This window comes from Falco peregrinus, chromosome 9 (assembly GCF_023634155.1).
Source record: "Falco peregrinus isolate bFalPer1 chromosome 9, bFalPer1.pri, whole genome shotgun sequence".
Lineage (NCBI taxonomy): Eukaryota > Metazoa > Chordata > Aves > Falconiformes > Falconidae > Falco > Falco peregrinus.
The window spans coordinates 29,368,576-29,440,395 of record NC_073729.1 but is presented as its reverse complement, the minus strand read 5'-3'; the positions used below and the strand labels follow the sequence as shown (position 1 = coordinate 29,440,395).

General features: G+C 42.5%; 1 protein-coding gene across 2 annotated transcripts; it reads left to right on the top strand.

The window, feature by feature from the left end:
• Window positions 1-25,231: 25,231 nt before the first annotated feature.
• DOK5 (docking protein 5) lies at window positions 25,232-70,711 on the top strand. 2 transcript variants are annotated; one of them, XM_055814514.1, is made up of 8 exons: window positions 25,232-25,721; window positions 46,745-46,852; window positions 57,707-57,821; window positions 57,922-58,041; window positions 58,771-58,960; window positions 60,299-60,434; window positions 67,090-67,210; window positions 70,051-70,711. In XM_055814514.1, the coding sequence occupies exons 1-8, from the start codon at window positions 25,656-25,658 to the stop codon at window positions 70,116-70,118; spliced, it is 924 nt and encodes a 307-aa protein (XP_055670489.1). In that variant the 5' UTR covers window positions 25,232-25,655; the 3' UTR covers window positions 70,119-70,711. The 2 variants fall into 2 exon arrangements, with proteins under 2 accessions (XP_055670489.1, XP_055670488.1); XM_055814513.1 differs by having other exon boundaries at window positions 57,901-58,041.
• The last annotated feature ends 1,109 nt before the right edge of the window (window positions 70,712-71,820 follow it).

Sequence of the window (71,820 nt, the reverse complement as noted above, 5' to 3'; positions counted from 1 at the left end):
GCTTAACTAAAGGAGAGCAAACAGATTCATAAAGTACTGCTGTATTAGTTACAACTAACATATTACAGGTAACATGGTGAACACAAATCTCATGGAATAATTTCACCAAAATTCATGAGGTTCTGTATTCTTGCAAACTTCTGTTACTGTCTAAATCAGAAATACATATAATTCTCTGACCATAATATATTTTTTTAAATTGTTTGTAAAGAAATTAGTTGTACAGCATGTTCTGAATATTAGAAGTCACTTCCTCACTTGGCCAGAAGCCAGTAATAAAAAAATTATAAGTAATTTTAATTCAAAATGAACTCATTCCTATGCTGGCTGCTGAAAATGCATGAGACAGGCATTGTACTGGCAGAAGGAACTTGGATTCTACCTTCTTCTGCCTGTCTGCCCCCAGTAAAAATCCAAACTGAAATATTTCAAAACAAGTGGGTTTTAGAACAAAATTAACAGCTGTTACAGTATTGGCCCATGGCATTCTTTGACCTGTTTTCTGAACTCCTAATCCATTCAGAGTGCTTTGAAAAAGGTTAATAGGCGCAAATGCAGGAGTATGATTCCTTACATTGCATATAAAATACAAACAGGTTGTAAGGCCCTAGGAAAACAATAGTCCATACCAGAGATTGGGGGTGGGGGGTGGGGGTGGGAGTTCATGCTCTCTGGTGGAATAAACCAAGAGGCCACAGAAGAAACACCTGAAATAATCACTTTGAACAGGTGTGGATTAGCTGTTGTTTGTATTTGATTTATATCTGAAACAGCAGGAAGAAGGGCATAAACATACTTAAAGCCTCTGCGTTGAATTCCTCCTCCTACAATATCATTTTGGATACTGGTAGCTAATCCTTTCTAAATTGCAGTCTGTCTCTGAACAAGCTTTTGTGCCTGTGAACCCAACGAAGTGGATTACCTATTTTATATTTTTTCCCAAAGGACAAACTCTGCCTGGACCTCCCCAAAAAGTTCATTTGCTAACTCGCTTTCAAGCTTCCCCCTTCAAGCTGCCTGATGATGTGTCCTTAGGTGTGGGTAGAACTGTTTGTGATATCCCCCCTGTTTCTCAAGGGAAAAGCTTTTCTAGTGCAATACATCTGTGAATATCTTTCACAGTCACAACACCGCTATGACCTTGGTGTGAAGAATTGTCTGGATGAAATTCATTGCCAAACCTGCTGCCACACAAAAAGCAGCACATCTGAATGATGGGACTAAGGCCTTGCTAAATATTGCCCTCAAATGGGAGCCAGTCAAGAAAACATCTCCCTTCCTCTATTACAAAAATTAGAATTATTCATGAAAGCTGCAGAATACCTCTGTGCTTTGTTATAAAATTGCAAAGACTGGGTTAAAAAAAATAATTTCACTATTCCTTCTCTGCTCCCATACTCCCAAGCTGTTTTGAAGGAAGTTTATCAATCGGTATTTAGTGCTGCAACATTGACTTTAAATGCCTTGAGTTCTTACAAGATATATTTAATCTTATTTTTAGTTTTAGAAGTCTTATGGCAATGAAAAAATGAATATACCAACGTATATGGCAACGTAGTCTATTAAAATGTTAGCAGGATTGTACTATATGGGAGAAAAAGTAACTGGAGCTTGCTGAATTGGGTTGTAATCACAACTAATAAAAACTACTTTTTCTAAGCTAGAGCTCTGTACCAAGATGTCTCTTCCTATTTCCACTTACCCCAGACAGTATTCTCCACTGCTTCTGCCTACCTGCCTTTCCCATTTAATTCTGGATGCTTTTAAATAGATACTAAATAGTTAATTTTTCTAGAGCATTTGAAAATTCGATTCATTATTCCCAACTGCCTCAGGTTTCTCAAGCTAAAGATGGGATAAACCTGATTATTATTTGCGAAGCCAGTAATTGGAAAACTGATTTTCTGTTAGCAGCCCCAGTTTACTCTGCTCAAGAAGAAGAAAACATTGACCTTTCTACCTGTCACCATGAAGTGAGTCACGTCTGACAAATGTTTGAAGCTGATGTGCACTATTTGCAAGATAAATCAGTATTGCAAATCACTCTGTTTTATTTTTGTCTTAGTACTTCAGATGGGCCCAGAAAAGTGCCTCAGGCTTCTCCTGTCTCATCCAATTATTTGCTAGGCCCAGTCACGTTGACTCAAAATAACTTACTAGACTGTTCCTTGCTTTTGAGGTGAACTGAGATCCCATGGCCATGACCCATGTCTTCTCCCAAGCACGTGGCTGAAGGTGCTAGTTGGGCACTGGGCAAATCTGCTGAGACAGCAGGAAAATCCTCCCTGGTTGGTGGGTGGGATGGGCACCGGTCCCACCTGTGGTGTCCCCATAGCCCAGGAGCTTCCACTTGCCCTTTCCTGGGTGTCGAGGTGGCAGTGGGTGAGGAAGCTGAAGAATTGTGTGGCTGCCTCTGCTATTGCTGTCGTCTCTCACTGGAGATCAGAGACCCTTTTGAAGAAGGGACCATCAAATAGTCTGGCCATTTCTGCAAGAATACATCTGGGTAAAAAATTGGGCAAAAATAGCAGAGAGAGAAATTCATGGTGCCAGCACATGCCTAGAGCAAACCATAACACCCAGAAGATGCCAAAGTCACACCGTGCTGTATCTCTAACTGGCCCGAGCAGAGCATCCTGCTAGGTCTGGGGTAAGGACCTGGCTCTGAACGCATGAACCTACAACATGTGTTGTGGTGAAATCACTTTCCCTCTTCTTGCTCCCAAAATCTGTGGTGTGTGACTGGGCAATGTGCTGAGGCTTAAAAACTCCTGTTCTGGCCAAGGTGAAGGATTCTTTGCTTAATTTCTTCTAATTCAGCTTAATTGCAAAGTATTGGGTATGGTATTGTTTGGCTTGAAACTGGTGGTATGGTAATGGTTTTAATTTTATCTCTCAGCTTGAAGACTGACTTGTAAACATTAGCTGACAGGCATATCTTTCATCTCACTGACAGTAAACCTATCTGTCAAAAATCCCAATTAATATTCAGAGAGGGAGAAAAGTAATGCAATTCAAATTAGGTTAAATCACTTGAGTTAGGATTTGGAAGTTCTCCCTTTGAATATCTTAGATGTTTCTTCAAGGTATTATTCTGCATGTATGATGTCCAACTGCAGTGAAATGGTGGCTGTTTGATCACTGCCTTTGTGCCTCTAGAAAGAAGTGGCCAGTTCAGGGTTTTGTTTTGTTTTGTTTTCGGTGTCCTTGTTCATGCTTCTGCCTTGCCAGTCAACAGCTGTGCCTTAGGCTAGGAAGCGACTTGTTTCTTGGTCTGTGTCATTCACTACTGTATTCATTTGTGCGTTTCCTCAGTGAAAATAAATATTTTCTTTCCGCACATTCCATTAGCTGTAGATATTTGAGTTTCTTATTTACATTTTAAAAGACGTGAAGTCAAATACACAGCAGGTCAGCAAGCACTGTCTGCATCCTCTGAAGAGTGTTTTCAATGTTCACATGCCAGCTGACCTTCACAAATGAATCTGTACAGCCCCCCAAAGGCACATCTGAATAAACACATTACAATGCCATTTGAACGTGTAACTTTGACATGCACAATAAATCCAACACATTCTGCCTATACAGAAGTATTAAGTGTATTTGTATTGATATTTCAGTTATCATTGTATTCATCTGTTTACTTGATAGTCTTGAAGTCAATATTCAGGTCTTAATTTGACAGTTTTAGAAATCAGTAGGCAAAAGTCTTTGTCTTCAGCTCACCTTCCTTTTGAGGCAGGCATCGCTCACGTTTATGTAGGAGATACTACTGAGGAGTTTTGATGACGGTATGAGTCTGAACTGGCATGTTTGTAGCTGGAAGTAGCTAGACTAGGAATGCAGCAAACTTGTCCTCCCATTTCTCAGTGCACTGAGAAACACAACTGTCCATGGTTTTTCTCAGCCCTAATTGAAGTTTTTTGATAAGTGGTTGCTTTGTAACAGTGACTCATGACTACATCTGTATCAAATGTGAAAGGTGGTTACAAAAAGCCGGTATTACCCAGCTAATGACATGAGCCATGTGGCATTGAGTAGGAAATGACAAATGAATGCCCTTAAGTGTGGATGTCTGCTATCTGCACAAATGGGGCTTGCTTGAATGAAATCCCTGTAAAGAAAGAAAATTAAATGAAGTGTTTATTCTTAAGTGGATTTTCTTGCTGTAGGAAAAACTGCTGGAATGTTTTCAAGTAGCCTAGGAAACAGTATTAAAACTTTTTGCATGAGAGGTGGAGGTGTTGGGCTTAATAAAGAAAAGTAAAGATCTGAACTCCAGCTTCTATAAAGTACAAGCATAGTCATCCCCATTCATCTGTTAATGTAGTGTGATAGCAGAGGGCAATAGGCAAAACACCTTTACTTGTTTGACCTGCTTCAAAGTTCAGTGAGATCAAAGGCAGGCTTCTCGGTGACTTCGGGAGAGGCTGAGCACTTAAAAACAAAGCCAGCCCTTGTGCAAGGTTTTAAATATTTCTAGCAGAAATTTCTAGGTACGAATGCAAGAAGCTTAACTTCATCTTTGCTGCTGCCTCTTTTCTTATCCTTTTGGTTTTGGTGATCACCAAAGCTCTGCAACCTGTTGCACCCAGGTCTGATTCTGCATTGCATCTGCTACTAATAGGTGCTAGCATAGACATACTGTTGCAAAACCTTTCTGTGCTCTGGTATTGCGATGTTCTCATTTGAGTATGATGTTCTAGCTTCTTTGCTGTTTGTCAGGGATCTAGTTCAATTGCTTGCTTCTCATTTTGTATTGTATCTTTCTGGACAAGTTTTCCAGGCTGTAGGTCTCACATACTAAATGAGCAACTATTGCCACTTTACGGGGATGAATTTTGCTCATGTAACCTGTTAATGTTGTTGGGCAAAGTACCAGACAACTCAGCCCGGAGGCTTTTTTTTTAGTATGTGTCACTGACAACAGACACACAGTTGTTCTTCCCTGGGACTTTTTATCTTAATGCACTGTCAGCCCAAGCATGGGTCTTTTCTGATGCACAGATCATGTAAAAGCCTCTTGCTCTGTGGTTTTTCTATACTGATGACTCTGTGGATGAGCTTTTTCTTATCTCCTTATTTCCGTTTGATGCTGCAGCCCTCTTTTAATGCTTTTAAGGGAACCCAAATTTGTCACATAATTCTTTCTGCAAGTTCAGGGAAAAAACCCTTATACCTGGCAAAGTAATGACAGAAGAAACAGGTTGTCCTTTAGAATGAAACAAATATGATGGTTCTCTTCATAATTGTCTCTACAGTTGATATAACATATGGAGAAAATACAAACCCATTCTATACCGAGTTTTAAAACTTGTCTGTCATCTGTTGAATAGAAAAACTGGGATAAACACCTGTATTTCTACATTATAGAGCTTCAGTAAGTTCATATAATGTATTATGTAAAACTTTTCTATGATTTGATCTCTGAAATTGTACATTAGTGCGTAGGTAAGCTGGAAGATAAAGCGAAATCATGTTCCATTGAAAGAACTTTAATTTGCATGTAAATTTATTGAAAGATGGATTCAAGAGGGGAAAAAAGGTAGACCTAAGTATGAGACAAAAAGCATTTATATCTGGCATTAATAGCGTTTCCCTAACGTTAGAGCAGAGAACAGGTGCGCTTCCCCTCTGTAAGGATGAACTGTTTCAATAGTAATAACGATTTCATATAAGTGAAAACAGTAATTGATCTGATTTACATTAGAATGTAAATTATTCATTTGTGAACCACATGGAATAAAATTAGACTAGCCAGCAGAAAGACTTATGTCTGTGTGTGTTCCTGCCCTAGGTGTGTGATATTCACTGTACAGCTAGCAAATTCTTAAATAACACATAATTCCAGCAAAAAGCATCTATGTAGATGATACACATGAAAACAACTATAGGAAATGTCATTATACTTTGTCATATATTTCACAATTCAAATGGAGGTATAGCCAAAGTTCTGCAATTCTTATGCAGAAACTTGATCGTAACCCCTTTTTAATTCTATTATCCCTCATATGTCTTTTGCTTAGTAAACCTTAGTTTTGCTCTTTTTCCAATGGAACAGCAGTGAAACTGATTTCATGTTTAGGTATTAGTCATTTGCCCTCTCAGAAGCAGCAATATTTGCCACACCATTTTTCTAACTTGTTTTTGGGAAGGGTTGTTTGTAGAGGCACTCTGGGTACGTGTATGATATAACACTCCATTTCTTATACTCATTTATCTATTTCACCAATGGCTCAGTCCCATGGGAGGATCCACTGTTCAAATCGGTGAGAACTGAATGTCACTAGCAGCCCTTCAGTGCGAGTCTGCATCCATTTGGGTCAGCCCTTCTGCTCACCAGGGAAGGTGTGCAGGCTCCAGGGCTGTAGTTGTTCCCTACGATGCTTTGGCAGAGATCTGGGGCAGTGAAAACCAGCAGGGTACCTCTTCTGGGTCGTAGCTCCTAAAGGATGTTATCAGAAGAGATGTTTTTCAAAATGATGTTTTCTACAGGGACCTTCATCCTGCATCCAACTTGCTGACATGTTAGAAAATAAACAATAACACAGAGCTTTTCTATTGAGCTTTTCTTTAGAAATCTCAAAGGGCCTTGCATAACATTTGCATGTACTAAAAGCCGAGAGATAATTTAATCCATCACTAAGTACAGCTAACTGAGGAGTGGGCTGCAGCAACTCTTTGACAGTGACAAGATTACCGAATGGCTTTGGGAAGAGAACGCAGAAGAATATCCAACTGAAATTGTAAGGGTACTTACGCTGGATGTAATTACGTGTAATACAGTTTTCCCAGAACACAAAAAGCAAATACAGATGCCTCCTGAAACCCGTCATCGCTGCACGAAGTGATGCTGCGAGGCTGCAGCTGCAGCGGGGTGTGCTTCACGGAGGATTCAGTTCAATGGCCAAACAAAAGCTTAACACGCTGTCTGCGAGGAAAGCCAGCAAACCAGGGATTAGAGAGACTAAGTGGGCCTTGTGCACAAGTCCGTGAATGTCAAAGTGCTCTAAATTAATCGCATTAAATCTTTATAAATGGGCATTTTTTCCAGAAAAGTTAATGAAATTAAATAGATTTAGGTGATGTCTCATGGGATTCAAGAATGTCAGACTCTACTAATGAGAAAATATCTTGGTTTACATTTCTGATTTTTACAGAAGCATGTGAGTAAACATGATCGAGTTTTAACTGGAAAATCCCACTGGCTAAGCTTTCAACTTAAGTCACTCTTAATGCAGCCTGGGAAGGGAATCCATGAGCTAAAAGGAAGGATATGTGGGTGTTGCTTTTTAGGTGATATTAAGTAAAACTCTAAAACCAGAGGAAAAAGTAATCCAGCAGATAACATGTGGGGGTGTTGTGGTTATGCAGTCATGCTGAAAATAATCATCAAATTCAGTACAGTCATTTCAGCTAGAGTTATAAATACTAGGATCAAATTTCCTTCCTCTTTATTTGAGAAATTACTTGTAGAGAGCAGAAGTGAACTATTATTATTTTTCTAAATGCTGTTGTGCTTCCTTTCATTGAGGAGGTCTTGGACGGAAGAGTGGCTGCACACAGAGTACTGGTGGGCGCCAGGCAGCCTGGCGGGCTTATTGAGGCCACCAACATTTCCATTGGGTAGAAAAAGTTTCTTGACAGAAAAGAAAGATGTAGGGAAATGTCTACATTAAACATCCCCAAAGACTTTGTCCTTCAGCATTTTGAGCAAGTTCCCAGCCACCTCCTTCACCCATGATTTCTTCAGAAGCTCGGAGTGGAGCTTCAGCGTGCTCTGCCGAGTGCCTTTGAGTTTGCCTGCTCAGTGTCCCTTGCCAGAGTTTCATCCACTGAGTGTGATCAACAGTTTGGCCAAGAGGATTTTCTGATCAATACCTTGTTGCTTCTTCTGTGGGTTGGCTGGGTTTGGTTGTGGTGGTTTTTTTGTTTGCTTTTTTTTTTGTTTGCTTGTTTTGGTTTTGGTTTTTTGTTTTGTTTTTTTTTTTTTCCTCAGATCAATTTACTACAGGTAAACTGGGCTCTGTTTCCTCTTAACCCCACCTTCGGTTGTTCCAAGCAGCATAGAATGAGACTCAAATTCAGATATGAAACTATTTCCACTCCATTACTTCTTTGCTAAATTGCCTGTGGTTTAAATGCAGAAATTGCAATGGGCCAAATGCTGTTCCACAGTAACTTTTCTCATCTTGTAAAGCAACTGAGCAGAGTTTGATACAGTTTCCCTGTTGTTAATCACCATAATGGTAAACAAAACCTAATGTTATGAATGCATTAAAAATAAATGAAAAACAGCATTGCAAAGTGAAGTGGCGGGTAGTTGCATTTGCTCATTATATACTAAATAACCCAAGCAGTTAAGGCCTTTGCTGGTTAATTGCTTTGCTTTCTCTTTTAGAACAGAAGTCATATTTGAATATAAATTGGGGTGCCATGTTTATCATGTACCATTTTTTTATGACTAATTAACTTTCTTTTGCATTTAAACTACTCAAGCCAATTGAACTTCAGACTCACAAGAACCATACTCTCCATTTGGGAACACATTTAAAATTCCAGGAAGGGATTGCAGACAGTCTGAAATTCATTATTGGCTGTTACACCAATACTTCAGATCACTGGAAGAACAAAGTGGTACTGCAAAGATTATTTGTTGTGCAATCACTTTCAGAGCTCTTTGCTATTTGCAGAGCAACCTAATGAAATATGGACATGTTTATGCAAGATTGTTCATAGGAGATCATTTCAAGCACTCTAGTTAAATCTTTCTATTTGGTACATTAATTGGTCTTTTACAACAACAGTGGGAGTTGTAAACGAATTCAAGATTCATTTTCAGATCGGAGGGATTTATTTTTTTCTTCCCCCCTCCCCCTGTAAATATCCACGAAGGTAAGTTGAATTACTGCAGATGGTTTAGCCTGGGGGAAAGTATGTATTTTTAACAAATTGTAATTGCAAAACACATTTCCATGACAGAGAGCTCTTGCACCATTGAACTATTGAACATGCTTTCTTATTTTATTTAATATTTTGATAACTATCTTTTGCAGCTATAAATGCGTAATGTTGAAAATCCTTTCAAATATGATAATAGCAAATGCTCTTCCACACATGACGCCTGAGTTTTGTCACTCATGAGTTTTACTAACCGAATGGGAGGCTTATGCAGAAGGAGGGTGTCTATCTCCAGCAGTGCTGGTGTTTGCGGAGAGGCAGTGTCATCTGGGGGTCTGCGACTGATCTGGCACGGGTTCCTTTTATTCTTGAGCAAATCAATCTCTCTGTTCCAGGTGACTACCTGATAAATAATATGGAAAGCTAAGGTGCCTTGGCTGTGTTGTGTATTTGCACTTACTTAAACCCCAGAATACAGCCCAGCATAGCAAGTTCTGAATTGGCCTGCCAATTTTATTTTTTCCTGGCTTTCCTTGGGAAATGGGGGACATGAGGGGAAAAGCAAACTTCTTCTGTTCAATCTAGTTCAGTGCTAGCTAAATTCCAAGGTAATTCATGGCAGATATTTCCAGAGAATCTGCATCCTTACGCAGGACTCGCCAACCTGTCTCAGTGTGCAGATGTTACGGTGACTGCATGCCAACTTACTGAAATGTTTTCTCTCTCAGACTGGGTTACTAAGACAACAGCTCCACTCGATTCTTTAAAGCAAATCCATTATCTGAATGAACATAACAAGTCCTTCTGCCACTCCTTGCATTTCTCCAGTCATTTTCCGCTCTCACATTGCCTCAGGGTAGTTGCAGGGTGCTGACTGGTTAATTATACGGTCTCTATTCTCTGAAACTCCTAAGACTCTGATGGCAGATGCTGCTGTACTAGTTCTCCTTTAGAACTGGTGTAGGGCAACTGCATGGTGATCAGCTTTGGCCCAAAAGGCAAGTGCTAGGTTTCTGGTACATGTTCATCAAAAGGATGCGGCAGCATGTTGTGGTTTCAAACCACTGTGATTCAAATCACACCAGTCCTTGTAACGTGCACTGGCCTGGGAATCAAACAGTGGCATGAGAAGAAATGGATTTGGCTTGAAAAGAATTTCTTTGTGTCCTAAAGGAAAAGAAACCCAAACGTTAATGGTCCTTAAGTAATCTAGGAATGTAGTTCAGATGCAGCATTACAGAAACGGAGCATTACTGCAATGTCGTCAGTGGTCTGTGTGAGGTATTAGTGGCATGGCATAGATAGATGTTAAATTCACACTTCCAACATTTGTAAGACTGAGCAGTGAAATAATTTTGTTGTCTTTATTCCTTAATTTGAGGCACTTTTTTTTTTAAAGAGCTGAACATTAGCTTCCTAGAGATTTGGCTATTGCTATAAATTTTGCGTTGACAGTGCACCAGTATAATGAAGATGGTTGGCAGTAGAAAATCTGAAGACGGGGAGAGAGGTTAGATGAAGAAAACATCCTAATCACATAAATCATTACTCCAGGGCAAAATGTAATGAGCGTTTTTTAAAACATGAGCTGTCTGCACTGTGACATCCATTTAACACCGTACCATCATGCCACACCAATAATTTGTTAACTTTAATGAAATCCTCCTCCCCTTCCACGTCACCCATGCTTTTGATTAGTCTGAAGATATCACAACAATACTCAGTATTGATTTCCCTATAAAGACAGACTCTTGGTGCCCACGGATAAATGTGGGAGCAAGTGACACTTGTGACCGTGTGGATTTCAAATTAATGGGCTACTCTGGTATGACTAAAAGAAATGATAGGTACCTTGTGGTATTAATCATTTTGTGACAGTCCATCCTAATTGCACCTTTTTTAAACCACTATAGAAAATCCAGCTTTCAGGGTTAAAACATCCTGTTGCATATCATCCATCCTCAGTGACATCCATGTCTTCAGTACAAAATGTGGAATAAAAATGGTGCAGAAGAAGAGGTGCAAGACTGAGGAATTTTTAGGTTTCATATCACCTTTGACTTCTGAGCAGACATAAACAAGCTCCTATACAGAAAGTGGCGATAGAAATTTCTTTGCAGTCATAAGTGAAAATCTGGAGCAAAACTAAAGAGACATTTTTCAAAACTAAAGAAACATTTTTATTCAGTAATGACCTCGTTTGAAAGAATGATTGCAAGAGAAGGATCTGTCTGAGAGGCCATATTTATCCACTTGATGCATATGTGTGTTTACTTACATTTACATAGGGAAAATAGTCTGACACGTTCCTCTTTTACTTCCCCATAGGAGAAGTGCAAATATCCATTTAGCTAAATAAAATATGGCTGTCTTTGTGATTGCTAACATCTTTTCCTCCTGATCTTTCATTTATAGTGCACTTTTCAATACCAGGATGTTGATCACTAGAATCTTGTTAATTCCCCCGTGGGGAATGGGGCTTTTACTGACTTGCAGCCTTATCAGCAAGGAGACAAATGAAGCTCTTTGTCTTATTGTTTTCTCTTTTATTCAACGAATTACAGGTTTGATGCAAATCCCATTAAACTCCCAGTGTGTGCAGGATCATTTTTCTATTGCAAAGCTGCTCTACTTTTTCCTTCTGTTAGCTGTGAGGAAGAGGTGAGAGCCTCCACCAGCTGTTGTCTGGGCTTGGTGTCATGCTCCTAATGCTCCTTTATCCGCTAGCCAATGTCATTTGCAGAACTCATAATGCCAACATAGCGAAGTCATACTAAAAAGTGGCTTAACATTTTGCCTGCATTTCAGTCCCTGTAAACTGGAGAAAAAAACCCCAACAAACACCTAAACCCCACAGCCCAAAGTACCCAGCAATTTGCTTATGTGGCAGAGGTATTATGGGGCTTCACAGAATGGTGCAAAGGATAAGATAATTACTGTGCAGACATACAGACGCATGTATACAGGCATGCATTTCTCAGTACGAATGGCACTTTTAACTCTCTTGTACTCTTTATCTGGCAATGATCCTTGCAAGCTGTTTCTTGTAGTCAAACATGCTCTGAAGCATAAAAGAGGCATGTTTCCCTCATGAGATCTTGCCACCGGGACCTCACAGCGTGCTGGAGGAAGGAGGTGCATGTTCTTTTTTTCCCCTGTGCAAACTCTGAATCACCAAGAAGCTTGTTTGCACTGGGGCTTTGTGGTGGCAGGTCCCATATGTTGCCTCTCTTTCTGGCTCTTGCTTTCAAACGAGGTGCTGCGCTGAAACCAGAAGAGGCTTTTTCAGATGACAAAAGGGCAACACCATTTCTGCTGGGATTTGTCCCAGTTTTAGCATGGTGAGGTCGGGACAATAACTGATTCCGCAGCTTAATGATAAAAAGGATAATGCTGTTAGGGTGACTGTTTAAAGGAAAGGTAGTGGGCTTTATCTATCAAGAAGTTTAACCACAGACAGTTCAACTCCTGCAAATCCTCTTACCTCTGGAATACTAGAGATGGTGATGGGTCTTCTCACAGTCCTTCCTAATCCCATCTGTCCTGGTTTCAGCTGGGATAGAGTTAATTTTCTTCTTAGTAGCTGGTGCAGTGCTTCGTTTTGGATTTGGCATGAGAAAAATGTTGATAGATGGGACACTGATGTTGATAGATGGGACAGTTTCTAGTTGCTGCTGCGTGGTGTTTATACTAAATCAAAGACTTTTTGGTTGCAGACTTGTGCCCCCCTGGACTGGGTGGCTGTAGGGGGAACGCGGAGCTGGGGGGCGGCACTTCTGCCTGCTGCTACAGCCTGTCGGTGGGAAACCGATAAAGTCAGGTCTCCTTACGTGGTGGCTGCCGATCTGCTGCTGCCACAGGCTGAGTCAGTCTCATTAGCACACCACTTCATTAAGTTTTTCCTTTAATTGCTTCATTGGGTTAAGCATCAGTAAGCATCTAAGGATATTTTTCTATTCAGCAACAGAGAAAGGAGGAGATGTACAATACGTGATGTTTTTCATGGGTTGTCAGTGAGAGATGGGAACACTTCTGCTTTCACATACCAGATTCTGGTTTCTTTCCTCCTATTTATGATTAAAAGAGCAAACATCAATCAATGGCATAACAATGAATGACAGCTACAGGGAATGGACGTGAAGAACAAACGTAACTTTTTTGACTTTTTTTTGTTGTTGTTTTAATTCTTAATTTTACCGAAGACCATGAAGATTAATCAGATCCATTGAAACTGCAGTGGCTACATCTTCCAAAATACTGCTTTTTTTCTAATATTAAAAAAAAAAGAATTAGTCTTTGACTGATTCTAAAATTCTTGTCGTTGAAAGACTTAGGAGCTGTAAGCAGTAGTGTAATATTTGCTCTTATCTGTCTGTCACATACATACTCACTTACTCTCAGTTAATTTGTCGCATATTTTGTAATTACCATTAACCATATGAAATCTCTAAATGAAATGCATTGCCGACATGGTCATTTGCAGTTATTCAGTTTCAATTAACCAGATCTTTTTAATAAACCTGAAACTCTCTTTTAATCTTATCTGTAATTTCAGGAACTGCCTTCTAACTTCATCATACTGGATTCTGGGTTCTAGTTCATTAGTTTTGAGCAATTTTTTTTGCCAAATATCATTAGAAATATTGTAAAGTTCCCATAGGTTGTTTTAATTTATATTTTTTATGTGTTAAATTACATTTTTTAACTATTACTTTATCTTCACCCCTCTTTCCTATATTTATCAGTAAAAATATTTCCCAAGTCAATTCATTCTTTACACTAGGTTACAAGGCACTATTTAGTTTCCACATGTGCGCACACACACAAGTTATAGCGTGACATTCTTGCCTGGAAAATGGGTTTGTTGGTCAAAGAGCTTTTTACGCATAGTATGGCTGTTCACATGATCTGCCTTTGGGAAATGAAAGGCAGCAGGTTTCCTTGACTTTATCAATTTCTCTTATCTGTACATGAGACTGTTGCAGTGGCTTTTCACCATCCTGAGCAGGTAAAAATTGCTGTCCTTGTAGCTGAGGTTGCAGACAGTATTGCCCCTGTCCTGCCTCTCTGTTCATATGACAGAGGAGGCAGAGAAGGGGATGGATGCCTGGACCCTGCCAGCCCCAGTGAGAGACAGATACTCTCAAAGTAGCATTTCTTTTTTTCTGTCCTGGACCATGTCTCATTTCTGTTCGTTGCCCAGTTATTAAGCTGGTTGCACTCATGGTTTGTTCTGGTATGGGCTGTGAAGTGAGGCAAGTCTGGGTAGGGGCTACCTCCCAGCGCCTGCACTGGGGGAGAGGAGCTGGGTGTTTGACTCACAGCATCCTCAGGAATGGCTCTCTGTGCTCCTGGCTCTTTCAAAATAACTTATTCCTGATAAACTTTCTCAAAGACTAATTATATTTTGTTTAATGCAATTTTTTTAACATAGATGCACTTTGCATGCAACTGTATGGTTTGTGCCTCCTTGAAGATCAGGCTGCATTTTATGCTTGCTCAGTTATTAAAGGCTAAAAAAGCGCACACCGTTTAGTACTGTGCCTTTCAGTTCTGAAGTACAATTGTTTATATTTTGTAACATTTGGGAAGTCTTTCACGAGCAGATAAGGTAACATCAAAGTCTTAATAGTTTATTTTACAAGGATATTTTTGAGTCTTTCTAATCTTCTTGCATGATTGCTTATCTTCTCCACTCAACTTGTTGAATGAAAGGATAATCTTCCTTTTGGATTAGTTTTGGAATTTTAGACCAAAAAGTCCACAGTGGTTTATATATGAGAGTATTTTATTGTTGCTCATGGTGCCTCTGTTTGAAGTTCAGTGTTACAAAGTACACACTAGATCAGTTTTTCATTTTGCTTAGCTGATAGCATTAACTGAAAGTCCTTAAAAAGAGTCAGTAAGTTAAATCAACATAAATATATATAATAATTTTTCTGTCTTTCTTCTAGAAATCAAGGTACAAGCAAAAAATGTTCAGAACCTACAGTGAATCAGTTGCAAAATTTTCTGAGATGATTGAGGTTGTCTGGGCTGAGACATCCATTAAGAAATGTGCAGAACTGTGTGAAAACCTAAATCAAACCTCCAGTCATACATGCTCAGACTATGGTAAATAAAAGATGGTTCAAACCAGGCTGTTATTCAGGGTCATGGTTTTTATTACCCTGAAATTAAAATGCCTAGAAATGTATTTGACAAAAGAAACTAGTGATATTATACAAGGGGCTGCGGCTTTAAAAACCTTCACATTTTCACATGTGCAAGCCAGTCTTGAGAGGTGGCAACAATATCTGAACATATCTAAAATGCCTTTACAGATTCCACTAGATATATATTTTATTCTATCAGTGTTTTCAAGGAACTGTTAACAATGCAGTATAATCAAGTTCCTTAATTTAAGATGGATACATACAGAAAAAACCAGCTCATGGGGAAAAGACCTTTAAAACTAGTAATTGTAGGTATGTTTTGCTCATGAAAATAACCAATTGGCAAGCACATTTATAAAGACAATATGTGCAATTAGATTTGCAATTATGCATTTTGTTTATTGGCAAACATTCCTTCTCCAGTTTGAAACAAAGAAGAAAATGCAATGAGTAGCTTTCAGATGACACTAAATGTTACATGTAAATGTGTTTTAGCAAATCTACCCCAAGCAAGTCTAATAGAAACTGCTGATTTTCATAAAGGGAAATAACATTTGGTTAAAGTTTAATGTTAAGGAAATGAACTGTCACAAAGTATAAGGCTTGAACAGACTGAGAAGGGATGACAGCAATGCCAGTTTCAGACCCAAATGCTGCTCAAGTGCCATGGTAACACTCATGCATTATTTATTTCCATGACTAAATATAAGCATTACTTTTGCTATCCCAAACTGAACCACAGCTGGGAATTAAAGTTTTCTCTCGGTAAAACTCATCAGTCTTACTTGATCTATCAATCTTGCCAGGCAGGCTTTTCAATTAGCCAGGCAGCCATTTGATCCACTTGCACCAGCACAGCTGTGGTGGGGGGTGCAAAGAGCCCCCAGGGGCTTGCACCACCCACCACCCCATCCAGCTGCTACGGGAGAGAAAGGGCCCGTATTTTCATCATGACGAGTGCACTATTGGCCCTATGCGTGGGTGCAGCACGTTCAGAAGAGAAGAAACAAGCTGCCAGGAAAATGTTTTAGTTGGTGACACCTGTCCAGGTCTAAGGGATGGTGCTGCAGAGAAACTGGCAGAAAATGTGCTGATGGCCAAGCGCGTAGCCCTGACAGCCTGCAGGGCAGCAATGCTGCCCCCTCCTTCTGTATTAAAGTTTTGGATCTTAGGTCAACTTCTGCAGTAAAAGATTAATTGCAGGCTGTTACTTGACATCCCAAGTTGGCAGCATGTGTTCGGGCTGGAGACGGGAGGAAAGCTCCCAGGACAGAAGATAAAGACCGACATGTCCGCTAGTGTGAACTGGCATGGTTCAGCTGCAGGGAATGAAATTCTGCCAGTTTAGATTTACTAAGACTCCAACCAAAAGCTCATAATAAAGTTACAATGAGCAGACACCAGTTTCTCCAGAAAAAAAACCTCAAAACGAGTGTTGTTGAGAGAGAGTGAAACAAAGGCCTCAGACTTGCTCATCTGTCATTCAAGGAATGAGGACTTGTGACGGCCATCGCCTGGGCACATGGCAAACGTTACTACATGAGTAAGGCCATTAATTTATCGTGTCACTACGGAACAGCTTTAGATTGGGTTCACAGTTGAGGCTCTTGATGAGTCAGGGCTGTAGCAGTTTAGTGCTCGTGGTCCAAAATTACCAAGAAATTTGCAGGAGAGAAACAAATCCTTCCCTCTCTCTAACCCGAGGGACGGACGGGCTCCCTGGAGGAACACGGACAGGGTGCGGGAGTGTGGGACCCCTGTTAAGGACGATGCAGCTTCCCAGCCAGGCGTGAGATTTTGCTGCTGCCAGAAGCCCTGGAGATGTCTCTGGAGCAGGTTTGCTCCTTGCCCTGTTGATTGCACCTTATGGCCCTGCCTAAAACCTCCCAAGTCTATAGGGGAATGGGAAAATACTGAATCCTCCACCTGTACGTTGCAAAAGCTTCCTTCAAAATGTAATAAACAAGCTCTTGGAGGACCCTGTCAGAGGTAGGCATCCAAACCCCACTGAAAATTCATTAAGAGTTGGGCTTCCTTAAGCTCTTCTGAAAAGCCCAATGCACACAAGTGATTTCTGAAGCATGAAATCGATGCTCAGTTCTGCGATAGTGCCAAGAGCAGAGTACACTGCCAACTTCTCACTCCTGCTTCAAGCTCTGGCACTCAAAAGGGACAGGTAATAGTTACAGCAAGGCTAGTTACAATTTAAAAATTACTTTCCTTGCCATTCTTTTGGCCACAGTTTGTTATAGAAGAGAAGACTCTTTGAACTTGAGCATTCAAGGAGTCATCCTTAATGACCACAATTTGAATTTCAATACGCAAAGACAGATGGCAAGTTTAGTTTGTCCATAAATTGTACATGGAATCCTTCTATCTAATTTCCTGTTGTTTCCCAAAATGTATGGAAAAGGATCACAGGTAATTACCAGGATGACTGGTCATTAGCTGAGGCACAAAGTGGCCGAGAACTGCATGCACGCGAACTACCCGTGCTATGTGGCAATCCTTGGTTAGTCTTTCAAAGAAAAAACCAGTATTGCCTACTTTTGGGAAAATTAATTGTGGTTTGGATTTGTGCAAAGAGTACGAAAGGCTTCAGCCTTCTGATGTGTATTTTGCAAAGAACTGGGCTGGATGCAGCCTGGGCTACTGTGCGCCACCCTCTTGCCATGGAAGAGCTCTGTCCTGGCGGGTGGGAGCTGGAAGGGCTGGGAAGCGGCACGTCGGTGTGCTTCAGAGGGTGATCCCAGTTACCTTAAGAGTCACCCATAAGAGTCCTGTATACAAAGATATACACATTTTTAATACAATGATGGAAGTTTCAGCAAATGGTTTGTTATGGGTTACGGAGTACATGGGTTGTGCAGGAATTCCTCAGCACGCTACATTTTATAACTTACAACCTTTTAGCTTAGTGCTTTTTACCGCCCAGGTTCATGTATTGTTAGTACTGATGTAACATTTTTAACATGTTGTAAACTACTTATTGAAAGAATGTTAACATACAGTGAGATAGATGTGTCTGGCCACAAGTAACGACAAAGTTATATTTGAATTAATCTAACATTTGAATATCAGGAAGGAAACAAAAGCACTGCTGATAAGGCTTGTTAATGTTGGGCAATGCATGTTTTTCGAGTTGTCTTTGTTGGTTTTGTTTACGAATGAGTGCTCTCTGTACATTTATGCCTGTGCTTTCCTCCCCCTCTCTGCTCCTGCTAATCAATGTGTATATCCACCATTTAGGACAACTGAAGAATCCCCAGAGCCAGCTGAGCCTTGGCAAGCAAAGTCACCTGTGTTAATGAATACTCATTTGAAATAATTTACATGAGAGATGCAATTTACAATATTTTCTGTGTAAATTGCATGAAAATCAAGGATAATTGGGCGTTAAGTCATTCTTCTTAGTTCCTCAGGGAAGTCGCTGCATGGGAAAGGTCTGTAAATTCCACCCAATATAGCCAGATGTTCAATTTACAGCAGCTTTGTTAGAAAACTTGTTAAACTTTAGGTTACAGTAAACAAATATTTTTATTGACACATTCTACAGTTGAAACCCCTGACTTTTTGCATTGCTTTTGAGTGTCCTGACATAAAATGGAAATTAACCCTTTGGTAAACTTTTCCTGTTTTAGTCTGCACCTGTGCTGGAATTTGCTCCTCAATACTGAAAAATATTGAACAACAGCAATATTTACAGCCCTCGGGAGGTGTAAGCACGTGGAATGAATTTCTGACCATGAATGAGTTCTATTTCTGACCAAGACCCTGGGAAGTCTGAGAAATCATTTAGCCTTTGAGAATCCTTTCCCATTTGTATAGCAGGCTGGCTGGTGCAGTTTAGCAAGACTAGGAAACACTGTGGCTGAACCCAGAGAAGTCCTCTTAAAGCTTCAGTAAGGCTTTAACTGTATCGTCAGTGCAAATGCAATTAATAAATGGTGACACACAAAGTCAGGTCACAAGTGACTCAGTTTAAGGTCCCTGCAGTTTCTGGGCACTTAGCAGAAGTTTACAACATCTATATTCTACACAGCGCCTTTTGGTACATGGTGTTACAGAGACACGCGAACAGTTCTGATCACTTCTTGAGCAGGGGACCTGTCACTTGCATTTTACCACTCTGAAAGTGTTCATAATATTTTTAGTTCAATACTGAAATACAAATTCCAGATTTGTTTGCATGCCATAAAAAGAATGACTCGCTGTCCTGGTGTCTGCCTTACTTGAATCAGTCTTTGTTTTATAATGGCTGTTTTGAATTTCCACCTTCTTGGGCTGCCTTTTCAAAAAAGTGACATGCGGGTTTTCACACATGAACCGAATGTTTCCAATTGCATGTGCAGGAGGCTGATTGATGCAGTTTTTTGTCTCAGCTCTAGTTAAGGAGTGTCAGAAAGTACATCTTTTTACTTAGCTATCTCTTGTGATACTTTGGTGTGCAGGTACTGTGATTCAGTCGTCTTTCTTTCCTAGTAATTTGTCTTGCTTCTAAGGGCTGATAACTTGCTTTAGCCTTCTAGTGCCTTAAAAAGCACAACTCGTCTCCCACCGTCTCCATCCAAAGGGATTCCTGTGTTGAGAGAATGACATGGAGAAGAAAATCCACTCTTTACACCTTCCCTGTTCAATAGCTCCAGGGTGCAGGACGTTGTGAGAGGTTTGGCTTTTCCCTACCTGCAGTTCATGCTGTGATGGAGAATGGTATTTGTTTTCATATTAATTCATTTTATGCAGGTGCCCAGTTCTAGTAAATGTTCGTGCAAATTTGCCCTTGCAACTGCATGATGAAATGTAAATCCAGCCCCCAAATCTACTGATTATATAAGGCAGCACTTGCATTGCACTTACTGCATTGTAAACTGGCACTATTTGGTATCTTTTCCCAATGCCATCTGCAAATACTATAATTAGAATATATACTTTCTTCTACCTCATTTAACAGCAACAAAAAATTTTCAGGTGTAAATTTTCAGTAGACATGCAGCAATAAATACTTAAATATACATTGAGTCAAGATAAGAATTTGCCTTGCAGATACATTGTTAACACAGACATCAAATTAGCTTGACATTGGCTCAGTAATGGGTATTTAGGGCAAAACAATGGAAAATAAATTTCACTAGAATCAATCAGTATTGGAATATCTATAAATATATACATTGAAGTCTAATTTGGAAACAACTTGTTTAAAATTGTGATGTAATGTAAAGAAGTTTCTATTTGCATTTTCAAGTGAAACTTCTTTACATTTGGGTGTCAACTGAAACAGCTGATGTTTTTCTTGCAGTGTGATAATAATAAATTATTTATTTAAATACACTGTAATAGCAGCCAGCATCATGTTACAGCACTGATGAGGCATACTGCAGTCTGAGTGCTAACAGTAACCCCAAACCCTCTTCCTAGACAACATTTCCAGAGACAGGTTTAGGTTCCTACAGAACGTTCTTCTCAAAAATTTCAGATACTGTTAATTATTGACCCTGGCTTCAATATTTCCCTGGGCACCGTTAATACTTTCCTCGTCAAGTTCCTTTGTGAGCATACAACAGGCCAAACATCCATTCATGGTACTGTTTCTACATTTTTTTCTGCTAAATCTTACAGCTTGATGTGGGCAATTTAAGTCTTGAGATAACCTTTAGCAGGCTCGTCTTCACTGCTTGGACAATGCTGCCTTACCCCAGAAGATGGTGATTGTGCCAGCAGTGGTGGTAGTTCCTGTTTTGAAGCATCTTTTGGAGGAATTATTCAATGTGCTGTGGGGTTTAGCTGGGCCAGCCCCAGTGGCAACCACATATGCCGTGCAGCGAAATCCACCTGCGTGAACAACACAGTTCAGTCCAAACGCACAGATGAATGTGAACGGGTCTTTCATGTGCACATGGTGTAACCCCGATGCAGCCGTGGCCGAGGTCTGAGTCTTTGGCGCTGCTGTGCTGCCTACTCACGGCTCGATAAAAACTACGGTGGCATATTTTGGGACCTACTCTGGCATTAATGTTCGTGTGCTGGCTCAGATGGGAAATATCAAACGGACAGTCAGGGAGACTGCAATTGCACAGGCTATATTGCTCCGGCTCTGCCATAGCCAGATCAGAGCGAGCTGCCGGTCCCAGAGCTGTGCTTTGATACACTGCAGGCTCTGATAAATTACCTATAGGAAAAGGGAGGATGGATGGTGACCTTGTGACCCACCACTCAGTCCTGCTTAATCCCTCCAGCCGTGTTCTGCAGATGCAGGAAGGTCCCTTGATGTATGTCTTCAGGAGAGCGAGGATGAAAAAGTTGCTTAAATGCTTGTAACTGTCACAGAAATACAAAGCAAGCAGAATGGATGTTGGGTTTTTCAATAGTGAATGTTACCCTGGATTCCCTTTGCTTGCAGATTCAGTCAGCATATATTTATTTCTATCTTAACATTCACTGTGTTGACAGTAATTTTGTTAGGGACAAAATATTACAATCAGAACCAGAGTTTCCAGTAAAAGGATGCATTCCATTTGCAGCTTCCCCAGCCCCCATCTTCTCTGCCTTTCACCATCTTGGTCTACACGAAGCGAAATTATTTGAATGAATCATGCAGAAGCAAGGTAATTTCAGTGCCTGATACTGCAATATTACTGTGCAAAATGACATGTTAGCCTGGTTAATAGATTATTTATTTTCATTAAATATTGATTATCAGTGGCTTATGCTGGCAGGCAGTTTCCTGTTTACTGTGCAAGTAGCTATATGCCTCCATTCTGTTATGGTAGGGTTTTTTTTTCAAGTTAACTGTTCAGTCTCATGAATTTTCATGTTTTGGCACTAACTGACATCTGCATAGCAATCCTGCCAATAAGTTATATGTGCGTTTCAATAATGCATTTTTATACCTAATGTATTCAAAAACCCCTGGAGCGAATGAGGATGTTTTGTCCGAGAGCCCTGCCCTCACTTCACCAGGTAAGCTACCTCAGAAGGCTAGCCCTGATTTTACGAAGGTTTACCGAAATCCTGTGACCCAACACACCGCTCCTCTGCCTGAAGCCTGGCGGCGCTGGCCATTGCTGTCTTGCTGGCACATTAGGAACAAACACACAGAAGAAAATTAACAGCAGAGAAAAGTATCTGAGAAGTCTTCATTCCTGCAGAATTCATTCACTCCGGATTGATTGGCACAATGATAAGGGTGCGGAATGGTGAATGGTGAAAGAAGAGAATTTCTGAGCAGTTTTGTGCTGTGCATCCAGTGTATGGTTTTGCATCAGCACCAGCTGTAGTTGTTGCCACAGTTGTAAGGCAACTATATACCAAGACTTTTAAGACTATTCAAATCCCTGCACTGTGAAAGAAGTAAGTTCAGAATCAACCTCTTTTTTTCTTCTTCCAAAATTAAATATGGCTGGCCTAACATTCCAAGGCAGCACTACAAGTCTGGCTTTGCAAAAGGGAAAGTAAGGGATTTCAAGGCTTGCAGTAACATGGGTAAAACCCCACACCACTACTTAAAAGAATGACACTCTCTTATTTTTGCTCATTATCTGTTGCATTTCCTTGCAGCTAGAACTAGTCAAGATTCAGAATTTCCATTGCAAAAATCGGAATGAAATGTCAAAAATTTATCTCACACCAAAACAAAATTAGACGTAGGAATACCAAAAAGCTTTCCGTGGAGATACTGTGTTTGAAATACTGCATTCCAGTGACCTCAAAGTACTTGATAAGGTCAGAACACTTTATTGTGATGTTATCGTTTCTAAACTCCTCTGAAAAGTCAAAACAAGAGTGGAAAAATGTTGGCATCTTGACCTTAGGGAGACAAAATGTTATGGGAGCTTTTCATAAAAAAATATTGATGAATCGTTTACATTTTGAGAAAGTAATTGCAGGGTGATCAAATGAGAAACTTTTTTTGTCAGGAAATGCTTGACTAGTACCAGCTCCATCTGTTCAAGGAAATAACTTCCACAGAAAATCCTGCTTCCTTAAAATGGCCTCTGCAGTTCTCTTGTTCTTTAACTTGGTAAATCTCGGAGATGTTTGTCAAATTCCGCCTGTAGACTGCGATGAAATAATATCATGGACATGGGGGATGACATGCTGCAAATATAATAAGGTGAATGCAACTTCTTTTTAAAATGTCAGGATGGCATTTTGAAAAAAAACGTGATACCTTCCTTTTCAGTTAAAATGCGTAGCAATGACTCCTGTTTGCAGAGCCCTAAAAGCAAACGAGCTCATTGTAGGACAATACACTGATAGTTATTATGAGATTAGAATATAACAATAATCCACTTAAATTATTGACAGCAGGCTAGTACTTCAAAGTGACCCTTGACTCTTATCTTCGGAAGGAATAATAGCAATAGCATTGTCATTAAAAGGGAAATAATTTGAATTTCAATGAGAGCTTATTAAAAAGGTTTTATACAGTTTGGAATAGAAACAAACATGCGCAGCATTTCCTTCTAGGGAGTGCAAATGGTCAGCAGACCCCCAGGGAAATGAAAGGACTCCTGTCAAAACAATGAGAGCACACATTTGCATCGGTATTGAAAACCTGGTAAACAAGTTTTTTGCTAGGGATAGTGTTGGGTTGAAAACCTGAACAATGAGATTTTCTGGCACATTCTTGGAACGTATTGCACACATGGGAATTAAAATGTATTTTCTCTTTGAACCATAGCATGTGTAAGGGATTTATGTTGTTCAAAGTGAAAACGTAAGTGGACGTTAATATCCTAATTCATCAAAGAATAAGCACAGGCTTAAATCCACCTTTACTTAGCAAAGCTCTTAGGAATGTGTTTACCTGCAAGAATACGCTGGTGGCTAATGAAATCAGCAGTATGTGTTTACAGGGACTAGAAGGGATTAGAAGAAATGTCTAAACTTGTTGAAAAGACATCTAAAGTGGCTCTGTAATTTCTTTCCTGCTGCAAATGTCTTTGAAACCAAAATAAGCGCGCTCTGTTTTTTTTCCGGGTTTAGAACATACTTGATGCTTTCAGCATTAGTATTTTTATGGTGCTTGAGATTGTGAAATACGTTTCTGTGCTGAATGCACGCTTCTATACAAGATGAAGCAGGCTGGGTGTCTTAACTTCTCTAGCTTTCGACCGGCGATGAAATCTAACGAATGGTACTGTGGAAGTGGTATTAACCGGGTTCTTGGGTCTGGACAATATATTTCACAAAAATACATTACTTGGCAATTTTGCAGTGAGGAACCGATACTTTGTAATGTGCGACTTCTGTGTTGATTTAGGGTCATATTATCCTAGCGGGTGGGCTTGTCTGGGACTGTTCTTCTCATTTCTGGCGTATTTGGGTTGCATGGGTGTGGAAGTTTTTGTTGTTTCTAGCTGCGGCTGTTCTATTTTATGCATTCCGTGAAAAGGAGAGGGAAGTGTAAAATAATAAAGTAGTCTCTGAGGTAAGGACTGCAGACTTGTCTCCTTCATCCTTGAATTAGCCCTTCAGCTAGAGAGTCTTACACTCTATCTCTGTAATCCACTCCATCAATTAATATTTCGCAAAGCCTTGCAAAGCATAATCACCTCTTCAAGCAAGAATCGAAAGCACTACGCTGTTACCACAGCAAAGCAGCCACCATCATTACTGGCTGCTCCTAGAAGAAAGGAGCTGCATGTTTAAATGAGAAAGGGGTCAGCTTTATCGTAGGTGAGTTTTGTAGTCATTAAACAACTAAATAAAATGGGGCATCACTTCCATGTCGCCCTGCGCCGGGCACAGTGGCGAGCCGTGCTCCCTTTGCTCCTTGGTGAGCCTCTGCTCTGCCTTCCTCCTCGCTGCCCCCTGACCCGTCGTGATGTCGTGATTTCCATGGCACGGGAATTCTTGAAGTCATCTATGTGGCTGACCTCCTCAGGCTGCCTATATTTTTAATGCTATTAAAAGATGTTGTGAAGACACGACCGGTCCCTCTTTCAGGACGCAGTATTTATAGCGCACCACTAACAGGTAACCCATGGGGAGCCCCCGGAGCCCCCTCTCCCGGGCTCGCTGGTGCACTTGGCCCTATCTGCTGGCACTTGGAGGAGGGCTCGGGAGATGCAGAAGGCAACCCCGGGGCCGGGGCCGGCCCGACTCTGCCCTCCCCGCCCCCGCACATTGCCTAGCAAACGCAGCACAGCCGGGGTGCCCGCACCGCACCGCTCCGCACCGCTCCGCACCGGCTGGGGTTGCGGCCGCGGGGCTGGGGCCGTGCCACCCGCAGGCCGGCGGGCGCCTGAAGGGCGTTCGGGAAAAGCCCCCTCCCCCGGGGGAAAGCCGGGTGGGGAGCGCACGGCCCGGGCACGGCGGCGCGGCCCCCAGGCGCCCCTCCCGCGGGCACGGCACGGGGGGCGCCCGGCCGCTCCGCGCTGCCGCAGGGGAGCGGAGCCCCCCCGGGGCGGGGGCCGGGGGGCTCGGAGGGAGGCGCGGGGCGGGCGCTGCCGGCGGCCCTTCCCCCGGGCCGGCCCGCCGCGGGGCCGGGGCGCTCCGCGGGGCGGTGCGGTGCGGAGCGGGGCGCGGCTGCGGCGGCTGCTGCGCGCCATGCGGGCTGCCTGAGCGGCGCCGGCCGCCGCCAACTTCGGGGGAAGGATGGCCTCCAATTTCAACGACATCGTGAAGCAGGGCTACGTGCGCATCCGGAGCCGGCGGCTGGGGGTGAGTGCTGGCCCCCTCCCGGGCTCGCCCGAGGGGCACCTGCCTTTGGGCTTTTTATATATATATATATATGTGTGTGTTGTTGTTGTGTGTTTTATTGTTGTTGTTTGTTTGCTTGGGTTGGTTTTTTGTTATTTCAGTTTTTTTTTTTTTCTTCCACTCCTTTGTTTTCTTTTTGCCAACTGAGCTCAGTGGGTGTCTGCACAGGGGAGACACGAAACAAAAAAAATTGGGGGGAGGGGGAGAAGGATAAATGTAGCTAAATGCGCATATATATATATATATATGCATTATATGTGTGTGTGTGTAGAAAAATATTTTTTTCTTTCTCTCTCCCGCTGGGAGAGGGGGATGCTGCCTGCCCGGAGGGCTGGGCTGCCCCCCCCGCCCGGCACTGCCCTTCCCGAGCCGGGCAGCCGCCGCCAACTTCGGGCCGGCGCGGCGGGGCTGCGCGGCGAGAGCGGGGCAGCGGCCGGGGGCCGGGCTGGCCGGAGGGGGCCGGGGGTGCCCGCGGGGCCGGGGGAGCGGGCAGCGCTGGGGGCTGGGAGTGCGCTGTGGCTGCTGAAGTGCGGCGGTGCCCGGCAGCGGGCTGCTGCACGTCGGGGCTTGGAGGGTTACGTAGAACGGGTGAGGACCCTGCGGTGTCTGTAGGGCTTTTGAGTTCACCCGAGTGGCGCAAAAGGAAAAGCCCCAAAGCCCCCTTTAGCTCCTTATTTAATTTTAAACTTGTTTTATGGCTGTTCTGCTGCTGCCACGGCGCGTTCCCCGTTGCAGGGGCAGGTACCAGCCGGCTGGGCTGTGCGCTCCCCACGCGTGGGCTGGTCCCGCCGTGCGTGGGCGGTCGCTGTCCCCTGCCCGGAGCCGCGGTGGGACCTGCGCGCCCCACGCCTGCTGCGCACCCCTGGGAGCCAGCCAGGCCAGGGAGGGAGGCTTTGTGTGCATGAAATGTTTTAATAGATATATCTGCCTCTCAGGACGGGAAAGGGACCACTTTCTTGGGTTTACTGAGAACTGATGGGTTGGCAATTCTGAATTGTCCGTAGCGTGAGTTTTATTACGGGGGGGTGCACGCAGTCATCTGAAAGCTTTTGCTGGCTCAGTACAATTATAGTTTCCTTCTCTTGTATCCGTCTTCAGTGGCTTCTCTGCAGTTTTGGTAACTTGCATCTCTCTGACTTACTTGGAAACTGGAAAGCATTTTAAAGTATTCCAGCAGGCTATTTTTCTCGTACCTGGACTTGCAGGCATAGTTCATTCTTTAAGAACTGCATGATTCTGTGACAGATGGAAATAACATTATGACAGAACTTGTAGTAAATTCGGCAGAATTAGTGTTTTGCAACTATCCTTTCATTGCCGAATGTATATTAGTATTCAGTTTGTTCCAGCATAAATGAAGGGTAAGATTAAACTTCAACACATCTTTCCATACTGTAACAGTGAAACCCAATGGGCACGTAGATAAGGCGCAGTGAACTCTGAGAGAGGTGTGAATTCTGTTCGCGCCTGTGCCTTGCCTTAATTAAGGCTTTCCAAAACACTTTGAGGGGGTGGGGTGGAGCAAAAGAGTTCTATGCTTTCTCAGTAGACATGCATTTTACAGCTGGATGCAAAAATACGGGGAGAAATGGAGTATGACAGTGAGGCCGTCGAAATGGAATAAATGTTAAATGTTTTCTTTGAAAAGATGGTTTCTTTATTTGGTTGTGCTCCTTCTGATCCCAAAGATTTATATCGTTATCAATGGAAAGCGTGAAAGGGGTGATGGAAAGTGCTTTTGTGGAGAAGTCCAAGTAAAGTCCTAGAGAGTTCCCATGGTCTTAGATTTGTTAAAGTGTCTTCATTTGTTCGGATTTCATTGCCCTGAGGCGCCCTTGACTCTGGGCGTGCTGTCCCCACGGCTTTCCAGTGCTGTGGAGGACATCAGGAGGGATGGGAGTAACTGCTGTGGTCTGCCTGTTGCTGCTTTAGATCTGGTGACAGAGGCCTGTGCTGAGAGGGAGAGTTGACCTAATCAAATCTTGCTGCTCTGTTTGTTTGGAAAGAAGTAGTTTCATCAGGAGTAATGCTTTTCTCTCCTTGTAGTTTTCAGTTAGAGTATTGGCCCACTGCTTAAGAACAGATGGTTGAAACCTGGCTGCAGATTTCTTCCTGTAACTTGTGTTTTCTGTAAGCTGCTTAAAAGCCCAGTGCCCTGATTGACAACACCTGAGCAGAAATGGACAATGATGATTAACCAGAGTTCTTTAAATCCAGGACAAGCTTGTGTTGCTTGCAGCAGCAGTGTAGCTGTTAGCACCCATTCCTTGGTGTGCAGCCCTAGCTAACGTGTCCTTTGTGCATTCCCCTCCTTGCTGCAGGTGTGTGGGTGCAGGGCTGGTGCTGAAGCTGGCTGAGCACCTGGGGCTGCCGCCTGGCTTTAGCAAGAGCTTGAATTCAGTCTTACTCAGTGGCTAATGTGAGCTTGGCTTCTTCAGGGGGGAAGGAACTATGCAAAGGGCTTGTTTTTTAGTAGCTATGTTGGTGAGGGCCGTTGGACACCCAGGAGCTGGAGGTGGGAAGGTGAAAAAACCCCCAAACTTTAGACCTTAAAATACTAACTTTCAAAGAACTTCCCCATACCGTGAAAACATGAGGAAGGCCAAGCCTACTCCAGCCCCTTGCAGGACTCCTGTTTAGTTCAGAGGGATTTCAATAGTGTGTGTGGTGAGATGTAAGTGGGAGTTATCAAAATACATTCCAATATTATGGTGGCACAGCTGTAATCAGTGCATTGTCTTTTCAGGCTGAATTCAGCTCCTGGGTTTTTCTCTCTAATGCTATGGTAATTCCATCACCAAGGGAACTAGGAGCAGACCTTGTATCTACAGATTATCTCAAGACATGACTTTTCTGAATATCTGGGGTGCAGGTGCTACATTTGAAAAGCAAGGGGTGTGGAGAAGCAGCTTGCTGAGACCCAAACCTCTTTTAAAAGGAAAATGACAATTCTGATAGGCCCCACTTTGTAATTTCAAGACTGAATTTAGGCTAATTAGTTTTGTACCTGGACTGTTTTTGTGCACTTCAAATATGTAAATTTAATTTAATATTATTTAATAGAATAGTTTCCATAGCAACATTTGTATCACATGTATCTTCTGCAGCGCCAAATATATTCAGGAGAAAGCGTGCTCTTCCTTATTTGCCCATCCTTATAGGGAAAAAAATAATTCCCTCAGCCAACGGTCTCTCTCTGTTATGTCATTAGCAGTAACACAGAGGAGGTTGTGTGCTAGAAAACTGCTGACGGTGTAAAAGCACAACCTTCCAGAGTTCCCTAAAACAAAACCCCCCCGCTTTACTGGGTGAGCAGTGCTTCCATCAGTGACCACTGCTGACCACTGGACCTGTGTTTTGGGAAAGAAGATGTGCTGTTGCACCGAGTGCTTTTGCCTGCAGTCACCTTTCATCTGGTGAAGTGCTTTGTATCTACAAGTGAAACAAGGGAGTAATTTTACAGCCTCTGTACCTGAAAAGGCTTTTTTTGTGCTTATGATTTTCAACTAATGTCTTTTTCTGTGATACAGATGTGACCTTTCTGTGGGGGAAGATATTATGGAGATGTTTCCTTTCCTTAATGAAAAGGCTAGTTCTTGTGTTTTCATTTTAAGGATGGTCGGATGTGCACCGCTTGTGAACACGCTTGAGCTTTCATTTTAGGTTGGACTGGCTCAACGGAGTGTTCAAATAACAATTAGAAAACAGGAACAAATCTTTGAAATAGAGGGCCTTTGTTACACCGGTGAGCCTGAAGAGCTTTAAAAGGAAATGGGCAACTGATGCTCTTCTGCGAGGTGCAGCCAGCCCACCTCTCCTGGTGGGGTCGGAGGCCCCCAGAGGTGTGTGTTGGTTGCAGTCTAACCCTTTTATTGAACTCCCTGCTGTTAAGGCTTAGCTTACCCTTCCTGCGTCCACATCTAAACTCAGGTTTGCTGGACACTGTATTTCAATTTGGGCGAGGCTTATGCAGCACAGAAGCTGCTCTAAGGATGTCTTCTGCTGTCGTTGTCAAGGTGTCGGCTGGAGTAAGTGCTGGAGGCTCAGAGTGGAGGCAGGTGATGTTCCTGAACCCTGTTCCTCAGGGTAGAGGCAGCATTGGGAGCGCTGATGGTGTGGCACCAGGAGACAGCTGGCTGCCGTCCTGCATGCGGGGCTTGCAAGACTATGCTGTTCCCCTTGGAAGACCCCGTGGAGTTTGCAGGCATCTGGCCTGTCCCTGCCTCTTGATGTATGGGAGGCTGCTGGAGCAAGATGCCATGGGGTTAGCTGTCAGCCCCCAGTTTCTGGTACGCCAGTAACACACTTGGCGTGTCTTATTGCATTAAGTGATGAAGTACTGTTAGTGTCAGAGGGAAACAATCTCTTCGATGAACAGCAACTGCCTTGAGCTGTTTGCAGCTAAAAGTGAAATAGTGCTGATCACACAGAAGTGCCTCAAAGAACCAGCTGAGATGTGCTGGTGGTGAGCAGAGATGTCTCTATTAAGGAGCTGTACATATTCACAGCTATGCAGAGCCTTGTAGAGTCTGGTTTGGCTCTGCACGATACTTGATTGACTGGAAAACGTTGGCTTCCAAAAAACATTCTCTCTGGCTTCCTTGGAAACTAGGATCTTCTTCCCAGTAGAGGGTTTGGCTGTGGTGGCTTACGGGTTGCTGCTTTCCAGGAGGAGTAGAATACCTTTCTGAGCTTACCTTAAGATGATACAAATATGACTGTACTCTTCCACGCAACCTTTGTCTACTATGAACACATCTGGCTTATGTGCAAGTGTTTCCATTGTATCCCCATTTCTTAGAGAGCATCACTTCAAAACTCATCGTTTTGAGCTTCATTGTGTGTACTGTGATGCTTGACCTGCTGCGATAGAAGGTGGATCAAAGCTCTGCCTATGCAATGTGAGGAGACTGTGTTACTGAACAATCTTCCAAGAAAAATCTAACAGCAAGAATGGACAGCATTTTTAAAAATTTAAGGCTTAAAAATAGATGTAGAGCCATCTACCATAGTTTGCGTTCTCATGTGCTCTTCCCTTTTGTCACAAACTTCCCCACGCCGAAGCAATTTTTATCTGTCTTGCTAATAAAACCCCTAAAATGTCTTTTTTCTGGAATACTTTTGATACAGCGCATCTCTGCTATAATCCAGTATAAATCCAGGTTGAAACAAGGAATGAATTATGGTTAAAAAAATGGAATGTATAGTTGTTTGCATACTTATTTCTTTCATTATAAAGCAAAAATAATGTAACAGTTGTGATGCTTTCTGCTTCAGCAAACTTCTCTTCAATATTGAAACTATTCCTGTTTCCTGGCTATTCATAACATGTTATTTCAGGTTGGCTGTCTATTAATTTCATGGTGAAGATGCAAGAATTGGAGCTCTAAAACAATTTTGACGCTCGCAGGCGTAGAAGTAGCCTTCCCAAGCTTAAATGCATGTTTTCACAAAGATTCAAGAAAACACAGAAGGTCGTGTGTTATCTAAAAGCAGAATAGGAAATGCTGAAATGATTTGCATATGAAAATTAAGGTGACCTGTATTCTAGAAGAGGATGAAGTTTTTTCTTTTATAGAAGGCAGGTTTATTAAAATTAGAAAAGTGTAGGGCAGCATATGCTGCTGAATTAATATACATAGATTATTGCTTTGGCATGACAGAGGTACTTAAAATGAATAGTCCTGGCAAATTGCTGTTAGTTAGAAAAGACTTAGAAAGTATTTATCTTTCTAGAACATATACTATTGCTAACTAGATAACTGGGATGTTTACAACCCAGGAAAACAATCTGAACACTAAAAATAATGTTTGGAGCTCTCAAAATTGGGTATTATTAACAGGCAGTCTGGTTTGTTTTATTATTGCCGTGATTTTATGAAGGCATTGCCTGCATGTGGAGATTTGCATCTGCTCCACAAGTTTGTATTACTATTGAATTATTACAGGCTATTAAAAACACTTATTTGGGAGGATCCGTTGACTTTAATGGATCTGTGGTAACAGCTAAGTGTCCTGTTCCTAAAAATGCAGGTCTCTGCAGAGATTTATGTATCTGTTTGTCACAGAATAAAGCTCACGGACAGGAAGAGAGAGGTAAAGTAGATTTTATTTTTTTTTTTTTACCTAGCAGTCTGTTTCTTGTACCTCTGTCTGGCAAAGGAGACGGTGCTAACAGATTTTTGCAGAATCCTGTCTCATGAGGTATCTATCTTCCACTTTGCACTTACGAGGCGAGGCACAGAACTGTGCTTGCAGTTGGATCTGTTTAACAACACTTCTAATTAAATCCGCAGTCGGTGCAGCCAGCTCTTGGGGTTGTCTGTAACCCCATCTGTTGGAGCCACCTCCTTGTTATGCAAGGAATGATCAGCCTCATCTGTCTGTTAGAGTGGGTCCTCCACAGAAATTTGGGCTGGATCCAAGAAAAAGATCTAAGCACCCAACGTGAGGGTTTGTGGGGTTTTAGCAGCTGAAGCCCCAAAGTGCAGTTCTGATACCACTTGGGTTTGTCCATGGGAGTTTCCTAAGGACACGGAGATCGGCCGTTGTCCTCTAGGGTTTCAGTCACGGCAAGCACCGGGTTGTCCAGCATCTGGCATGTTCCAGCAGCCCTGCCTGGAGGGTTTCTGTCGTTATCCTCTGATGAGGCCAGACCTTCTGGGATCAGATGTGTAGAACGGAGTTTGAAATTAGGGCTTTCAACACCTGTGTTAAAGATGGAGAAAATTCTGCCCATACGTCTAGCAACAAGGTTGTCTGAAGAGCTGCAGATGAACTAAGCTCAGCCCAGACCTCTTCTTTCCGACTGCTCCTTCTGCAGGGCCCTTTCCTGGCGGTGCTGGGGTGGTGTGGGTCAGGGCATTCAGCCTTTCCTCCTCGGTGTCCTTGCCCGTGCTGATGGGGCAGCATGATTTGGTTTCTTTTGTACCTCTCCAAATCAACTTGGGCATGATTAGGTGATGGCTCGTGACAAGAGTGGCCCTATGCCAGTGCTGAATGTTACTGGGAATGTGGCTGCTCAGTAGGGAAAAATCAGAAAGTTGTACTTCTGAAAGCAGCTGTGTTGATGCCCTCGATCTCACTGGTGCAAGGATCACATTAACATATAGTAGCAAAAGTTTGTGTGGGTGCTGTAGTTCTGAACGCTGTTTAACGCTGGTCTGAACCAGTCTAACTAAATTCAGTAAGGTCCTGATCATGGTGAAATCGGGGAAGTAAAAATTAGTAGGTAAGAGTAACTGGGGCTATTCTAAAAGAAGCGACTGCTTGAACTGCAACAGTAGACTTGTTCCCTCTTTAGTTAAACTTGTTGAGGACAGAAACCAGATCTGTGCGTGTCAATTTTCTTTGCTCGATGGGTCTGACTAGCCCAAAACCTCCTAATCACATCAGTGTGAAGGAATGTGTTATAAGTGGTGTCCTCCCGTGCGGAACCAGGGCTCTTCGGGTCAACCCCAAGCAGGAATTTGCAGTAGTTTCATCCTCAGTTTGTGACAGGAGGGAGCTGACTGCTTCACAATTTTGTAACTAGTTGCTTGTTTCTACGAAATGCTTGCTTAAGTGGAATGGCGTGAGAAGTACTCGGATATTTCCGGCTTCATTTAAAAACTCAATGAAAAAATGTTCTTGGGTTTCTGGACTGCCTGCTTCTTACTTTGATTAATGCTTTCCTGGCAATATTGATCATTCACCTATAATTAGAATGATGTCAATCTCTTGTGTATTTGAGTATTGCATGAGAACTTATGTGTTGGACAGTGGCCATATGCTAGATTTAAGTGGGAAAATACAACAATTTTGTGCTATAGACTGCTCCTCAGGAAGTATAGAATTAACGCTTACTGCATATGCTTTGATTTAGGACTAGATGGGAAACCTTCTGATTCATGCTTAGAAGTTTGGAGGAACGTTTGTATAAAGTTTTGGACTTGTCCACTTAAGCCATTTTTTTTTTTCATTAAACTTCAGCAGAAATTTTTGATTGTCAAAAGCTAAAAAGACATAAAGCTTTCAGGGGTTTCTGTTCTTGATTTTAATTAAACTGACTTCTGTAACTTCATTGAGAAGATGAGAAGATTGGTGTTGAACATTTAAAATGACATGTACTTTTACAAGTTTTGCATAGCACTGTTTCTGTGAAACCCTGTGGGAGGAGAGGTAAAATGGGGGAGAGACAATCTGCAGGACTAGAACCATATGGTTAAAGAGATTGGTGCTGGAATAAGCATGCCAGAAAGTTAATACGGGGATTTAAGAGTATGAGCTGTGAAAACTGGAAACAAGAATGATGTAAGGCTGAGTGGGGAGAAGGAGAAGGAGAAGTTGTCTGCTTATATCTACATTTGAAGCAGCTTATTAATAAAACTGTTGTGTTCACCTATACAGCTCCTTTCAGTCTGGAAGCATCGAGACAGAGAAAAACTGAGCAAATTTCTTATGTACCAACTTAAACCTGCAAGATAATAAGCTCATTGGATATTCATATTTTTAGAAAACTGTTAAATAAGGTGTTGAAACATATTCACAGATATTAAGATTTCTTACCGTTGGAACTTGTCAGTGGTAGCAGGGATAGGATCCAGAGTATTGCTTAGGAAGTTTGAGCTTTTACCCTTCAGCTGATAAGGGGTGGGATACCAGGAAACGTTCAAGACCTAGTGCAGCTGGCATTGTATCTATCAGCCCATGGGCAAGTCCTCTTTGGATTTCCTCTGGCACAAAGTTAATGGGATTTGAGTCCAAATCAGTAGGTATCTTGCTGGGGTTACCTCTGGAATGGAAGGAAGGAAGATGAGCTGGAGAAAAGCGAGCAGTGCTTGTCATTCAGGGCTGCTCGCCCTGTGTGATCTGTGTGTTAGAGGACCAGGGTGCTTAGCACTGCATTCTAGATGGGTTAGAAGGAGGTTTTGCAACTCACATGGTGGAATTACATTTTGTTTCTTCTCTTGAGGTATCTTAATTTTTGCCTTGTGAAAACAGGACAGGCAAGCAAGGGTCTGCTATTTTCCCCATGCCCCCTGGCTTTCCATCACACTGTTCTTCCTATGCAAGTTTCATTTTGGGACAGCATCTGAGTTTGGTTTGGGTATCACTCACAGCCCAAGCTATGATTCTAAATGGAACTGGGAAGTCTGGAGATTCGTGTATCTTAAAAATAGGCAAATCTGATCTTTAGGATTGTGTGCACAGAAACAAAAGAGAGCCTAATTTGGTTCCAACCCCCTACCACCAAAATCCTAAAAACCAAGCCTGTGAACTGTTGCAGTTTTTCTCCAAGAGGTAGAACATGGGAGATGATGAAATTCCTGTTTTGATGGTGGCTCTTTTTAGGAGCAGCAACAGCTTTTCTTGTGCTTTCCAGCATATGTTTTCTGGCAAATTACCTTCCACCTTCTTCTTTGGAAGATAGGCTTAGTTTGTGAAGCAAAACAATGAGGTTCCAAATTTGCCTTTTTTCATGAACTGAGTTAACTAGTAAACAAGTGGTTCTTACCCATTTGCTATCTTGTTCTAAAGATGGAGATTTCGTTTTACCAAGTCCAACGCAAACCTGCCCAGAACACCCTTTTCTTTCTGGTTTTCTCTCAAACACTTCCCTCAGCTGCCAGTTGTGGGTCCCAGTCCTGCAGTTTACTCATCCTTTGCTGGGCAAAGGTCTGTTTGGTTTCTGGAGGAGACCGCACTGGCTGCTCTGCATACGGGTGGGTATGCCAAGAATGGTTGTAAAGGCAGCGAAAGAAAAAGAAAAGCCCATTATAAACAGGTGGAATTTAATCTTTCGTGATTTTGATGCCTTTTCATCATCAATTCGTTACAGAGTGTGAAGGTAATTCTCCTGCTGGTGTATATGGGCATTGCCTTGAAGTTAGACGGGTGATAAATTAACATTTTGCAGTGTTTGTGGAAACACTTGAAAGAAAGTAACAGATGCAAGGTCTGCACCTGAGACTGACATCTTAATTTGTGTGTGTGGTTTTAGCTATTCCTTGGAAGCTGATGGACTGTTTCTATTATCTTCTCGTCTGACTTCATCAAGTGCTGTCAGAAATACCAGTGAAAGTTCAAGCTATTGGAATGAATAGTGGGTTTTTTTGCCCTTTACTGAAAATAATGTAACTTGGTTCAATTCATAAAATACCAATACAATAAAATCAGTAGTATTTCTCCCCAGTAATGTTAACGTAGGAGATTAAATTGTCCCTTTACTTACCAAGTAATGTTTATCTGGGGAACTATCAATGTCCTATGGTCGGCAAAGGAAAAATTCCTCTTCATGCTCTCACGAATGTCTCCACACCAGTGAGGATGGGTGTTAGCTGATGGTACTCGATTAACTGCACACTATTGAGTGGCAGTGGCACAGTGCTTATGGTAAAATACAAGTGGCTATTCTCTGTTAAATGAGGTAGTGCAAATTAAGACACTATTCTGCTAAGCTTTTGTAGCATTTTTACGCAGCAGTCATACTTTCTTGGGGATGGAGTCTACCTAAATGTGAATGAACTCTTGAACTCTTTCTTTAATTAGTACTACACAGCTGGGACATGAGAAACTAGTAGAAGTTGGGTTTGTCCATTTAAACTAATGTGTAGATTAGCCTGAACAAATGCAAGAGGACTGCGAGAGCCAGCGGAAAGCTGAAGTCGACTAGGGAAATACTGGCTCTGGGAACCTCATTTTAATCTCTGGTTCTTTAAGTCAGTATTGGTCCACCTCCCCAACCTGAAACAAAAGAACTCCCCCCTCCTCCACAATGAACAAAGAAAATCCTCCGCCCAGTCTCAGTTGTGCCTTTACTAGAAAACTGAATTTTGTTTTTAAAATATGGGACAAACTGATGACATGTGTCATCTGGCCGGTAGCTTTGAAAGTTCTGGCAGAGCGATGGAGCTCTTACATGCAGGATCAGGTGTTTGTACCCAGGATGGGGTCCAGCCACTGACCCCAGCCCCCCTGGGCTCTGCTCTGGCTTGGATCTTTTTTGCACGTACCTTCAGTAACCCAGGGTACGCTGCAGGTTATCGCTCTGAGTGCACCAAGGTGCTTGAAAAAGGAAATGCATTTTGTCTGCTGTGGACTTTGCCCTGCAGCAGCTTCGAACAGTGTCAGCCCATCCAGCAGCCTAGGCAAACGGCTTCCATTACTGGCTGCACTCCTGTAAGGCAATGCCGAAGTGCTTGTTACTATGATTTAATGGGCTGTAATTCTGTCACTCTTAACAAAGCCCTATATTTTGGTGAAGTCCAGCTTGCAGTGACTCACTTGATAGCGTTATTTGCTCTTTCATGCGGATTGGCTTTGATTTTAAAACTGATCCAAGCGCCAGAGAGGCTGGGGGAATGACCTATGACTGCATAGCTTTGATGTCAGGATGGAAAGAAAAATGTGGAAGGAATAAGATAAGTTTATCTTGTGTTGGGACAGTATGATGAACTAACCTTGAGACTTCAAGTACGTGTCTGGAGGGTGTCTGTAGGGATGGAGGTAATCTCTCTGTTACAGGGAACCTGCGCTGCTTTCTGAAGCTTGCAGGAAAATTAATTGGTGAATGGGAAAGAATGACAGCAGGCCAGAAATGGGCAGTTATACCCATCTGTTCCTTGTGGGCTTGCAGGGCATTTGTCATCCTTGGCTCTCCAAGCAGCACATAACAAGCATCATTAACTGAATTTAACAGGTGGGCAAGTGGCAACAGGTACAGCAGAATTGTTCTAGTCGTACGCTGAAGGTTGAGAAACTAAAGCCCTTCTCCCGTGCCTGGCTTTGGATGCTGGCAGCTTACTGCTGGAGAATTTACTTCAGTGCGATCAAAGCCTAACTCACAGGCACTCTTTGCCCTTTTTGGTCTCGTTGCGTGTAGTCTTGAAATTACAAGTCCAGCTCTGGAATACAGCTCTTACAAATGGTCGTGTGCTCTGGGGGGGCTGGAGCAAAGCCTGCTGCTGGGAGCTGGTGGGCAAGTACAGCTCTTCTCCAGACATGGAGCAGGTCCCGTCTGCACCTTCTGACAGATGGGTTCAGGGGTGCATCTCCCCGCCGCGGCTCGAGCAGGTGAGCGGGGGTTCTTGCAGAGCTGTGAGCGGCTGTTACCAGGGGCTAGCGCATGTGTGCTCTGCCACCTCTTTGCATCTGATGTACTAATTAGTGAGCTCTGTGAACTGTTAATGAGCTGTATCAATGCCGTTTTCCCCCTGTAGCCCATGTAATTAGAGTAACCAAATCAGATACTTAATAACAAAAAAGAATAATTCCAAACCATAATTCATCACAGTCATTTTAAGTTATTCAGCAGTTACCTAATTCTAGCACAGGACTAAATTGTACTAATTTACTGGACCGCACTAATGACCTGACCCAGCAGGACAGCACGTCCAGCTGCTCTCTGCAGAGCTCAGCCAGCACAAGCGGGCTGCACACAGTCAGTTTTCAGTCTGCATTGAAGCCTTTAGTATTTTTTCTTTAGTAGTTAAGAGTCCTAGGCTGATTTTTCTCCTATCTAGTTTCATGCCTAGAATTAACTGTGCCCATATATAAAGCTTAGCAGATGTTCAAGGAACTAAATCGGATACTTAGCTCTGGTCTGACTTTTTTTAAACTGTCACTAGCGAGAGAGAGTTTCTGCTCTAAGTGCTTCTTGGCACATGGAGGCACTCTCCTCTAATGGCCTTATGCAGCCCAGAATTACAACCTTTTCTGTGTATGAGTTAAAAAAAAACAACCAACAAACCAGCAACCCTGTACTCTGAAGGCTGTAAGTCCATAAAGAAGGGCCTGAAAGTAGAAGGGTATTTCAGGTCATGCTCTCTTTCTAATGGTACTGCATCCAACTCATAATTTTTGCAGGGAGAGTAAAGTGGAAGTTGGAGTCTTGCCTTTAATGTCTTTGGTGCTGAAATTCTAGACAGTCATTAGAGAAACTAAAAAATGGAGTCAAGTTCCATCTTGCCCTCCATCACATCAAACAGCATGATTGCTTTTCCCTTACATTTCCTGTGTAGTTTATTACACAGTGTAATTTATTTACACATTAGTTTATCAACAAGCCTCCTGTGAGTTGCATGTAAGGAGCACCTGCCAATGCAAATTCAAGGCACCATGAACTAGGTAGAGAGGGAAAGAAATGACTCCTTTGCAAAACACGATACTCATGTGGGATAAGGAAGTCTTAAATCCCAGCCCTGTCTTCTTAATGACATTTTGCACTGTCAGCTATCACTGTTCTGTTCCAGGTGCCATCCTCCTGGGTGTCCTGCATTCCTGGAGCCCTTTCCCTGCCCCTTGGGGTCCAGAATGCTGCGTTAGGTGGCCACCCAAGTCTGGTGTCTTCTCTACCCTCTCCGGACTGAACCACCGTGTCTTTCCAAAGCTCACAAGAGGTTGTACATCAGAGAGATTTCACTTCTGATGTGCTTCATCATCTGGCCAGGATCTGTAATTAAGATGCCTCTGAACTCCAGACTTCCAGTTGCTGAGTGCATCAGCAATTTGAAGGGGTACATTGCTTCTAAACTACTGTATTGACAGTTGCAGTGATTCACTGTAAAGGGCTCTCATAAGCTCCCAGGTGTCCCTTTAAAAAAAAAATAAAAAAATAAAATAATCTCCTACCAGGCTGGAATGTATCAGCAAATCCCTTCTTGCCATTTCATCTGAAATCTGCCAGGGGTGACCTGTGCCGGCACCGGCAGCATTTTTGCTGAGCATTTTTTCCCCTTTGTCTGAACCAATGACTAATATATACCAGTTACAAGCAAAACCTGTGAAATGCTGCTTGTGCTTCCCCGTCAATGTCCATTGTCACGGAGCACAGTGCAGACACAAAATAAAACAAAGGCTGCATTACTGAACTGTTAGGTAATCTTGGCTGAGCCATTGTACTGTCTGTGCTTAGATTACGCTCCTCGCCACCCTGCCATGGCTGGGACAGTGTGCCCTAGGTCACAGCACACAGACTTGCAGTTGCTGACATGTTTTGGCACTAACTAAATCTTGTCTGTGGAATGAATCCCATGTAATCATGAAGGGGACCCCCCCCCCCCAAAAAAAAAAAATAAAATAGAGCAAGGTTGCCTTCTGACCAGTGTGCCAAATGGGAATGTATCTATAGGCTCAAATCCAGCTGTTCAGTGTTTTAAACTAAGGCTGGGGGAATGGCTTTGAGTTCTGAGCCTGAACCATTAACAGAAATCCCACATCTGGTTGATGCAATTCCAGTTGGGAGGGAAGGGCTAGAAAGAAAGGTTTTCTGGAGAGTTTCAAAGACTAGTTAAAATGCCTTATATTTTAGAACAGTAGGCACCTGTTGTGACTTGTATGAATAAGTGTAAGAGTAAAGGAAGGCGTATAGATTCATAAAGATCTGTGAAGTGTTCTTTTGTGCGCTGGCCTTATAGCAAGTTCTGGCCAGTGCCAAAAGCTGGATTTTGTAACTTGATGAAAAAACTTTGCAATACTGAGCAATATTGTGCATTCTGAACAGGCACAGGGACAAGGTTACAGCTTCATTCCCTATTAGCAGCCGTGGATGACTTCTTAGTCGTAAAATATTGTTTCTGAAGATGTATACTGAATGAGTGGAAGGAGTGAGGTTTATCTCTCCACAGAGGTGTTTCTTGGGGGAAGGAGAAATCTAGATTATGGTTTGTTATTTTTTAGTCCCCCAGAGAAGAAGATAGCTTGATATAAACCAACTTTGATTTATATAGTCATTATAACCTGATCACAATGAATAACGCATTATTGCTTACTCATAACACACTCACATTAAATGGGTATTCTGGGAAAGTGAATTCATCTTGTTGTCAAGTGCAGCAGTATCTTTACAGACATGTGGACAACTTTGCTTAATTTACAGTGCCAGTGAACCAGGCCATGTTTCTGTGCACTCTAAGTCATGCTCAACACATTTCAGTACAAGTTAGGTACGTTTACGGCTATGTGGTTCTAGAAATCCATCTACTTGTAATTTTTTATACTTACACTGTGTTTTTTCAGAATGAAATAGAGCTGAACACAGCTGCCAGTATGGGGATGAAGTGGGCCAGGGACAAGGCTGGGCTGGAAAAGCAAAGGCAAGTCATAACCTTATGGAACACTTCGATTTTGTCAAGTCACAGAGAGGTTGTGGGGTCTTCACTAGAGCCGCACAGTCCCATTCAACACGATCCATAAGGCATCATCATACTTGCTGATACCTAGACCTCTTCACTGGAAAGCAATCCTCCAGTTTTCCATGAAGAAACAGCTACCTAATGGAGATGTACTGCTTCAGATATGCCTGAGGAGTGATTGGAATTCAATGAATGAGCTGCAGTCTCCCTTTGTTGGCAGTATTTCATTTTTCTAGATGCGAAGCAAAATTCTAGATCCAGTCTCCTCACAAATTTCCTTCAGGCTACAAATTCTATTTCAGGGCTTTTTACCGCCTTTTGAATCAGAAGTGACATATTAAGGCATTTTTTTTTATATAGAAGAATTAAGATCCAAACACTTGGCACTAGCTGGCTAATTTCCTGTGGGAACAACTCCCTGTTGGAAGGGACCTTGTACCTGGAACTGCAGCCCACTGGAGATTCCCTGGCAAAGGTCAGCAAAAATACTTAAATAGTTTTCAATATGCAACTGGGGTACTTCAGTGGGTGAGCTAGCTACCAGCCTTGGATAAAGTGGCAGCATTTTTTTCCTACCAAAAAATAAAAGCTCAGAACACACTGTGAGAAATAGCTTGTGCTGTCGTGCCATGCCTTTACCAGATTATCTGTTTCTAGAGGTTATCAGGGTCACAAAAGGCAAGTTCCTGGCAGTAGCCCAGACTTTCTGGTCATCATCCCAAGCTGCATGATGGTACTTTCAGCTTTTAAAAAGAACAGAGTTTGTGTTTATTTGACAGCAAGTTCAGTGTCCCTGTAAATGCAGTTCATTGGAATTCTTTGTTTTAGGGCAGAGAGCAGAAAATCACAACACAGGAATAAAATAGGGCAGCTTTCCCTGAAGGTTCTCTTGTTCGCAAAGGAGAAATTTGCCAGATGAGTCTTTGTGCTACTGTCTCTGACCTCGATATCCCTCTTAAATAACAAACAAATAAGGGGTGAGATTGTTTGGTCCTGAAATAAAATAGCCTTGCTTTGCTATAGTGTAGTGGAAGCCACGTATCTTAGTTTTAAAAAATAGCCAGTTTTAACCCCCCCTTCCCCAAGATATAAAAAATAGCCTTCCCCCCTCCGATTTCTAAATACATGGCTATTTCCAGATGCTTTATTTAGATCAGTTGCTGAACAAAAGTATTGAGAGGTGGGGGAAACTCGCTTTGGATTGCAATGCAGATTTTACAAAGTTCAAATGTTTGTTTCTCACGTGGAACAGTGCTCCACGTATAAAGAATGACATTTTAGGCACTCAGAAATCTAGCTCTTAGTTATCTTGATTTTCTGACCAGTTGAGGGGTGGGGAGGACGGTCTCCCTCCCCACACTCATTTCCAGGATGGTGCAGGGGTTTGGGTCATCACGTAGGACAGCAAAGCCTCTGGTTTCAGTTTCCCTCTCTGCACGAGAGTATTCTCAAATCGCAACTGAACCATGAAACACTGGAAAGTCAAAAGAAATTTTTCCACTTCACTCAGCCAGATGGGGACCAGTTCCAGCTGAGGTTAATATCTCCTTTGCTTCAGTGTATTTCCAGCATCGGGAGCATGGGAACGGCTGAGCAATGCTGCCTGGTTTTGAAGGCATAGCACTGAGAGGCAGGAATCCAGATACTCAGATTGCATCATTCCTTTGAAGTCACTCCTCCTTTGACTTCAGCTGTGCTAATGATTTATATCAGCTGATCTTTAGAGCCAAAAATAGAAGTGTTTTGATGTGACCTTGGACATGCATATTGGATCACCTATCTGGGTTTTGGATGATCCACTTCATACAAGCACATTATTTCCCATGAGTTTTACATTGCAAATTTTCAGGAGAGACCATAGGAAGTAGATGCTAATTTTTGATACTTGAATTAAATTTTCAGTTAGGCTTTCTCAGAAGATCTCACAGGGAGAGCTTTGTAAGTTTTAGGTGTTATGCAAATGACAGCTATTACTGTTCTCTCTCAGCACATCAGATCCTGATTTGCCGTTTGGATTATCTAATCACTGTCAGCCCAAGTGTTTGGAGTGGAAGTAATTACAGCAGTACTTTCAACTAATTCCTATTCATGGAGTAGTAGTGAAAATGTTGATTTGAGGCATAAGTGAGCTAAGTATTCATAGAAACATAGAATCATTTAGGTTGGAAAAGACCTTTAAGATCATTGAGTCCAACTGTTAACCCAGCACTGCCAAGTCCACCACTAAACACGTCCCTAAGTGCCACAACTACACATCTTTTAAATACCTCCAGGGATGGTGACCCCACCACCTCCCTGGGCAGCCTGTTCCAGCGCTTGACAGCCCTTTCAGTGAAGACATTTTTCCCAATATCCAACCTAAACCTCCCTGGTGCAACTTGAGGCTGTTTCCTCTTGTCCTGTCAGTTGTTACCTGGGAGCAGAGACCGACCCCCACCTGCCTACAGCCCCCGCCGGGCAGCTGTAGGGAGCGATCAGGTCCCCCCGAGCCCCCTCCTCTCCAGGCTGAGCCCCCCAGCTCCCCCAGCCGCCCCCCAGCCCCTTCCCCAGCCCCGTTCCCAGCCCTGGACACGCTCCAGCCCCTCCGTGTCCCTCTGGCAGTGAGGGGCCCGGCACTGAACACAGGATTCATGGTGCGGCCGCACCAGTGCCAGGTGCTGGGGGACAGTCCCTGCCCTGGCCCTGCTGGCCACACCGTTTCTGATTCATGATGGAATAGGCACCTAAGAGCATTTGGGGCAGGTTCTTGTTGCTTTTGTCAAAACAGCTGTAACAACGTAGGCGGTTCACATGCCATCTTCAACTTGAAGAAATAATGACACATTTCAGACACACACTAGATCATAATGGCATCAAAGACGTAATTGCTTGCTCTGTATTGTAGCTCGTAACAGGGTCTGTGATTAGCCCTCTGTCTTGGGCACAACAACAGCTCTTCTGTGCATCGACTGCATTTGAAGGGCTTACAGTGCTCCTAGGCAGATGCTGCCAAATTGGTTATTCATACAATCATAGAATGGTTTGGGTTGGAAGGGACCTTTAAAGGTCACCTAGTCCAACACCCTTTTTTTTATTGCTTTATTGCTAGAGGTTTAGGGGATCATGTAGTTTATGCTCAGTTCAGGTGGTGCTGGATGTTCACCTGTGAGATATGTGTGTCATGGGAGTGTAAAAATGAGAGTGTGATAATAGTACCCCTTTTTGATGGCTCCATTATCTCATTTTTGAGAGTGCTAAGCAGGTTTCAAGTGAGGGAATAGATCTTTTTGAGTTTGTTTATATAAACTCATCAGAGAGGAGTTAACCATCAGATCACTAACATCAATGGGATTCTGAACTGTATGTTCAGGCAAAAAAACCATGTTCATTGTCTCTAATGAAAACAAAATACTTCATTCTACTTTAAACTACTATTGTGGTAGAATCTCTCTGCCTAGAGGTTCCTTAGGAGGAGAGACTGGCACATCCAGAGGAGGAGGAAATTCAGGGGAAGGACCTTCATGAACTGACTTGCCACCAGTTTGCTCGAGTTAGCTTCGTGAATGCCATTTGTTCTTTATAGGTGTAGTTGGGTTGTGATGGTGTTGTCCTGAGTTACTGGCATAATGTGTTCCAACCCTGGGACTCTTCTGTTAGGGAATTGTTGTAATATGGGATCAGAACCAAAACTCAAAGACCAGTATTTATGTTGTAGGCTGATTTGGCTTTCACATCCTTGGAGGTACTTATATGTGACAGGCTTTTTTCACTCTCCAGCTGTGCCCTGATTCTGATCTAAATCCAGGAATTACTCTCGGATTAGTCATTGGTGAACTGCAGTAATAAATTCCAGTAGCACCAACTCAGAGCCATCTACCATGCTTGAAGCGGATTGTTAATAGTACTTATGCTCCTAGTGCCATTTGGGAGGGCAATAACCATACTGGATCTGCACCCAGTTGGAGGCAGAGCAAAACTTTATTTGCTTATTTGTATTAGAATGCTGTTGTCCTGTTTGGCCCCTGATTCTGTGTGCTGCCGAGCTCACTGTTGCAGCTACAGCTTTGAGATGCTTGCTGACCCGGAGAGGTGCTTCTGAGTGCAGATGGTCTGAGTAGGACATCGTCACGTTGTAGTTGTCCTCGTGTGTGCCGTACAATGGCAAATGCCTTACTAAAGGATTCCGTTCTCTTCTACGGGCTTCTAATTGCTGAAGTTAAAACTATATGGGTTTGAAAAGCATAAAGGCTGAGTACTCAAACTTCTGACAGTCTCTTCTGGGTGGGGTTTTGGAGAGTGTTTCTTGTCAAGTGTGCTGAGGTTACCTGGGCCCAGCACACAAAATTCTCAGAAGGCAGATGTCGAAGCGGGTGCATATCTAAATTGCTTTTCTGGTGGTGAGCTGTTGTTTTGGTCAGTGTCTCATAATTTTCAAACGATTCAATTCAAACCCTTGCATTAAACAGAACAGGTTGAGTGGCCAATAAGCTGGAAAATTGGAAGAAAATCTTGATAGGTTCAGCTGGTGCCTGGCATCAGAGCAGCCTGTCCGTCTGCTAAATGTTTCTGCAGCCAAGTGGGCCAGGAGTGTGAGTGCCCACATGTGAGGCAGAATAATAAAGCTGGGGGGGGGGGGGGGGGGGGGGGAGGGGAGTAATGTGGTTCTCTGAACAGCTTTATAGAAACTGTTAAAAGCTGGTGGAAGAAGCACAGCTACTCAACCAACAGCCATTTTTGGGTACAGAAAGAAAGTTATAGCTACTTTTCATGGACATAATCATATTGTGATGAATGTGTTGGTTTGAAACCCATCCAGGGTTCAAAGGATGGGGTTGCATGGTCTGCTGGTACCTGTTGGGTGCTTGTTAGCTGCAGGCAGTGACAGGTCTTGATGGGTCTCGTCACTGATCACTCCTGTGAATTTGTGCTGCGCTGGAGCTCTGCCAGAGCTGTGAACTACTTGATAATGGCGGCTCAGATATTTTTCTTTGAAATCACACTAATTTTAGTGGCAGTTTTGTTTTATTTCTAACTTACCAGGTGTTACTTTGGAATTACTGATCAAATGTAGGCTGTGAGCAGTTGTCAAGGCTTATAATTCTTTCCTTCTATACAGGCAGTATGTTATCTAAGATGATAGCTGTGGTTTTGAATGTAAGAGGATGGTAGAAAGTGCACCATGGTTAAAGGATAGGTGGGAAGATTGCAAGAAATGGTGGCAGAAGTTTGAGAATCGAAGTGGCTTCATGCTGTAGATGGAGAGGTGGTTTATCAACCACTTTGTACAGTCAGAGTCTGCCTCAAGTAACTTGAATTTAAATTCAGCTGGACCTTGAAAGCAAAATGCTGGTTGTCAGAATGGTTCTGGCTTCTGCAGTTAAATGATCTGTCCTTTTCATTACCCAGTGATTCAGTTCCTTCTCCCTTATGTATCCTCATTTACCGTTATGTGTAGAATATACACTTACAGTTTTACCTCTCGTACTTTTGTGATGGAAGGTCCATTCCTACCTGTCTGCTCAAGCTTTCTTCATGTCTGCCTTAAGCATGCAAGACTGAAACCAGTAGCAAATCCATATAGAAAAGTGTGTAATCTTATTTTTTAAAAGCTGTTTCCTAGAAAGCCCTGCATTTGCAGCCATAATTACAGCTTACTTGCTAGCACCTTTCACACAAGCATGCACTGTCTTCATGGAAATTTCTGATTGTATCATAATTCAAAAGAAATAGGATGTGAGTATATGTTAGCTTGATTTTATGTTTTGTCTAATCTACTGAGAGTCATTAATTGTAGTTCCAGAGCAACAGCTGATTTATGAGTTTAACTTCTGTGTGAATATTAGTGATATTTGAGTCATTGGAGATACCAAGTTTACTCTCTTGTGTTTCTAGATTTACCAGAGATGCTGGTTAGTATTCAAAAAAGCTTCAAGCAAAGGGCCAAAGAGGCTGGAGAAATTCTCAGATGAACGAGCTGCTTACTTTAGATGCTATCACAAGGTAAGACACAAGGTTGTTTCTGAAAACTTTTTTTTACCTACAATTAAGAGTAGAATCTGAAGTTGACATGTATTAATTGGCCTGAAAATTTGAACTTTTTTTACTGTCAAGGTCCTAAACCCACATGTGTGTTCCTTCCTTTAGTGGAGTAGAGGCATGGTGTTATATTTTCTGCTTTGTAGTGAATGTCTTGCTAAGCTAATGGGAAGTTACTTTATTTTTAAAGAAGATGTCCTTTCCTCTCCTTAGCCCTTTAAAATCATACCTGAAATAATTTGTGGTGACTACTGCTCATCGTAATTACAGTGACAACCATCCAAGGTAACACGTGAATCCAAAAAGTTGGATACTTAGAGGTTCCCATTTTACTAGGATTTTGCATCTGTGGGAAGAAATAGACAGCGACAGGAATGAAGGACAACGTGCAAATTTTTCTTGCAATGATAGTGTGAAAACCTTCGCTAAATTCACCGCTATTAAAAGAATAAAGTTTTTCCCACTAATCACTTCCCTGGAGTTACGTGCATATTTCATATTCAGCTGAGAATTTACATGTGTAATTCTCCTGGGCATGGAGATGAAAATAAGAAATCTTTTAATTTATAATCATTGTTGGCAAAAGCTTAATGTATTAGAAGATTAGGAATTATGTGCATAAATTCCTAGGAGTTGGCGAGCACAGCTCGGCGTGAGGCTGATCTGCATTTACTCACTCTGACATACATTTAGGAGGAAATCTTGCAGGAATACTGAATCTGAATTCAGACTTGTCTGTCTACATGCCATGTAATTTGTAATTGATTGGTCATAGAACCTGTGGCTATTTGTAGTAAGTCATGCCCAGAAATAGTTCATTCAAGTTTATATTAAGCAACTTTCAAAAGTAATGAGAAGTGCATTTTTTTAATTTGCATTTGACATGTTTGAGGGCGGCACAGTGCGTATAAGACAATTTCTAGTGCTGTGTGGAATGCTGATTTTATATTAGTATGATTCTGTCAATTATTGTTGCAAATCTGTATTTCTTGCACTGTATTAATGCAATACATTAGCAGCACATGCTGACTTGAAGTTCACATTAGGTAATGGATATGAAATCCAAGAGGAATCTAAATGAGGCTTGACTTTTTTATCTTCTTCCAAGAAGTTCTGTAGGTTAGCGCTCATTTGTCACGTATATAACCTAACAGCAGTTTCCAATATTTGGATCTGCAGACTAAAGCACCATAGAAAGCCTCACTAGCTTGGAGGGATTTTCAGTTTTAAGTCAAGATTAGTCTATAGTTAACAGTTACTTAATTTTAAGCTATTACGTCTTCTATACATTAAAGTTTCTGTACTTCTCTGGTAGCTTATTTGACAGGAATAAACAATGGTCAAACTCCACTATCAGTCATGGGGAATCGGCTGTTTGCTTAAGTGGCCGCTTCTGAAAGCGGTAACTACATCATCGGCTCTGTGATATTAATAGTTACAGCCATTAAAGCAAACCCTAGTCTTGGCTGAAGTTTTGAGAAACATTGTCCTAGCAGTAAGACATCTTACACATGTATTTTGTGTGGGTTTTATCAGAACTTTGTCAAGTCTAGAGATCATTTGAGGCAGGATGGAGACCTAAACCCAAACATCGAGAGGGGAAGTGGGCAGAGAAATTTCTACCTTTTGGAGGAATAAACCCAGTTGGAATGTAGGTGTACTCCTGAAAGCACCGGTTCCACTGGGGGTGACCTCATAGGTTATTTCCTTTCATGGGGCGGGTGGGGTGTCTTGGGGTCTGAGTCTTAAGCTGAATATACCTGAGATGATCAGTCTGAGCTTCTCTGTGTTTTCTTTGAGTCTTGGACCTGCTGAGCTGGACTGCCAGCTCCCATCACTGAGCCCTTCCCTGTAACTTCTGGCTGCTTCAGGTCCCAGGTATGTAGACCCCAGTCACGGGATGCAGTGCTGAGGTTTCTGCCAGAAGGCCTGTAGTCATCCTGTATAAAGCAGAGAGATCTCGCTTCCCAGCACCACACCAGCCTGGATGCTGTGGATGCTCTTGCTGGGAGCCCACGGGGATGCAGGCAGGCTGGACCACTGAGCTGCGACCTCACTGCTGTTTGTGGGAGCTACCCCAGGAAGCATTTGCCCTCCACGTTTATCGCTCCTCTTTGCCACACTCTCTTCTATTATTATTTATTATGTTATTATTTTTTATTTTATGATTTATTATTTTTTTATTAGCAGTGCTAAACGAGTAGGGTGGTTTCAGTGTAGTGGCCCAGGACAGTGGGTTGTCACTTAGGCGGTGTTGCTATTTGGCAGTGGGGCTCGGCAGCATCCCCGATTTTGTGCTGTGATGGTAAATGAGGCTGTCATCAGCTATACAAGTTGATGGGCCCTGTTTATTTTTAATGAACCTTACTGAAAGGAAGCTAATGAATATTAAATAGCATTTTCTGGTTAAAATGTGTTACCTTACGAAGAGCGCAGGTGGATAAAAATGAGTTTCTTTTTAAAATAGAATTTCACACATTTATAAAGCTTAAGGTGGTGAATGATGCAGCTTCTAACAGTGTTAAATATGAGGTGTTGGAAAAGAACACGTCACTGCTGTGCTATACTGCTCTGTAGTTGAACTCGTTCTTATAAAAAACGTAGTTAATTATTAATAAAAAACCACAACAAACAACTTAATGTGGCAGAGTCTTCAACTAACACTACTTGTCACATGGTTTTGATATATAATATTAATGGGACTTCGGTACTCAAGACATCATCCAGAGGTCTAGGATGGTCATTGCTGTTGTCTTGACACACATTTGGTCAGCAAGAGCAGCTGTTGCAATAACAGCTTGATGGTGCGTAGAGGCTTTTCGGTGACTATTCTAATTCTGTCGCTCCTGGACAGAAGGCTACTTCTTCCTGACAATAAAGTTAATCCTACAAATGAGAGGTCCAGCTAGTCCTGTTAACATGTCAAGTGTCACTGTGTCATAAGCTTGTGCTAATGAATATGAGGATGAATGCAGTCCATTCTGATGGATGATACTGTAAGAGAAAAGCCTCACAGATTACCAGTGTTTCAGAAATATGGTCATTAACTTCCTACCTGGGTTCTGAAGTGATTCTCAAATGCTGTTGAAAGCAGGATCAAATCTAGAAACCCAAGGAGCCCCCGCTCACCCCATCAATCTCAGGAAAGGTTTAATCCATCATAAAACTGTAAAGGGTAGAAAAAGAAAAATGATGAATGGAGCTAATTTTTCAATAGCACCTGCCTCCTTCACTGAAGTGTTAAATTGCTTCATTTTGTTGCCTTTTTTTTTCTTTTTTTTTTTTCCCCCCCTGTGATGAATTAAAGTGCAAATGTTACTTCGATTTATTAGCAGGAAGAGGCTGTCCAGAGCACTTGTTCTGTTTGCACCCTGGTGGTATCAGTCGCTGGAGCTGAGCTGCTGTGGTCTGAGACCCTGCCACATCTCCTTGGCACCTTTGTCCAGTCAAGGTCTCTCCTTTCGCCATCCAAGGTCTGGGTCACAAGCAGCATTTCTGAGGTGTCTCGGTGGCATTTCTGTTATACTGGGGGCTCCAATTTATTCACTTTTGAATCTATAATGTACGTGCCCTTTTCTGCAGCCCTGTACCAGGGGCTGATTGTTGGCATCCTTGCCACTGGAAGTCTAAAACAACAAAAGAAAGAAGTACTTTTTTTTTTTTTTTTTAAATAATATTGACCTTTAAATACTTCCTAATCTTGTTCTATTTTTTTAAAAAGTGGAAAGGTTAAAGTGTCCTGAAATACAGGTCATCTGAGAACAGCCAGCTGTAGTTTATGAAGTGAACTGGAAATTTGCATACGCAAAGCGAATTGCCCACTTAATTCGTTTGGTCCCACAAGGGAGAAAAAATAATTAGGATCCAGGCTACAAAATCTATGCAGAGAATTGCCTTTCAGGTAGCTGTCTACTTTTCACTATTAAATGTAAATAATCAACCACAAATTACCATGTACTTTAACGAAATAGTATTGGAGGAGAGAAGAAATTCCTATTTCTCCAAATGACATTTGACTTCTCTATGTGCCAGAAGAACCCTTAATATTCCAATACAAAACCAACTAATTGCATACCGCTGACAGGAATATACTGATTCCTCAAGGGGATCTAAGTTTTAATCCGATTGTATTAATCTTGCCTTGAAACAGCAGAAGTAATTTAAACAGTCTTTCTGTCTAGTTATGGAATAATCCATTTGGAAAATTGAATTGTGTAATTTGTAAATTGTTTTCCAGGCTTACTGATGCAAAACTGTATCGGTGGCAAATTAAATGTTTGAAGTATGACCACTCTGCTAATAACTAGCTGTTAAACATTTATTTTAATGAATACTATCACTTACTATGAATGAAATACCTAGTTTGAGGTTTTAAAAGAATTAAAGTAACTTGTCAGGATATTTTGGTATCTTCATGGTCATGCCATACAGCGATGCTCACTGCAGGTCTGTGGGGCAGGTATGTGTCCTTCCATAGGGGAGGACATACCTTGTGCCTGGACAACTGATCCTGTGAGTGGCAGAGCAGCCGCTGAGAGCGATGGTAAAAACTGAATCTCTAAATCTGGTCATTGTTCCTGGCTTTAATTTCTCCAAATAAGCCAATACTGGATTACAGCGTGGTTACAGCCAGTGTGTGCAATTCCTTATGTGAGCAAGTGAAAAATTAGCAGCTGATGTTTTCTCCCACTGAAGAAATGGAGATGTAGGCAAGGCTGTAGATTTTATTTTTTATTCATGTATATATTTATATTTTTAAATAAATACTTAAACTATATAAAATTTTAGTATGTTACATCTATCTAGTAAGTTAGTTATGTACAGGCAAATCTTACAAGCAGGACTGGGCTGGAATTGCAGCAGTGGTAGCAGCGTTTTCCATGAAATGTTCCCCTGGTGTGTCCTGGGAAGTGTTCTACCTCTGCTCATTGTGGGGGGAATTTTCAGGAAGCCAAGACAGAACCATGAAGTCCTTAATTAAGATTAAAACACAAGATGCTTGAAAACATTAAATGTGGCAGTTATGTAGGTGATAAATATACTCCCTTGTGTTGTGTTGTGAAAGGCCACCCATATTTGAGAATAATGTACTAATTCAAACAATGGTTTGAATGCTAAAGACCATTTTTAGTAAACTGTGTGTTTGGCATGGTTTTGAGGGGAATGGGAGGGATGGAAGCATTTTCGTCTTGAGTGTATCTGGTCTCAGGGTGAAGCTCTGTCTGCTTGTGCTGTTGGCTGGGAAATGGGTGATTAATCCCTGTTCCTGGGTCAGAACTCTCCTACCACACACCTCTGCAAGAATTTTAGTTTTTAATCGAAGGAAATGTATTTCAGTTATATGACTTGTCATCTTAACACAAAGGAGGCTTGAAAGTAAAGGGGAGGGAAGAAGAATGCAAAGGGAGGTCTTTAACCCCTAACAAAATATCATTCTTCTTGTGATTTCTCTGTTCATACTGTCTTAGGTCTGATATTTGTGGTTTACCCACAGTTTATAAACTTAATTTTGGAGTTAAATTTATAATTCTACATTATTTATTAGTCTTGGATAAATAAAATGGACATGAATTCAACTAACCATGGGAACACTGTTTTGCAGGAGACTGGCAGGAGAAGAGTTATTTTAGAAGTGCAAACAAGGAAAACTTCAGCCTCAAATATTTGCAGGTGTTTGGTGTCTGCTCCTGTCTCCTTTCCAAAAGCGCGGTGCAGGGGATGTTAGCAGCCTGCCACTTCAGTGTGAATTCGGTGCATATGTGCCAGACGATCTGAACCATCTGTTGCACAAGGGTGAGCAATGAGGTGGCTATTTAGGCACCTGGGATAACGATGGCGTTTTGAAGCACCGCGCCGGGTGACACAGCAGGTCAGATATAAATGATCTTTAGACAACTTCTCCCTCAGGAATGCATGTGCACTGTTGAGCTTTGGCAGCAGGAACAGCTTCTTGGTGAAAGCTGGATCTTTCAGAAGGGGCAGTTACGGCTCTGGAGTGCCATTGAACCTCTGAGAGGTGAAGGCAACTTGGGCAGTTCAACCCTGGGGAGGGCAGCTGCTTGTTGAATATATTTTTGCCAGACGCAAAAATCAGGCACCTCAAGGTTGTGTCCAGGACAGAAGGCATTCATGAGCTGAAAGACTGAATCCGAGCAGTTCTGCATGCTATCACTTGTGCCACTGACTTCAGGAAGAGTCCCGGAGTGCCAGATTTTGTCCATCTGTTACTCTCCCTGTGCCTGTGAGGTCTGGTACTGAAGAAAACCTTAGTTCCAAACTATCTCGGAAGAGGCTGGAGTATGTGCCTGTTACTGGAGACAGTTGGACGTGGGTTGGAGGTCAGAACTGGGGGCTACCTCTCTGTCATGCTTCAAAGGGAGATGCTTTGGTGTCAGCTTGTGCAGCTCGACAGAAGCAAATACCATCAGATCTTCAGATGCATGTGAAGACTTGCAGACTGTGCTCTGCGAAATGCCATTGTACAAGAGCTCTCAAGCAGTCAATGCAGCGCAAATAACCCAGGAATTGCCAATGTTGTAGCTAGCATTTCTCCAAATAGAAATACTCTTTTTATTTTTCTCCCCAGTTCAGAGCTAAAACATGAGTTGCAAAGGACGTGATTATCAGTGAAATTAGTGACACAATAGTATTGATTTCAGTATTTCTTCAAGATGTCATCCAAGGGGTGAAATTGCCTGCAATTTTATTTGACCAGGCTGTAAGCCAGGGCTCTCGGAGCGTGTTTTTGGTACATGGCAGTCAGTCTGCGTTCACACAGGGCATTAGGTGACTCCTGGAAGCACCTGATTTACTGCATGCTGCTGCAGCGTGCGGACTCACGCTGGTTCCCTGCCCCCCTCCCTTCTCCCAGCATGTAGCACTCCGAGGTGGGGAGAAGTGATGAGGAAGGGACTTAGGATAAAGCTCTATAAACACATTAAAAAAGTAGTCCTCATATAATTAAGTTATTCTTGTTCACCCCATCTCTGTGGCCCTTCTTCTGTCCTCCCTTACCTGTACTCCCACCCTGCAGACCCAGGGAAAAGCCCATCGGTCTGAGTTGCCCTTCCACTAACAGCCAGGTCAGCAGCACATGCACGTGCTCTCCATCTTCTCTTGACTTAGGGAGAGTTTTCACTTAGAAAGATGAATTAACTGCTGGTTGATACCCCAGAAAAGCAAAACAGACCACTGTGAATACTGCGAAGGCAATAGATAAGAGATAAATATTGTCTTAGGTAATCTGCATTGTCTTCTTCGTAACATGGTGTGCTTAGAGGGAGTACAGTAATAAAAAGCAAATGCGGGAGAAAGCGTATTCAAATGAAAACAAATATTTCTGTTCAGAAAAATGAAATTTGGGATTTCAAGCATGAGCTGATTCTTGTAAAGACTCTGTTGGAATATATTACTCTGCATTTGAGATTACAAAGAAGTACTTTACTGTGGTAACTAACTGGCTTTTGAGAGGAAGTTATGGTAAGAAGGAAAGAATTATTGCTATTCTCAGCTCCAAAACATTGATGCCATTATATTCATGCTGTTTTGTATTTAGTACAATTGTTTCTAAAGGGGAGTGTAGGAGTTGCAAGTTATGCTGTCATGAGGTCAAGTCACCCAGCCACTGTACTTCTGGACAACTTGAGTTTTGCCCAACTGAATGGTCGGCTGAAGTGACTGTAGCAAAGGTGGCTGTCCTCACCTGGGGGAGGAGACGGGAGCTTGCTGTGCTGGGCCATAGGGTGGAGGAGGAGTGGCTGTGTAAGTTTTGGTGAAACTTGTCTTGACTGAAAGATCTAAAGAAAGAAAATTTGTGGTTGCAAGGCATGTCCATGGCTTCTGTCCTACTCTGTGTGCTGTGCAGATCTTGTTGGAATGGCCAGCTGCTTCTGATGTGAAACCCTAGAGTGGATGGAGACTGCAGGTATCTGAGATACTGGCCAGAGCAAATCCCAGTCCCTGTGGCTGGGTTCAGAGATGACGCGGTGCTAGAGCTGCCACGTGGATGTTGTGCACAAGCAACAGTGCGTGAGGCTGGGAGCCTTTGGGTGGGTAGGGGTGAGCTGGGGATTGGAGTGCTGAGACTGGAAAGTGTGGGATGTCTCTAGTGGTACAGAAATGAGAGGAAATGGGTGATGGATACTCTGTGCCGGGGATGCAGAGGCTGCAGGAGCTCATGTAGGGAGACTGGGAAGTAGCTGCAGCTTGCAGCCCTAATGAGAATAAAACATAACAGTCTGGGGGGTAAAGTGTTGTCGTAGGGATGCTGGGAGTGGTGAAGGTAAGATGTAAAGGGCTGGAGTCATAGTAAAAGAAACGGTGGTCAGAAATGTCTCTCCTTTAGCGTAGGCAGACAAAGCAAAAGTTTTAATCTTGGCCTTTGCATGTTCCCAGCAGTGTTACAAACACCTGCTCCCATCTGGCCTGGAGGCGTGTGACTCAGTCTGCACACAGGGACATTAGTGATGCTGTCTGGGTTGGCTGGCTGGTATTTCTGTCCCAGCCCTGTGCAGTAGCTAGCAACATCCTGCATGGCCAAGTGTCCCTCGGCTCCCTCGCTGGGCTGCAGCGTGTCTCCCTGCCCGGGGCTGAGGCAGCACGTGCTACCCATCACCAGGGGCTGGTGGGGTCACGGGCAGCAGCTGACTGCTTGGTACTTCTGAGTCTCCTAATGACTGAAAAGTGCTTTTGGCTCCTGAGTGAGCGTGGGGAGGCAGCTTAACATTCCCTGACGAGTATAAACCTTTCATAATCTCATGGAGCCCTGTCACAGCATCCTCAGGATTCATCATGCTAGAGACAATCACTGGGATATCCAGCAGTAGGAGTGTGACATGCCTGATTTTAAGAAATGAGCTGTCCATTAGGACAGCTCCTAGATAGCTAAATGATATTACCAAAATGTATGGCTACATTCCGCTTCTCCTAACTTTTGTACTCCTAGGTACAAAACTTCATTAGCATGTTCATTTGCAGAAAATGTAAATGAGCTCGGTATAAATGCCAAGGTAGCTGCTGTCCTGAATGAGAAAGTCTGGCTCTTTCTTTCCTCTTGCGTTCGAATCCTTTCTTGGCATATGAGAAAAATACAGGAGAGTTGAACTTGGCAGCTGACAATTTGTGCTTGACCTGTCATGTGCTGAGCACAATGGGAATAGGTTATGACAGATTTGTCATATTTCACAATGCGCTTGTTGGCGTCTTGTTAGGACTGGGGGATGTGCTTCCATCTCAGGATTTCCTGGAAGTGTAAAAAATGCTCATGCAAAATTAAGCACAATTAGGAAGTCTCAGTTTTGACACTTCTCAAAATCTTGAACCTGGAGGCTATAAAAACCGGAGTTCTAAATTTGGCAGTTGTGCAGAAGGTTTGATGTGTTCCCCATGGGATGTTCCTTCCGTTATTTCCTTCTGCTGCTGGCTACAGAATGAGTTTCTGGACATTGGGTCTATTCTTTATTTTTATCTTGGGGAGACATTGCCCGCCAGCTGCTCTTTCTTCCTTCCATTGACAGTAAGATTACCTGTTCAGGGGGTTTGCTGGAAAACGTGGTTTTGGCTGGCTGCTCTCTCCCGCTGGAAGGGAATCGGCAATAAATTGACTCAAAGAAGCAATTGACCTAGGATGAAGGACCAGAGAGATGCAGTGGGTGCACCGGTGAACCCAAGATGCTCTAGAGGAGCAGTTTCTGTTGCTGTATTCTACAACACTGATAACTTTATACTTCTGAGTCTCATAGATAAGACAATCTCTGCATTTCTTTTAGAGCTGACACAGTTTGATATGGGACTATTCCACAGAACTAGTGAGACCACAGCAGCAAAGCTGTTAGGCTGTACAGCTGTGGGAACATTTCTGTTAAGTTTCCCCTCTTTCTCTCTTTCTTCAACCCCTACCATGTGAAAGGATCAGTGAAATGTTTTCTGATAATGAATATTTAAATATGACTTCCTGATTCTCTGGGTGTTAGCCTTTATAATCCAAGGAAATTAAATAATGAAGAATTCCTTCTCAGTCAAATTTAGGAGTGTTACTTACAGTTGTGAGGGTGAAAAGTGGATGTTAAATATATGAAGCAACTGTGGTATGTATTTATTAAAGCTGTATACAAGGTTTATAACAGATACATGTTTATTTTTTTGGTGTCAAAGTTATTTTTCCAATCAGTTTTTGGCAACCAAGCAATGGAAATCTGTGTTTACAAGTCTGTAAATCTTTAAAGCTAAAAAGCTTTCTAATAACTAAAACTGTGATTTTTTAAAAATTATTTTTATTTTTTAAGTGGACCATTCTAACAAATCCTCAACTTCCCATCAAAAAATAATTTAGAGAGCAGCTATTCACCATTCTTACAGTTTTGGTCCTCCACGATGAAAGCTGTATTGGAGCTGGACTTGGTCCTCCAAATGGGTGAATCCTTTAGATTTTTATCTTCACCTCTCTGCTTCTGCCACATCAGGTTGGTCTTTCTCATGCCCTCCATGTAAATATTTCTCAGACAGGAGTGAGCTTTGTTTCTACCTGCCTCTTGGCTAAAATGCTGTTCAGATGGTGTTGCACTGAAGCTCACATGCAGACAGGAGAGAACTGGAGGATACGGTGCCTTCATCATCCAGGGTCTTCAAGTCGATTCTCTAAGGTGATCCGTGTCAAGGCTGTGTTTCTTCAAGAACAACCATAGGCACTTTCATGCTGTTTCTCCTTTTCTCTGTCCTTTGCAACATGATATAATTATTTTCTCTCCTTCTCCAGTCAATAATGGATATATATATATATTTCCAAGCTCCTAATTAAAACTTCAAATTGTGCATTTTCAGGTCACAGAGCTCAATAATGTGAAGAATATATTACGAATGCCAAAAAGCACAAAGAAGCATGCTGTTGGGATTTATTTTAATGATGACACGTCGAAAACCTTTGCTTGTGAGTCAGGTGGGTAAAATGGCAACGCACATTAAAAAACATAAGAGCATTAATTGTGAAATTATAAATGTATTATACCTACACACAGATTTTCTGGGCATTTATACAGAACTTGAGGCAGATGAGTGGTGCAAGGTGCTGCAGATGGAATGTCTTGGAACACGAATTAATGACATTAGCCTTGGAGAGCCTGACTTGTTGGCATCTGGAGTAGAGAGAGAGCAGAGTGGTAGGTACATAAAGGTTGACCGTTTAAATCTTTAACTGCATTATTTTAAAGCCTTTTGGACTGTGCATATGAACACCAGAAATAAATTGGAGTAAGATTTTTTTTTTCCAAGCCCTCCTTCCTGTTTTCTGGGGGTTGTTTTTGTTTGTTTGGAGGGGTTTTTTTTGCTTTTTTTTTTTTTTAATTGCTACCAGAAATAACAAGTAAGGTAGCTAGAATTATTTTGGAGTAGCCCTTCTCTTTCTCAGACAAGTTAGTTGCTTTTGGAGATGGGGACTGTCTTTTCTTGTCTGATGTCTGTAAAACAGTTTCAGTCTGTGACTGAGGCTCTTTGGCAGCACTGTAAAGCAAATAATAATAGTAATTGCATGCAAAACCTGACCCTGTGGCTACTTCACTTTCCTATGCAAATTAACTACATGCACAAATGCAACTGCAGTGTATTTATTCATGCACACAATTTTATTATGTGTTTGCAAATAGCAGGATTATGATGGTGCAGTTCTTTTCATTGGCTGAATGCACGCATGAATGTTTGACGCCCTTTGAGTGCAGCATTCTGACTGCCCCAATATTGAGTTACTGGAAGGAATTGAGTCTTTGTTTTTGAATTAATTGTGCTAAGTAGAAATAAGATCTTGTATTAGAGCTGGAAAATAGGAAATTCCTTTAATGACTTGTGCATTTCATGGGCAGGGATTTTAGACTAACCTTTTGTTTTTCTCCCAGAGAGATTCAATGTGTATTTGATGCCATCCCCTAACTTAGATGTGCATGGGGAATGTACCTTGCAGATAACATTTGAGAATATCTGTCTTTGGGACATCCAGAATCCCAGAGTAAAACTCATCTCTTGGCCATTAAGTGCCCTCCGACGCTATGGGCGGGACCCATCTTGGTTCACCTTTGAAGCAGGGAGGTAGGTGTGCGTTCGCTATATTGCGTTGCTTGCCTCGGTGGTGCTGAGCGGTGCACTGGACCGCTTTGGAAGGTTGTTGAAGGTCATGAGAGCTTCTCTTCAGGCAGAGGCTAGTCTATAAGAATAATCTTCCAAAAATACGGAAACAAACCTAAAACCGAATAAAACCCCTGTTAATCTCAGGTTGCAGCTTGAATGGGAGCAGATGCCGAATGAAAGTGCCTGAGGTACGGGGCGGGAGAGCGGAGGGATCCCAGAGGCTTGCCGGGCGGAGGCTGACAGCGTTGTGTATTACTGTATAGGGTTGTTCTTAAATAAAACTATATATAAGCAAAAGATTTGGATGGACAGATCTGGGAGGAAGGGGTAAGCATCATTCCAGAATTTGTACAGCGTGGGCCTCTGGGCACAGAGTTACGGGTTCTGTACAAGGAGGAGTTTGAAGTTGGCAGCGGGGAGTGCCAAGTTGTTTCCCAAAAGCAACCTAAAGTAATGGAGAAGGAACTCCTGTTTTCCATCGATTATGTTATGTTCCTGTTTCCCATCATTTTTGACAAACGGATTTTTAAGAAATTTGAATGCAATTCCTTGGTTTAGAGGTGGCATTCTGTATTGCTTTCTGCAGCTCAGTCTTAATCAGCTGAAGCCTTTGGCTGGCTGAAGTTGGAGCGCTCGTTATTGAACTGAGCTATCAAATCCTTTCTAGGGGACACGGATGCATTATTTTAGATAAGCACATTAAAGAATTGAAATAGTAAAAGAGAAACTGATCATACAGTTAACTTATCTGGAAAGGGAAGAGGCATTTAAATGTCCATCTCCATATTACTGTAGAACTTAGTCCTCTTGGGGAAGGACAAGGATACATTTTTATTTAGCTGATCGTGCATTAGCCCTGATAGGACAATGCAATTGGGGTGCCGAGGATTGTTTCAAGTGGAAGACAAAACTCTTCAAAACTCATTACAGGCAGCGTTAAGTCTGCAAGGAGAAGACAAATTAATCCTACCTGGCACAGATTCTAGATAGAGTCTGAATATTAAAAATCTGGGTCTTGTGCCTGAACTCTCTAGAGCTTAAGCACTTATGTTAGATCAGCGGTACTTAGCTGAGTCCCTGTTTGGTGAGAGCAATACTAATATGGGCTAAAAGAGTAAGATTGGACCAGGGCTGCTAAGATGCATATGCAAAGATCTTTAGATAGCTTTGTTCCCTATTTCAACAACCTTTGTTTTCTTACTGCTTGTGCAGTAGCATTTCTAGAGGAGCATGGTAAAGTTTTGTTTGTTCATAAGCTTAAATCTCACACTTGGAACCCATCTGTTGTTGCTTTGGCAGGATGTGTGACACAGGAGAAGGACTATTCATCTTTCAGACCAGAGATGGGGAAGCGATCTATCAGAAGGTTCACTCGGCTGCTTTGGCCATAGCAGAACAACATGAGCGCTTGTTGCAGAGTGTGAAGAATTCAATGGTACGGCTACTTGTTATTTCACACCAGGCACTGATGAACAATGTGTTTCTTGAATGTGATTTTAAGTTTTGATTCACAAATAGTAAGCAGTCCGATTATTGCTTTTATTAAATTCTGCTCAATTATATTATTTAGGGTTATATATATATAATGGATTGATTTTCAAGAATCAAAAGAACAGGGAAACTTATAGTCCTTAATTTTTGTGTTTGCAAAGCGATCAGTAAGTGTGAATTAATACAGAGATGATAAGCTCCTGTCAGTGCACAGTCTCATTACATTCCTTTGATTAATCAGCATTATGAGTTTGTTTGGAAGCTTCTCTCGTCAATCTATTTGCAAAATATTGTGGCTCATACTCAGTTTTCCATTTACTAATTGATATTTGCACTCCAAGGATGATTTGGAAAGAGTCATATGGTTCAGATTAAGCTATGGGGGAGGACTAGATGTTTGTCTGATCTCTCAGCGGATGTCTGTTTTCAACAAATGCTCTGTCTATCTAAAACTTGTTTTATGACACATATGACTGGCAGGAAATATAGAAGTGTAAGATGCAAAACTAACATACAGTTTCAGAAAAGATAGTATGGGATCTGCAAAAGTATGTTGAAGGAAGGCAATTCTATGGCACTTTCACCTGATTTGTTTCAGGATCTTAATAACTTGGGGAAAAAAATTATTTTTTTTTTCTCCTGAAGCCTGTAGAATAAAAAAGAATATTCTGTTCATCCTACATCACAGTTGTTCTCTACACTCCAGGATTCACAGGGTCACCCTGGCAGCAAAATTAGTATCCTGAAGATAACAGGCCCTCTGGAATGTATAAAATGCTCAGAATGGACAACTGTGGAAGAACTTGTCCATAAACCACATTTCTATTCCAGGCAGTAGTGACTGGATCATGTAATCTGCAACAAGACTCACACCTTTCTCTTGGTGTAAACATAAGTGCTGCCATTACCCACATCCGTGTCTCAGACTTTCAGTAATTTTACTAATGTCTTGGTTTCAGGAATAAATTGTAGTGATGAGTTATCCTAGTATTAACTGAAAGACCCGGCTAGGATGAAACAGAAGATGCCATTACTATTTGTGGAAACCTAAGAAAAGATGAGAGTGGATGTTGAGGGAATGGAGAAAGGAACAAATTGCCTTACGTACTTGTATGTCTTTTGTTCTTCCACTGTCTTGGACTTGAGACAGAATAGAAGCCAAATACATGGTAGGAAAGTCACTTCTCTTAATAAAAGTCCAATGAGGAGGAGCAAATGAGGAGAGGAGGAGCAACAGGAAAGTCTTTTCAAGTGTCCCAACTGGTCTTGTGGACTGGATAACCGATTGCTTCAGCAGAGCACGCAGGCAAATGGGTAATTGTGTCATTTGTAGAGTAGGTGGGATAACTGAGATGGGAAAGTGAGGAAAAGTAATATCTGTTTCTATGTAGGTCATGCAGTGTCTTTACTTGCAACAGGAAAGAGACCAGTTAGGGGTTTTTACATATAGATATACATTTTCCACTCTATGAAAGAGCGTGAATACCAGTATTCAGCTGATGCTCCCCTGCTAACTTCTGGCTGGTGTCACTAACAATGTGGTCACTTCTGTAGAGCCCCTGGGAGAATGCTGTGTCTGTGAGAATGAAGTACTGACTTGGACCCTTTGTAACGATCTGTGCCCTGTGTCCCTTTAGACCACCTGCTTTTCCCAGCACTTCCAGGTTCACTAGGAAGAGCTTGATGCTTTGCTTGCTTTCTTTCAAAAATATTAGAAGTATCAGGTGAACTCCGCAGCCAGCAGCACTGGTATTTTTCCGTTTCCCAGTAGAGCATCATCTTAACACCGTCTTTGCTGGTTTTGACTTTTGCTTTAAACCAAGAACCTTTTAGTTCTAGTTAACGAAGGGAGTTCTTGTTCAAAAATACCCAAAATTATCAAAGCTGAGACAGATGGGTAGATGATACAAGTACTCAACAGTAACTAATTTAAGGAGGTTAAAATTAACCTAGGCTAAGTCAGCATAACTAGCCAACATTTGTAGCCCACCAGGATCAGAAGCATTTGAGTAACCTGTTGAGAGCAGCACTTCATCTTCAAAAAACAGGCATAAGTTCCATAACAATATTGACTAGGCTTACAGGCAATTACGTTTTTTGGTGGGTTTTTTTGTTTGTTTGTTTTAATTTATGTAATAGCATCTTTACTAGGTGATGGCTGATGCTTTACTGTAAAATTTCCCTCTTACAAGTGCCAGTAGACTCAGCAGATGCACAGTTGCTATACATTTCAACAGAGAGCAGCTGCACAACCTCTGAAAGCTTTTTCATGAACAGTGTCCAACCACAACCCCTAAATCTAATTTTACAGACCCTAGAGTGCTAGATGGGGCATAGGAACATATTCCTGGTGAGCTGAAAGTCTTGTAATTCAGTAGCAGAATGTAACTGTTCCAGATGACTCCACATGTCCCTGAATACAAGTTTCCCAAGTCTGTCATAAAAACCTTGTGGGGTTCCAAAATAAATACTTAGTAAGACTTGGTGACTTCTCTGGGGTTCAAGGATAGTCTGTTTTAGAAATTTAGGCAGAGGATTGTTATTTCAGTGTAGAACTTAGGTGGCTTGTTTTGCTGATTACAAATTATTCGTAAAGTACATCTTAGTCCAGATTGATTGATTTCCCCATATTTTTCTTCTGCTTTTGAACACCTCAATAAGGAGTTCATTTTAGATGGTTGCACTTCACACTCAGCTGTCTGTATTGTTTCTGTCTCCCAGAATTATTTACCTGGTGTGAGTTTTTGTATTAGTGAAGCTTGAGCTATTATTTACAGAAAGGGTAAATGAAAAAAAAGGAAGTAGGAGGTGTGGTGGTGAGAAAAGACGTCTTCTGCTTGGTCCTGTAATCCTGACCAGTGCTGCATCAGTGATGTGATTGTTCAAAAAAAAAAAAAATTAAAAAATAATAATAAAAAAATGTGAATATCCCATGCTGGTAGAGCAAAATAAAGCTGCCAAGTACTGTTGAGAACGTGGGCTATAATGTGTCTGCCACCTCCCTAGCAGTCGCTCTCTTTATATTACAGTATGGTGGTTCAGTTCATGACTATAACGGGCTCTGGCTCTTGAAATGCATGTGGAAAATCGATGCGATAGTGGTTCCTCGGCTGGGCACCTCACCCTGACACTTGCTGTTAGCGCGCTGTTGCTTTCTGTCGAGGTCTAAGCATATGCTGACCAGAGTCTGTGACACTTCCACGAGCAGGTTTCATTTGTTTTCCTTTTCAGTGAATTCAAAGATCTCTCCCTTTTCTCTTTTAAAGGGGTAGAAAGAGCTGGCTTTGCTTAGCAATGCATGAAGCCATTCTGGTCATTTGGTAACTCATCTCATCCGACTCTGTCTTTCCTTTCACTTCTGCGTTGCCAGACAATGGAAAAAAATACCTATTCAAGTTATATTTTCAGGAGTATTTGGTTTCCATGAAAACTGACAGGAGCAGCGCTGTGACTTGACTGCTGTCATTTATGTCTGCTCTCAGTTCAGGTTGCTTTAAAAAATACATTACAACTTGACATCTCACTAAGAAGTAGTAACGGTGAACTTCCCAGTTTTGGCAGCTAAAGCTCAGTGCTTCATGGCAAGATATTATCAGCCAGGTTACCGGCAGCTTTTCCTGACTCTTCTTCCCCTCTTGGCAGCTCAGGTGTGCACGGTGCGCTTAATCCATCTGATGTGCTGCTGTCTGGGCTGGAGTGTGCTGTTTGCTCTGGCTGTGTCCATAGAGCTTCAGAATTAGGAGTGGAAATGGTGCTCACTGTTTCGAAATAAGAGGAGAATATTGAGGATTAGTGTAAGATGGATAGTAGCCAAACCAGCCGCAATATTTTAGTGCCCTTTAATTTCTGAAGTTGTTTCTGTTTGTCATTCTATAGTTTTGCTGTAATGAATTTAGCAAATGTTTCTTAAGCAATTATTGTTCTAATTGATTTTGGTTGATTAGATGAACTCGCTTCACTGGGGAAAAAAAATCCCCTCAAAACCACAGTGAGCACAATCTTCTCCAATTGGGAATCTCAAGATGAACGTTTACCTAGTGCAAGTTGTTCTGCAAAATCTTTGCAAATTGGATTGTCCAGCCTGAGGAAACCAACCAAACCTAACAAATCTTAAATCATCTTTCTTTTCTTCCCTTTTGGAGCCATGTTCACAGCTAACTTGAGAGAATGTTGGTGTGCAGGGGTTTTCTTTTAGATTTTTTTTGCGGGGGTTGCAGGGGTTTTTTTGGTTGTTGGTTTTTTTTTAGCAATACTTTTAAAGTTTAAAATTTTGTAAATGCAGTTTTGCTTATTTGTTAAGTTGGGATCCAATAAACAAAATCCTTCTTCCCTGTCCCCCCAGGACTTTTGGGAACCACTCACACCCTGTGTGTCACCCAGGATGGGAAGCTGCCTTAGTAAGCTCCTGTTGGGGTGGCAGCAGCTCCCTGGCTGCTCTCAGCACTGGCTGCCGATGGCTGCGAGTGCTGCTTCTCCATCCCCTTCCTCTGCACGTCTCTTGTGGCCACCGGAGCTGTGCGGTGGCTCTGTGTTGCCCCTCACTGCACCCCACATCTCCGTTGCTGCTCCTGTGGTTTCTCTGTGACTTACCATAACACCTGCCTGCCCTGTGTGCTGGGAGCTGCGTTTGAATTGCTCTGGGGATCCTGATCTCCTTCCAGCTTTCAGCATTCTCCTGCTCCCCTGGGCAGAAGAGGGTGAGAGGCTACAGATTAGGTGCCCTCCAGTTAACGAGTTATTTGTTGTATTAATTATACGTGGAGTTGCCTGTCCCGCTGGCATTCTGCTCACTGCCTTTGCTCATGTGTGTTCCAGCATCCCAATCCTGACTGGTTTCGACCTGCACACGGTGCTGGGTGCTTCTGCGGCATACAGCCAGGGCATTATCAAGTTACTCCTACTCTTTCTGTTGCCACAGAGATACAGTAGGTTAATTGTGAGAATGAAATCGATCATCATTAAAGCTGCCTTTGCTCGCAGTCCGAGGTGTTTTGATGAAATGCTGTGTATTCAGGACATAACATGCTAATTCTTCTCTCTAGCGGTGGGTTTTTCATTTTTTTTCCAATGCTGATTGAGTTCAGCAGGCACAGCCCTTCTGGCCTTTATTCTGTGTCTTTATCTAATCTTTCTCTAGCTGTGTCTCTTTGGGTTTTTTTCTCCCAAGATAGCCTGCTGGTTTTTTGCACCCCTCCTGACAGCTGAACTACCTTACCTGCTGTCCGACTCACCAGTGAACAAAACCACCAAAAAATGTGTCTACAGCTGGGAAATGCCATCCTCGCAATGTTCTGCTGATTTTTATTCCCAGTAAAAGATTCATCGTTGCTTGCTTCCACCGTGCTGAGGTGTGTGTTGGTTACACTGCAAAGGGTGTCGGGGCTTTTAGTGAAGGAGCCGTAACAAATACACTGTACGGTGTAGGTGGAACCTGGCATGGTGCAGTGATTCACATCCAGCTGATGTGGAGGTGGGTGTTTTAAGAGCAGGTTTGGTTTGGTTTGGTTTTACCTTCACACCACAGACAGTGTCCACCGGCACCTCTAAATAACTTGGAAATGGGTCTTTTTGGATACAGCCAGCCCTCACCTCTTTTCTGTGCTTGCTTTGCCGGTGGTTTTCTTTTCCCCACAAAAATATGTTATCTTCTTGTTAAAAATTCTTTCACCTCAGGTTTTGTTAAACTAAAATGTAAAACTTACTCTTTTGTAAATAGCTGTCTTGATAAATTAGAAAAGTCGAGTGCAGCCTTGGTATGTTTGAGCTGATGTTTTCCTGAGCTTTGAGAGGAGAATTCTAGTGGTATTGTGAAGCTTAGGAATCCAAATATTTTTATCAGCTTGCACATACATCTTATTGAACTAATGGAAAAAAACCCATGTGTTGAAGTAGTCAGTTCTCATGTATTTTTGTGTTTAGTATAAATAACAAGGGGCTGTGATTATGTGAGAAACTGTAGCAGAAGGCGCTGTGTGGAGGGGTAAGTGTGAGACGGGGCTTCCAGCAATGCGCTGCAGCCCCTGTGCCTGGATGTGCTCTTCCTTCATGGAATCCAGCCCAAGGATGCAGTTACCTCCTGTTGAGCTCCTGTGCCATCCAGCGGGCATGCTCCTCAGCTGTAGGAGAGAGGAGATGAATAGAAATGTTTCAAAACTTGTCCTCATCTGTGTGAAACATCTCCAGTCAGGTTCTTGATGGGCTGAGGCTGTATTTAGCTTTGGGAAGTCGCTTGCGTAGCTGGGAAGACCCTCTGATGGCTTTGCTGCTGAAGGGGGAGCATACCGGCGCTCTCCTACCTTCTGCTGATCCCCGGTTTCTGTTTCAGCTGCTTGAGTTAAAACTCCCCACTGGGGAAGCAGTGCTATCCCAGGACCAGGGGAGCACCAAGGTGAGCGTTGGTGTGCAACAGCAGCGTGGCCTCCTAACCCGAGTGCTGTGTGCCCATGGAGACTAACCCCTGAGTTAGTCATTGCTGCTCGTGTAGGGTGGGCAGGCGGAGGGAGGGAGAGGCTGTGCTGGCTGTTTCGTTGGAAGTTCTTGCAGCCAGTGGTCATGCTATTCTCAGACCGTTTCCTTCACGTCAGTTTACCACTTTGCAGATTCAGATGAAAATGAGTGAGCGAGCGGTGTCCCTCAGCACCATGGTGCCCTTGCCCCGTAGTGCCTACTGGCAGCACATCACACGACAGCACAGCACTGGCCAGCTCTACGGTCTGCAAGGTAAGGGGCTGGGGTGGAAAGAGCCAATGCACAAATCAGGTCATGACGTTGTTGGATCATTTCAGTGTCTGTCCATCTCGCTGAAGGCTGATGTTCAGGCTCAGCCAATTGTCACTGCTGTCTGGTTGATGGAGAGAAGGGTATGTCCTACCTTCGCAGAGGGGCTGTCATCAGCAGGTGCTCTTCTTACTTCCCATTAGAGTGCGATCCTTCACATGACAAATATTCTGACAGTTTTTACAGGATAGCCATTTACCAAGCTTGCCCAATCATTTCTGCTACCAAACTCTTTTATTAGCACCTGATTTTTTGCCAGACTTATGACCACGCCGCTCCCCTCTCCTTTGGATGGCTGCCTCACACTACGTACAATGCAGCCTTTGTTGCTCATTTTGTGTGCTTGCTGACATTCAACTAAGACAATGGCATCCTCGAAAACAGCTGAATTAGGGAAAGTAAAAGGAAATGGCCATCATATGTAGTCCTAGAAAACTGTTGCTTGAACAGCTGCAGTGCTGCCACCATGCATCGCAGCGTGGCCCGAAGATGGGCAGATGTCTTCTCCAAAGCCCCTCCTTGCTGTCAACCCAAGGAGCAGCGCAGCTCCATCCCATCATGCCTGAAAACCTCCCCAGGCTGCAGAGAGGGAGGAATCGCTCCCCAGGGAGGTCTCCGCACCCAGTTGTCCCTGCGTGGTCACCAAGGGACATCTAGTGGTTACTGGGCGCATGGGTGGGGAGCTGGAGGGGCGAGCGCAGCTCCCCTGCGGGGCTCTGGCTAACAGGGGCTCCCCGCAGTGCTGACGGGGCCACCTCTGCCCCTGTACATCGGAGCATGTTGCAAAACTGAACTTCAGCCTCCTGGGAGAATGAGAAGCAGCAGGTAACGTGCACTGCTGATGTTGGTGCTGCTTTCCCCAGGGGCACCTCTGGAGCAGGCGCTGCAGGTGCTGCGTGCCTCTGAGGAGCTGGTCCACAGTCAGCATCTTGTAGTGGTGTATTTTTAGAATTTAAAAAAACCAAACAAACCCCAAACAACCAACACCCCGTTTGTATTTCAGAACACACTCTTCCACTGTAAGCTACGTGGATGGGCTGAGTTGGGGTTTGGGCAGAAGTTGATGTTGCCGAGGTGTGAAGCCAGGATCAGGGCATTGTCCAGAAAAGCCAGCAGAAACCAGGCTAAATGCTTACTAGAAGCGTGCCAGCCTGGCGTATTGAGTGGAAGGAGCCAATACCTGTCATAGCTTTGTTTTCACAACGTATGGAATAAAGCCTTAGCTTGATTAAACATTTGGATGATGCAGATGGACCTTTCACCACAGGGGCATTAGAAAGTGAAGCTCGGCTTGGCCATCAGGGTGCGGGTTGTTTCCCTGTCATCCCTGAAGGTCAGGGCTGGTGTGTGCGGCACCAAGGGGCAGCCCTGCTCTTGGTGTCTCATCCAGAAAACCCCACAGGTAAACCTGTGCTTAGGAGAAAATGTCAGGAGGTTGCAGGGCTTTCTGGTGCTAAACATGGCAATACCATTTACCAGATTTATCAGGAATCGCTACACAGATACTTTTCAACATCCTCATTTAGAAAACTTTTAGAGGTTCTTTTTTTTTGGTTTTGTTTTTCCTCCTCTCAGGTGCAAGGAGTTTCTCAAGGAATAGTGAGCGATAGATATTTATTTTACTTTGTTTAAAAAAGCTGAAGATTGTAGAGCTTAGCATCTCCCGAACATGGAATATCACAAGTTGTGATTAAAAATTGCAAGCACCGGCAGCCCTGACATACATAGCCGTGTTTTGTTCTGGTTCTCTGATTTTCAGCAAATCGTGAAAGTTGCTTTTTTTCCCTTTTTCCTTTTGGCAACACTAGAGGGGGCAGGCGGCACACGGAAAGCCCCAGCTGAAGCCAGCCAGTGTTCCAGAGGAGGGACGAATGATGAAAGCAGTACTTACATGCCTGTTCAAATTTGTTCAATAAATTAGGGCATGGGAAGATGACCTGCTGGTGGCAGCCTGTGGCACACGAGAACAAGGCTGCTTGCAGCACTCTGACACAATCGGTGGATTGGTCTTACTGCGCCTTACTGTAGAGTCCTTTATTAAAACAATAATTCAGCACTGAGTTGACACAAGATAAATAGACTGTATGGGTACAAACCACTTGTTTTATATTTAGAAAAATAGCTTGCTTGTTATAGTGGATAAAAAGGATCCTAGGAGGTTGTCGTCATGAGAATGAGGTAAAAGTCTTTGTGAAATAGGGAAGCCATGCAGCCAGCATTGTAATTAGGAAAGACACTGAAGTCCTTGTCTCGTTCAGCAGGCAGTGCTGCTGCTTCAGTGGTACTCTGAGTGCTTCTAATTAGATCAGGTTGCCAAAATCTTGAAATGCTTCAATTACTACTGGAAAAAGAAAGACAAAATAATTGTTATACTGAGTTGTGTAATTCTGTATGTATGTCACTCAATGGCAGAGGCGCCTGAAAGCTTGTATGCAAGAACTTTCTTCCACCAGAGTTAGAATTTATGATTTCTGAATTGGCTCTTGTCCTCTTTTCTAACTGGAAAGAACTGATGCTAATATTGTGAGCTAATGTGCATTTTTGCATTTAAAATGCAAAGTCAGAACTTAAAAAAAATACTAATTTGCTTTGTACAACTTTCTGTTCTTAAGGAACTGGGGAAGAAAAACTGAGCAGAGGTGTTTCTGAGATGGAGCACCAGGTTAAGCCAGGATAGGTTTAATTAAAAGGCTGTAATCTGTAATTCACATAGTGCTTTCTAAAATGCTGAATAAGGGCCTTACTGAGTGTTGTTCTGTTTTTTTGTATCTGACTTGGCAAAGATGTTTCTAGCCCAGTGAAGCTTCATCGCACGGACACTTTTCCAACCTACAGGCCAGACCATCGATAAAAGACTGTAAAGAACTTTACAAACTCGTCCTCTGACAGACTACCCCAGTGGATGACAGTGATGATGATAAGCAAGGATGGAAACTCTGAAAAGTTCAGGTTGGATGAAAAATTCTTGCAATATAAAGTTTTTTTTTAAAACTTCGCCAAAAGCTGAAACTATTCTGTAGATAACGGGGAGGGGTACAAAACCAACAAACCCTCCAGTGTATCTTTTGTATCTTACAGCTGGACAGAGAAGAAATCACTCCCTAAATATTTCCAGATGTTTTTGTATAATAGGTATGTTGTAAATATATGAGACTTTCCTGTTGTAGTGTGGTTCCATTTTGTCTATTACAGCTGTGTGTTCACTGATGTCAGCTGTGTCACCCTTGTTCGTTGTAATGCTTATCTTTAGTTATTTACATTATTGTTCAGCCTAATCCTTGGCTTTTGAAATGGTGGCCAGTTTTAAGCATTGGATACAATTTTTCCTGTTTGAAGCCTGGTGAAGACTTGATTGATTTCTCTTAAAAGCACCCTCTCTATCTTCTATTTCCTGTATTTATTTCCATCTCTGTGAATGTTTAAAATAAAAAAAAAGAAGGCCCACTTCGTTTGTGGTACAGTGCTTTTTGTCGTCGCTGTTGGCATCGTGAGCAGAGCTGTTGTGGAACCACTGTGGCACTGGGAGGACGGATGGTGGGGGACAGTGGTTTGCTCGGATCCCCCCTCCACGTCTAGAGCCACACAACCGCTCCTTGGGTGTCCTGGTGAAGCAGAGTGAAGAGATTCAACAGGAATCTCACAATGCCACAAACTATTTCGTGGCAGAAAGCTGAATTTTCTGTTTGGGGACAGCATCCTTGTTAGGCACTGATTTCATAGATTGGCACCAGCATGTTAATTTAACGGTAAACAGACTTTTCAAAAGTAGCATGGTTGACTACTGTGTGCTATGCCAAATGGTCAGGCGTATGAAAGCTGCAGATAGAAAGCTATGGTTACCTTGAATGCAAGTGAAGCACTGCGCTTAGTGAGGTGTAGTTAAATCGCTTTGTTAACAAGTTCTGAGTAAGAATGCCTTGGCAGGTTACAAGTCAGACGGATCATCTCTAACCATCTCATTCATGCTCACCTAACAAGCTTAAGGACTAGGTCTTACTTTGATTGCACCGGTGGGGAATATGGTCTCTGCATATTGTTAATTGAAAAAAATACGGGATACAAATCTAATGATAATTTAATTTATCTAGGCATGTATAATGTTAGCAGGTAGTTTTTCACCAGGTACCCTGGAAGAAAAGTAGTAGGCCAGGGTAGGTTTGTGGAGAACGAGCTTCATTTGTTCATGTATGTAGAAAGTAAGTTAGCCCAGGCTAATTTTTTTCATATGACATGGCCTTATGGTTGGCATGAAAATAGCAGATATCTTGGCTTTTAATTCTGAATATGAAGTTTCAAAGCAGACTGGGAGGAGATGATGTTGATCGTGACCCACACCACGACTAAAAGTAGATTTCAAAGCTCACAGTTACGGTGAGCCGTGCTCAGGGATGCTGCTGGTGCTCAGTGCTAGAGGCAGATATCCATGCAGTTCTGTGTCTGCTTCCAGTCGTGGTTAATCACTGGGATGGAGCAGTAGGGAGCGTGCTTATTAAAACTGCAGATCTATAAAACGGGAAGAAAGAACACTGGCATGTAAGATTAGAATACAGAAT

Bases quoted from the DNA above. Each gene is read 5' to 3' on its own strand.
- DOK5 (XM_055814513.1), top strand. From the start codon at position 25,656: ATGGCCTCCAATTTCAACGACATCGTGAAGCAGGGCTACGTGCGCATC. The intron at 57,822-57,900 runs GTGGGTAAAATG...ACCTACACACAG, and splicing joins AACCTTTGCTTGTGAGTCAG to ATTTTCTGGGCATTTATACA. The intron at 67,211-70,050 runs GTAAGGGGCTGG...GACTTGGCAAAG, and splicing joins CCAGCTCTACGGTCTGCAAG to ATGTTTCTAGCCCAGTGAAG.